This window comes from Aquarana catesbeiana, linkage group LG06 (genome assembly GCF_042186555.1).
Source record: "Aquarana catesbeiana isolate 2022-GZ linkage group LG06, ASM4218655v1, whole genome shotgun sequence".
In the NCBI taxonomy this organism is placed as follows: Eukaryota; Metazoa; Chordata; class Amphibia; order Anura; family Ranidae; genus Aquarana; species Aquarana catesbeiana.
The window spans coordinates 340,086,007-340,146,954 of record NC_133329.1 but is presented as its reverse complement, the minus strand read 5'-3'; the positions used below and the strand labels follow the sequence as shown (position 1 = coordinate 340,146,954).

Here is a 60,948-nt window from a genome sequence, read left to right as displayed (position 1 = left end):
ACTTCTCTGCTCCATATGAGGGACCTGCGGTTCTTGCACATCAAGGACAGAAGAAGAAGATTGGGGTCTGGTACACCTGACCTTGGCAGGGACCACAACTCCGTTGTCAGAGCTATCTGTCATGGAGCCGCTGCTGTCTACAGGATCGTATTCTGAGCCTGAATCTGACAGATGAGTGACTTCCTCTTCACTATCTGTCATGCTCAGAAACGTGTAGGCCTCTTCACTAGTGTACCTTCGATTTGCCATTTTGGGCTCTAAATTTAGTGATACACTAGTGAGACTCACAGGCAAAAAAGCTCCTGACTGTTAGCGACTGTATCAAAACGCTACCAAAAAAACTGTTAGCGATCGCAGGGATCAGGCCTGACTCTGCGAAAGATGCAGTTATGTGTGTTTAGTGTTTTGTAAGTGACAGTTATCGATCAATACTGCACTTCGGTGGGCTGGGCTGGGCCAAGGGGCAAAACGCAGGTGCTAGCAGGTATAATAAACAAACTAACTAACCAGCGTCACCCGTGACAGTTATACGGTGATCACTGGTGAAAGGGTTAACTAGGGGGCAACCAGGGGGTTAAAACCTTTATTAGGTAGTATATGGGGGTCCCTGTCGCTATAAAAAGCTGACGGCGAACCTATGTACTTACCTCCCTAACTAGTGTCACTTGTGTCACTAATACAGCGATCAGAATAATGATCGCTTAGTGACACTGGCGACGGGGGGTGATCACGGGGCTAAAACTTTATTAGGGGTGGTTAGGGGGGTACCCTAGACCTAAAGGGGGCTAACACTAACTGCCCTACCACTTATAACTGTCACAAACTGACACCAATGCAAAAAAAAAAAACTGCTATTGGTGTCACTGTGACGGGGGGGGGGGGTGATTGGGGTGTGATCAGGGGGTGATCGGGGGGTGATGGGGGGTGAAAAGTTTGCTTAGTGTGTTCTACTGTTAGTGTAGTGTTGGTGCACTTACCTAGATGTCTTTTCTAGTCGGCGCCGGAACGAAAAGATCGGCTCGAGGAGCGATGACATCACTTCCTCTGCCGCTGTTTACATTACAGCAGCAGAGGGAGAATTTAATTCATGGGGAGCGATCGTGAGGGGGTGGCCACGAATGAGTGGCCTCCCCCTCAGCCTGTATCGCTTCCCCAATGATGCCAACCGCCTCAGGCACCGGGGGGGGGGGGGGGGGGGGCGCGATGCTCCCCCAGCCCGAGGAAGGCAGATCGTGTACCAGGTACGTGATTTTGCCTGTCCATGCCATTCTGCCGCAGTATATCTGCGTGAGGCGGTCGGCAAGTGGTTATCAAAACCAAAATACATCCATAAATATAAAACATAATATAATATAACATAATATAAAAAAGCAATGTGGGAAGCTGGAAAGCCAGGCCCTCTTACTCCTACTTTGTCCATAATTTAAGCCAGTGGTCTCCAAACTGTGGCCTGCGCGACGGATGCAGCCATTTTCTTTGCCTTTGGGGCATAATTCCTCCCTCTGACACCAATGATGGGGCATAACTTCTTCCTCTGACACCAATAATGGGGCATAATTGCTCCCACTGACACTATGATGGGACACTATTCCTCCCACCAACACCAATAACAGGGCGATATTCCTCCCACTGACATTAACGATACTGGCACTATTCCACTTGCTAATACCAATGATGGGGCACTATTCCTCCTCCTACTGACCACAGGGGTGCTGTTTATTTATTTTTTTTTTTTTACTCCCACTGACCATCAAGCCTGAGGCATTATCAACTCCAAATGGCCACAGACCGGCACTCCTAAACTCTAAAGGATAGTAAACCGATTATTTGTTTAGCATGTTTGGAGACCCCTGCTTTAGGCAATCGCTGAAAATCTCTCCCCAGGGAAGCTTATCCCGCCTCTAGCTAACAAATGAACTTTTCTTTCTTCATTACCTCATCTCCACACCGTTATTACTATTTGTATCATTTTTCTCCCTCACTTTTAGATTGTAAGCTCCCACAAGCAGGACCCTCCTAACCCTCATGTCTTGAATACTGCCACCCTTGATATTTTCAAGTGCTGCTCAAAATGTTAGTGTTATATAAATTCTGCATAATAATAATAATAATAATAATAATCAAAGATTTCGGCTTCTTACTTTTTTAATCGCTTAAAGTCTGCCCTATAGCAGTTTTACTGCTACAGGGTGGATCACGTATATATACGTAATACGTCACCTCAACGTAGGGGGCGCGCATGCGTTGTAATTACAGACAGCAGAGGCCAATCGGCGGGTGCTTGATGTCCGCCGGCACCCGCCGATCCTCAGGCAGAGACACAAAACTGAGATCTGCCTATGTAAACAAGGCAGATCTCAGTTTTGACGGGGGTGGGGGGGTGGGGTTTGTGTCTCTGCAAAGCAGGGAATAAATTCCACCTTTCACTAGTAAAAGCACTCCACACAGTGTAGTAAACACCGGCTAGGCACACAGTTAACCCTTTGATCGCCCCTAGATTAGAAAAGAAAGGCTGCTCACAGGACTGCCACTCCTGGATGATGATTAACGCCCTCACTCAGCCTCACGGGTGCTGGCTCTGCACAAATTGTAGAGAGCAAGGAAAAAACCTGGATGGCCGCACTTCCACCCCTGATGTTAACCCTTTCCCAGCCAGTGTCATTAGTACAGTGACAGTGCCTATTTTTACCATTGATCACTGTATTAGTGTCACTGGTCCCCAAAAGTGTCAGTTAGTGTCAGAATGTCCACCGCAATATCGCAGTGCTGCTATAAGTCATTGATTGCCGGCACTACTAGTAAAAAAATAATAATTAAAAATATTCCATAGTTTGTAGACCCTATAACTTTTGTGCAAACCAATCAATGTATGCTTACTGTGATTTTTTTTTACCAAAAATATGTAGCAGAATACACATTGGCCTAAATGTATGAAGAAATTTGATTTTTTTCAATTTTTTTTATGGGATATGTTTTAGGCCTGGTTCACACCTATGCATTTTTTAGTGCATTTTCAGTTTTGCAGAAACACACTACAGTCCATTTAACATGGTTTCCTATGGATGTAGTTCAGATCTGTGCATTTTATGGAAAGGGCCAGGGACTTTTTTTTCTGGTTTTTGGTTCCATAAACTTCAATGGATCAAAAACATGTATTACAAAATGCAAAAAATGCTAAATGCACCTGGAATTTGCAAACTGCAACCTGCATAGGTGTGAACCAGGCCTAAGGCTCCATTCACACTAGCGCGTTTTTTGATGCATTTTGCAGAAATGCACGGGAATTTTTTAACATGGGTTCCTATGGAACATGTTCACATCAATGCCTTTTTGTACCTCTGCATTTTTGGAAAGGGTCAGGGACTTTTTTTCATGCAAAATGCAGCGTTTTGCATGTTAGGCTCGATTCACACCTATGCATGTTGCTTTTGAGCGTTTTTGGAGTTTTTTTGTCATGCTTGCCACGTTTTTGAGCGTTTTTGTAGCGTTTTTACAGCGTTTTTGCTGCGTTTTTGCCGCGTTTTGCGATTTTTTTTACAGTTTAAAAAAAAAAAACGCCAAAAACGCATCAAAAACGCTGTAAAAACGCTGCAAATACGGTGCACTTGCGTTTTTGATGCTTGTCCATTGAATTCTATTACATGCAAAATGCTGCATTTTGCATAAAAAAAAGTCCCTGACCCTTTCCAAAAATGCAGAGGTACAAAAAGGCATTGATGTTAACATGTTCCATAGGAACCCATGTTAAAAAATTCCCATGCATTTCTGCAAAATGCAAAATGCATCAAAAAACGCGCTAGTGTGAATGGAGCCTTATAGAATTCAATGGACCAGCATCAAAAACGCAAGTGCAGCGTTTTTACAGCGCTTTTTCAGCGTTTTTGATGTGTTTTACGTTTTTGGCGTTTTTTTTTTTTTAAAACTGTATACAGGCTAAAAAAAAACTGTAAAAAAAAAAAACCGCAAAACGCCAAAATGCTGTAAAAATGCTACAAAAACGCTGCTCAAAAACGTGGCAAGCATCACAAAAAAAACTCCAAAAACACTCAAAAGCAATTTGCATAGGTGTGAATCGAGCCTAAGGCTCGATTCACACCTATGCATGTTGCTTTTGAGCGTTTTTGGAGGTTTTTTTTTCATGCTTGCCGCGTTTTTGAGCCGCGTTTTTGCTGCGTTTTTGCCGCGATTTTGCCGCGATTTTGCCGCGATTTGCGTTTTGCGTTTTTTTTTTTTTTTTTTTTTTTTTTCATTTTTTTTTACAGTCTTACAAAAAAATTACAAAAAAAAAAAAAAAAAAAAACAAAAAAAAAAAAAAACGGCAAAAACGCACCAAAAACGCATCAAAAACGCTGCAAAAAAGGTGCACTTGCGTTTTTGATGCTTGTCCATTGAAAACCATTACATGCAAAACGCTGCATTTTGCATGAGAAAAAGTCCCCGACCCTTTCCAAAAACGCGGAGATACAAAAAAGCATTGATGTGAACATGTTCCATAGGAACCCATGTTAAAAAATTCCCGTGCATTTCTGCAAAATGCAAAATGCATCAAAAAACGCGCTAGTGTGAATGGGGCCTAATAGCAGAAAATAAAAAATATTGGGTTTTTTTTTGTTTTTTCAAAATTGTCAGTCTTTTTTGTTTTATAGCGCAAAAACTAACAACTGCAGAGGTGATCAAACACCACCAAAAGAAAGCTCTATTAGTGGGGGAAAAAAAGGACAACATTTTTATTTGGGTACAGCATTGCATGACCGCGCAAATGTCAGTTAATGTAACGCATTGCCGTATCGCAAGAAAAATGGCCTGGTCACGAAGGGGGGTAAATCTTCAGAAGGTCAAGAGGTTAAACAATATTTGCTACTTTTTATTTTGGCCAAAGTTCAGTAAATATGCAGAATATGTTGCTACGTATAAGTCAGTTTTGTTGTTTACATCTGAGCAGCGTGTTGAGAAAGTGACACTAGAACTTGTAGATGTTTTGGGACCTGAGCCAAGCCAAGGTTGCACAACACATTCTTCCTCTGTTATTTTAACACAGAAGATCCAGTGAGTAGAAAAACTGAGTGAAATGGCCCTCCTCCACCCTCCCTGGTTCTCCTCCACCCTCCCTGGTTCTCCTCCTTTCTTCCATCACATCAGGGGAGGGAAAGAGGTGTGGGCCTGCTGACTCTTCACAGCCACTTCACTATCAGAGCATGGGCTGCTGAAGATGGAGGGCTACAAAAGTTTCCTCTTCTTCCTCGTCTCCTCTCTGCTGCTGGGATTTGCACTGGTCATCTTTGTCCTGGTCTGGGTGCTGCACTACAGTGATGGGCTGGCATGGGACGGAGACAGTGCGGAATTCAACTGGCACCCTGTTTTGATCATCACTGGTTTCGTCTTTATCGAAGGCATTGGTATGTGCTTTGTAGTAGTAGTGTGTGTGTGTAAAGTTATGTCATTGTGCTCAGGGTTGTGTATCACACTGCATTAGGTAAACAATGGCTTGGTTGTGTAATCTCCTCACAGCTGATTGTGGGATTACAAGTTGGGCTGATAATTAGTATACAAGTGTAACCTTTCCCAAAAAATTATCGGTGATCTCGGACACTTTTATTACTGCATCTTTATACGGAAACTGACGTGACACTCTTTTGAGCTTCAGGCGATTTGGAGTCGAGATGTGAACCATCTCCATAGAGAATAATACATTTTTTTTTTTTTTTTCCTCCAGCGTTTTGGAGCTTTAGGCTGCTGAGGTGTGAATGGGGCCTTATGGGGCGTACACACGGTCAGACTGGTCTGACGGACACCGACGGACCAAATCCGGCGGACAATCCGATCATGTGTGGGCTTCACTGGACCTTCAGCAGACTTTTCCAGTCGCAAATCTGACGGACTTTAGATTTGGAACATGCTTCAAATCTTTACGTCGTAACTCCGCCGGACCCAGAAATCCGCTCGTCTGTATGCTAGTCCGACGGACAAAAACCGACGCTAGGGCAGCTATTGGCTACTGGCTATAAACTTCCTTATTTTAGTCCGGTGTACGTCATCACGTACGAATCTGTTGGACTGCAATGTGATCGTGTGTAGGCAAGTCCATTCGTTAGGAAGTCCGTCGAAAGTCCGCTGGAAAGTTTGTTGGACCAGTCCGGTCAAAAAGTCCACCCGTGTGTACACGGCATTACACACAGAAGTCAATAGGACCACGTCACAACCAAGTGTGGCTGTGATGGTTGCATCATGGGCGAATTCATGTAAAATCACTATTGGGATTGAAGAAAATCCCACTGGGGGTTGAAAAATGTGCATGCAGGAGGCAGCAATACCGCCTCCTGAATACCTGTAAACTGCGATCATGAAAGTGAATTGCCACAGATCATATTTTTTTTTTTTTAAAGGGCGTACAGTCTACCCGTCAGTTTTTCAGGTGGATCTGATCAGAAGCTCCATGTAGGTCTCTGGGCAAGCACCCTTGTGTTCATTAGCCCTCGTTCACATTGAATGCGGCTTTGAAATTGTGCAACTTCATCTGAAATCGACCAATTTCAAAGCCAAATGTCAGTCTGACTTGGAAGACATCTGTGCAGCTCCATATGCACAGATGTCTATGCAAGTCACACCTGAATTTACCAAAAGTAGTGCAGGGACTTCTTTTTCAGATTAATGCGGCACCGCCAAGTCGGCATCGCACCGATTTGAACAGTGCCATTGCCAACAATAGGGTGCAGCTTGTCAAATCACATGGCAAGTCGCTCTGGTGTGAATGGGATTTTATACTGACAGTATCCTGGTGGGTTCAAACTTCCATCCGAACACACCTGAGCTCATCTCTTGGACAGTTGTTGTCCAAACAAGATTTCACCTCATCCCCTGTTATGGTGACAACTATTTAGGATTTCTCAGTACTAACTGTCTTCACAATAAATGGAGAGTGTGCCTCTCCCCAGCAAGAACACAGACATGGATACTAAACTAACAGAGGAAAGATTAACTATTACCTCATAACTTAACCACATAAGGACCGGGCCTCTTTTTTAGATGTGTTGTTTACAAGTTAAAAACATTTTTTTTTGGTAGAAAATTACTTAGACCCCCCAAACATTGTACATTTTTTTTTCTAACACCCTAGATAATAAAATGGCGGTCATTGCAATACTTTCTGTCACACCGTATTTGCGCAGCGGTCTTGCAAGCGCAAATTTTTTTTAATTAAATAAGACAACAGTAAAGTTAGCCCAATTTTTTTAATATATTGTGAAAGATAATGTTACGCCGAGTAAATTGATACCCAACATGTCATGCTTCAAAATTGCGCCCGCTTGTGGAATGGCGACAAACTTTTACCCTTAAAAATCTCCATAGGCGACATTTAAAAAAATCTACAGGTTGCAGGTTTTGCATTACAGAGGAGGTCTAGGGCTAGAATTATTGCTCTCGCGCAAGCCCAGCGGGACGGGGCACGTTTAAAAAAAAATTTTTTTTTTAAATTATTTATTTTACCTTTTATTTTTTATTTTTACACTGTTTAAAAAAAAAAATGTGCCCCTTTTTTCCTATTACAAGGAATGTAAATATCCCTTGTAATAGAAAAAAAAGCATGACAGGACCTCTTAAATATGAGATCTGGGGTCAAAAAGACCTCAGAACTCATATTTATACAAAAATGCAATAAAAAAAAAAAGAAATTGTCATTAAAAAAAATGTCCCTTTTTAATGACTATCTTCCCCTCACTCGTCTCCATACACAGCCGACGGTTCCGGTAAGCGGCGGAGGGCAACGGATCGCGGCGGGAGGGGGGGGGGCCTCTCCCGTTGCCGATAAAAGTGATCTTGTGGCGAATCCGCCGCAGAGACCACTGTTATCTTGTAGCGGACCCCCGGCCCAACACAGCGATACCGGGGTTATGGCAGCTAGCTGCTGCCATAACAACAATATCCATCCTCAAAGTGAGGACGTATATAGTCGTGCGGTGGTCCGGAAGTGGTTAAACATTTGTATCTGACAAATATTAACAAGCTTTTCGTGAAATGCTTTGAAAAAGACGCTTTTGGCTAGGTTCACACTGGCGCGATGCAGGAACCACAGCGATTCCTGTGCAAGTTCCCATGTCGCATCTGAATCACAGGTAGTTCACACTGCGCTCAGCAAACCGCTGTGGGTATTAATTTAAAGTTAATGACACCCCCCAAATTGGTTTGCAGAATGCAGTGCGAACCATGAAATCGATTGGAATTGGATCGTATGGGTCTGAACACCAATGCAATTTGATTCCAGTTTGGACAAAAAAAGGTCCTGCACCATTTTGGGGCAAATGCGATGCAATTTCAGCCATACAAACTGTATGGCTGAATTCACATCGCACAGACATTGCATGTGATGTACACAGGAATGATGTGTACAAGAATGCGGTGCAAATCACATGCGATATCTGCAATCGCATAAGTGTGAACCCAACCCAGATGGATGCGGCTCGCAGTAGGGGTCCGGTGCGTCCCTGTTCTCCATTTCAGGGACAAATTTTTGCCCTGAAACGGAGCCAAAGACACACAGCAAAACCCACATCCAATTGGCATAGGTGTGAACCCAGACCTATACAAATCACTTCTATTATTTCGCACAGGCCCTTATATTATATAATTATCGGTAGCTCTAAGGGACGTTTCACACCATTAATCACGCAAGAACTCTCAGACCATTCATTTGAATAGGCTAAATTCACAATTCTCCGCACCGACAGTGGTGCATGCGCTACTTTAAAAAGAACACACACTGCACCCAGATCACATAATATTTCTGTACCACGTGATCCAGTGCAGACAAACACACTACATTTGTGACCTGCGTTTTGGGCGGTCATTACCATTGCACTGACGCCTGCTGCAGTTTTGAATGCGGTGCAGGAGACATGCACGGAACGCAGGTTTCCCACACCACTTTCTGGGGTGAGCGGGCCCTCAAGGGGATTGTACAGTATATGGGTTCAGAGCTAAAAGAGCACATCTGATACTTCCATGCCAGTGTCCAGGTATCTACACAAGTGTGTTAACTAGAACCCTGCTCATTACTTCACCTGTGAGTCTTCACACACATCACATATTGATATTCTATTCACTTCAGCCTCGGAAGGATTTACCTCCTTCCTGAATAGAGCATTTTTTGCAATTCAGCACTGCGCCATTTTAGCTGACAGTTGCGCGGTCGTGCGACGTTGCACTCAAACAAAATTGATGTCCTACCCCCCCCCCACAAATAGAGCTTTCTTTTGGTGGTATTTGGTCACCTCTGCGTGACATTTATACAGCGATCAGAGCTAAAAATAGCCACTGATTACTGTATAAATGTCACTGGCAGGGAAGGGATTAACACTAGGTGGCGATCAAGGGGTTAAGTGTGTTCCCTCAGTGTATTTTAACTGGGGGGGGTGGGCTCATTAGAACATGACAGAGATCACTGCTCCCGAAGACAGGGAGCAGTAGATCCCTGTCATGTTGCTAGGCAGAACAGGGAAATGCCTTGTTTACATCTCCCGATTCTGCCTCTCCTCACCGCAAACGCGGGCCGCCGGCGAACATCGCGTGGGCGGGACCCGGGGGTACGCGCCCGCTAGGGACGTACGGATGCGCCCTTTTGCCTGCCCATGCCATTCTGCCAATGTAAATCGGCGTGCGGAGGTCAGCATGTGGCTATAGATTGGGAGGAATGGTGAAATGCTCATTAATCTAAGGCCTCATGTACACTGCTGCTGGTAAACGGACGTTCAGAGGCAGTTGGCTGCTTTTTTCAGCTGCCCCTGAACTCATCCAATGTTATCTTATGTGTACATGTACACAGGTTCGTTTAATGTCGTTTTTTAGGCAGTTGAGTTTTGAGGCCTTTTTTGGAAAGCAAAAAAATTAGTTCAGACGCTGAGTTTAGAACCATTTCAAGCGCCAAGCGCTTCTAAACGCGGCTAAGCGCGGTAACTTGCGTTTACCTGCATTTCGTTTTCAGGCAATTTTTCCTTTTTGGCTATTTTGAAAAAAAAAATATATACATAATTTTTTTTTTTTTTTTTTTTCAAACGCTTCTAAACGCAAACGCAGCATGTAAACGCGGCAAAACAGACGTTTTAAACTATCTGACAAGTTAAATCGTTCAGGAGGGGTTGTAAAAACGTCCTGTGTACGTTAAGCCTAATGCCGCGTACACACGGTCGGACTTTTCGTCTACAAAAGTCCAACGGACGCTGACGGACTAAAGCTGGCTGGTAATCCGATCGTGTGTGGGCTTCTCCGGACTTTCAACGGACTTTTTTAGCCTCAAATCCTATGGACTTTAGATTTGAAACATGCTTCAAATCTTTACGTCGTAACTACGACGGACCCCGAAATCCGCTCGTCTGTGTGCTAGTCCGACGGACAAAAACCCACGCTAGGGCAGCTATTGGCTACTGGCTATGAACTTCCTTATTTTAGTCCGTTGTACGTCATCACGTACGAATCCGTCGGACTTTTGTGTGGTCGTGTGTAGGCAAGTCCGTTCGTTAGAAAGTCTGCCGCAAGTCCGCCGAAAGTCCGCCGGAAGTCTGTCGGACAGGCTGTCGGACTTTTGTAGCTGAAAAGTCCGACCGTGTGTACGCGGCATAAGGGTGCAGAGGATGCCGCCTCTGTAAAGCCTACTACACACAATGAGAAAATCGGACGAACAATCCTCCAATTTTCCCAGAAGGTGGATACCATCATGTAACAAAGAATGATCTTAACTTGTATGAAAACGCTGGAACGACAAAGACAAACGTATCCATGCAGTAGCAGAGGAAGTGATGTTGTGATCACGCACAGTTTTCTTGTATTCGATTATTTCCGTACCATTAATGTACTCATTGAAAGAAAATTTGATGTTGTGTTCACTTAGGCTGTTTTCACACTGGGGCGGATGCTGACGTTAAAACGCCACTAGTTTTAGCGGCGCTTTACTATTGCTTTAGCAGCACTAGCGGGGTGCATTTAACCCCCCGCTAGTGGCCGAATAAAGAGTTAAATGCGCCTGTATAGCAGCTAACGAAGCGCTTTGCAGGCGCTTTTGCAGTGGTGCCTACTCATTTCAATGGGCAGGAGCGGTGTATACAGTGCTCCTCCAGCACCTGAAAGATGCTGAAAACTGCCTCAGTGTGGTATGATAAAAAAATTTCTAGCTTGCACCTTTTTGTTTTTTGTTGGGATCAGCTGTCAAAAAGCAGTATACTAACGAACAGATAATCAACTGATCGTTCCCCGTATTGAAAATTTCACCCGACTTTCTTATCGTGTGTACTGCCCATTAGACACTGAACCATGGTTGCATGCTTGCCTCCTTTACCAACAATGCAGGGATAATAGTCCTGCATTGTACATGATGATGCTGAGGGACTGCCCATAGTCAGTAGCTTCAGGCAGAAGAGAACAGGGCTGGAGCCTGCCAGATCAAGCGACAGGGTAAGTAATACACCTTATCCCCACACCCATAGACTAATGCATGTAATCCTTGCAGTGCAGGGGAGGGCCCCACTGTTAGGCTTCTTTCACATTAGCAGTACTGCTTACCACCCTCTGAAAAGTAATTCCAGGTGGATCGCTTTTCAGGGGCAGTATAGCAGCACCTAACAGTCCTGTTTTTGGGGTAATTTTTTTAATTTTTTAATTTATTTATTTTTTACTTTATTTTTAAACTGATGCATCACAACTTCAAGCTAAGCATTTGTCCTGCAGTTGCTGTGTGGCCCCCCTGAACTCAATGGGTGAGTCTGACAAGTGCCTGTCAAACTTTGCGTCTTTAACCACTTGCTTGTGGTGCAGTGATGGGCACCGATGGGTGGCAGTGATGGGCACCGATGGGTGGCAGGGATGGGCACCGATGGGTGGCAGTGATGGGCACCGATGGGTGGCAGTGATGGGCACAGATTGCTTACACTGGCAGCACTGCTAGGTGGCACTGATTGGCACCACTGGTGGTCCTTGATAGGTGGCACTGCTAGGCACTGGCAGGTGCCAATGACAGATGGCAATGACAGATGGAACTGGTAGGCTCAGATGAGGCATATGTGCCTCCTTCCTCTTTGGGACCGATGTCCCTTTAACATAAGCCGGTGATTGGCTATTTTTTCTCCTCACGCTGTCAGCTGTCATTGGCTGACAGCTGATCACATGGTGTCAGCTGTCATTGGCTGACAGCTGATCACGTGGTAAGGGGCCAGGATCGGCCCCTTACTTGGATCTGTGATCATCCAAGTCTCCGTGACTCAGTGATCACAGCGCCCGCACCGCGCGCCCTGCAGGGTGCGTGTGCACAGGGGAGGACGTCCCATGACGGCCTCCCGGAAATTGAGGTCCGCGCTGTGGCCATCATTCGGCTATGGCCCGGACCTCAAGTGGTTAAAGCGGAGTTCTACCCAAAAGTGGAACTTCCACTTTAAGCACTCCTTGCCCCATTACATGCCACATTTGGCATGTCACTTTTTTTGGGGGGGGGGGTGGGTGCCTAGTTTTGAGTGGGACTTCCTGTCCCACTTATGTCTTCTGGCCGCCTAGTTGACTCCTCCACTCCCCCTGGGCGGCCCCTTCCTCTTGGTAATCTTCTGGGACACGTCATAGGTCCCAGAAGTTTGCCTGTCCACTCGAAGAGCGCAACACGACTCACGCATGCGCAATGCTCGCCCGGCCATGAAGCCGCAAGCTCTCACGGTCGGGTGCCCATAGTTTAAATGGCGGTGCCATGGAGAGGAGTGAGGCTCCATTCGGCTGCATTGCTGGACCATGGGACAGGTGAGTGTCTGTTTATTAAAAGTCAGCAGCTACACTTTTGTAGCTGCTGACTTTTAATATACTAACAAAAAGCCTGGAACTCCGCTTTAAGGTAAAAATGCCTCAGCTGCAAAGCATCGTGCCCGTAGCATGTGTACAGCCCTGTTTCCCTGGCCGCCTGTCTGAAAGAGCTCCAAGAGTAGATTTTAAGCCCCCGTTCACGTTGGTGCCACTTATCATGAGATTTGACAGGTCCAAATCGCATGACAAGTTGCACCCTATTGCCGGAAATTAAACAGTTCACACCGGTGTGATGCCGACTTTGCGGTGCCACACCTATTTGAAAAAGTAGTTCCTGCACTATTTCGTTTGCACAGATGTCTGCCAAGTCGCACCTGAAGTCACACTGACATGCGGCTTTAAATTGGTGCGATTTCAAGTGAAGTCTCACGATTTCATAGCCGCATTCAATGTGAAGCCGGTCTAATTTCCAGGGTTCAGCTATAACAACTCAAGCTGCCAAATGAACTGCTCCTGAGGGTTATGTCAGGGTGGTGCTTTTAGCAGACTTTATTGAAGGTGCAACGTACCATAATGTAATCTGTTATAATGTAATTATCAAACTAATAGAATATTTAATAAAGACTTTAGTGGAGCATTCATTGAACCCATGAGTGATATGAGGGCTTCAGAGTGCAGTAGTGGCCCTCCAAAGCCCAGCATAACATGCATTGGACTAAGGCTACTTTCACACTTTTCAGGCGTTTTAGCGTTAAAAATAGCGTCTGTAAAGCGCCTGAAAACACACTGGGGCGGTGCGCTTGCGGGATGGGAAAAAAGTCCTGCAAGCAGCATCTTTGGGGCGGTATATACACCACTCTTAAATTGCCCCTGCCTATTGGAATGAATGGGCATCACTTGCAAAGCACCACAACACAGGCACTATTAACCCATTCTTCAGCCGCTAGCAGGGGTTAAAAGCGCATCGCTAGCGGCCAAAAAGCACTGCTAAAATGGCAGTAAAGCTGCGCTTTACCGCTAACGGACCTGCCACCCCAGTGTGAAAATACCCTTACAAAGTATTCCAAGCTTTCTAAAGTGGATTACACACTATAAGAAATTCGGCGAATAATCTTCCATTGTTGTTTTTTTTTCCCTCGTTGTTTCACAGCAAATTGGAAACGATGAAAGAAAATTCGTAGAAAAATTCTTGTAAGAAAAAGGCTTTTTTTTTTTCTGATCGTGCGCAGTCTTTCTTTCCTGATTTTTCTTGTACGAAAACGGTTCACATTAAACGAAAATCTTTCATTCTGTTCCTGTGCGAGAAAAATTTTGGCGTTTGGGAATTTTTGTAAGCAAATTCGGAATGTCGAAAGTTGTATACACACTATACAAAAATTCTTTGGACAAACATGTTTTCTTCTTGTGTGTACAAGCCTTAACACGTCCGTCGAAGGCTCTCAGCTTTCAGGGCCGAGTGTCCACCAATATTAATACAAAAAATTCCAGCAGATTCCTATAACAGTAAAGTTGTAATTATTTTCTATTTCCATCAGCACAGAGCAGTCTCTTTCCTGGGATAGGAACACAGAGCTATGGGTAATTTCCACACCACCAGCAACATCTGGCAGGAAATGGCAACTCGGAGTAGAACAGTAAATCTTTGTTGCAGATGAGCTGGAATATTTGCTTTTACAAGTACAGTTCATGTGCTTATTTGGGTCAGTATTTTGTTAGTTCAGCCCTGTTGGGCTTGTTAAAGAGAACCTGTCATGTGATCTGTTATTTCCCACAGGCGGGGCTCCTAAACAAACGAAATCCTGCTACAGCATCACAAACCGTCTGCCTCGGCTTTGACACATGACAAGTGTTTGGTAACAAAAAAAAAAAAAAAAGACCAGTGCGTAGAATGCAATAACTTACAACAGCCAATCAGCATCCTTATTTCTTTGTTCTGACTACTGTGATCTGTTAAATCTGGCTGCCAAAGGTTACCGCGTTTGCCCATCATCATTGCTGTTTGCAATGCCTGATAAAATAATTGTATTGTGGATGGAACAATAACAGCATGTCCTTTTTTTTTTTTTTTTTTTTTTTACAAATACTGCAGCTGCTGACTTTTAAAATATGGACACTTGCCTGTCCGGGGCGCCCGCGATGTCGGCACCCGAAGCCGATCGGTCCCTCGGCTGTTGGGTGCTGCCGCCACCATCCTTGGTAAGGGAATCAGGAAGTGAAGCCTTGTGGCTATACTTCCTGGTTCCATACTGTGCATGCGCGACTCACGCTGTGCTATCCCTCTGGTCCCTGCTGTTTTCTGGGACCGTGTGTCTCCCAGAATACAGCGGGGGGGGGACGGGAAGTGGCATAGGTACCCGCGGGTGGCTTGGGTATCTATGCCCGGAAGTGGGAGCAAAATACCTGTATTAGACAGGTATCTGCTTCCCCCCCTGAAAGGTGCCAAATGTGACACCGGAGGGGGGGAGGAACCGGAAAGGTGGAAGTTCTATTTTTGGGTGGAACTCCGCTTTAAGATCCCTTTCACACTGAGGCAGTTTTCAGGCGTTTTAGCGCTAGAAATAGAGCCTGAAAACTGCCTCCCATGCCGCTTGAATGTAAAAACCTGAGCGCTTTCACACTGGGGCGGGGCACTTGTGGGACGTTAGAAAAAGTCCTGCAAGCAGCATCTTTGGGGCGGTTTGGGAGCGCTGTAAACAGCACTCCTAAAACACCCCTGCACATTGCCATGAATGGGCAGCGCTTCGGAAACGCCACAACACGGTTGTTTTTAGCCCCTTCTGCGGGTGCTAGCGGGGGGGGTTAAAAGCGCCCAGTTAGTGGGCAAAAAGCCCTGCTTAAACAGCAGTAAAGCACCGCTAAAATGAGCGGTGCTTTACCGCTAACGCACGGGCGGCCCCAGTGTGAAAGGGGTCTTAGTATGTTATAATGTAAGCTCTAAGGAGCAGGGCCCTCTGATTCCTACTGTATCAAAGTGTATTGTATTTGTACTGTCTACCCTCAAGTTGTAAAGCGCTACGTAAACTGTTGGCGCTATATAAATCCTGTATAATAATAATAATAATAATAATGGGGAGATTTAGTAACACTGGAGCACTCAAAATCTGGTTGCAGCCGTGCAGAGTAACCAATCGGCTTCTAAACTTTGCTTGCTTTGACAATAAAACTTGGAAGCTGATTGGTTTCTATGCAGAGTTGCACCAGATTTTACACTCTCCAGTTTTATAGTGCTTTGCAAAAGTATTCACCCCCTTGGCATTTTTTCGTGTTTTGTTGCCTCACAACCTGGAATTAACATGGATTGTTTGAGGATTTGCATCATTTAATTTGCAGAAAATGCCCACAACTTTGAAGATGGTGTGTTTTTTTTTTTTTTTTTTTTTTTTTTATTGTGAAGCATCCTCACAGCATGATGCTGCAACCACCATCAGGGCCGGACTGGGAATAAAAACCAGGGCTGGAAAAAAATTCATACCAGCCCCATAGCATTTTTCATGCCAGCCAAACAGCACAACGTCATTATTTTATATATATATAGATATAGATATATATAGAGAGAGAGAATTCCAGTTAATAGTGCTAAAAGTGGTCAATTATCAAGGTGGACCCCAGGAACTCTGGGAACGTGGGGGGGGGGGGGGGGGGGGACTCTGTTGACCAGAGACCACCTTCTGTAGATAGAATACACTAAGGCATCCTTCCCAACATTGAGATGGGAATGAGGGGCACCTACTAACAAACCTATGTAGGCATAGGACACGCCCCTTGCCACACCCCCTTAAAGGAGAATTATCCAAAAAAAAGGTTAATCAAATCCACAAGGGTTTTTTTTTTTACCACTACTATTCCAAATGTACAAATGCAGCAATTTAGAAATTTGATGAAAGGTTTAGCACTGGGAAACACTTTTTGAAAGATAAAAAGTGCATTTTATATACAACTATATAGATGAGACCAAAATGAGGGACAAATGAGGAGGAAAGAGGAACAATGCTCCAAATCATGGACAGTCCCTCAAAATCAGGGACAGTTGGGAGCTATGCACTAAGGTGGGGGGGGGGGTTACTAATATAGGGGGGAAACCTTTATATCAGTGCCCCCTTACATTGTTGTATTCACGCCCCCCTTACATCAGTGACCCCCCTCAGACTGGCCTGACGGCGCTGTCACTGACCTCCTCTCAGGTGCACCTTGCAGGGCTCAGTCAGTTGGATCCAGCTTGGTGGCTCTGGTTTTACCTTATAGTCTCCTCTCCACAGTCCACACACATTTGACTTCTCCAATGACACCCATCCTGGCAGCTCTCCCTCTCTTGACTCCTCTGTTGACTCCTCTCCAGACTCCCTCAGAGACTGCAGACATGATATGAGATGGTTAGAGGTTGCGGACATGATACAAAAGATGGTTAGAGGTTGCAGACATGATACAAAAGATGGTCAGAAACTGGAGACATGGTACAAGAGATGGTCAGAGACTGGAGACATGGTACAAGAGATGGTCAGAGACTGGAGACATGGTACAAGAGATGGTCAGAGACTGGAGACATGGTACAGGAGATGGTCAGAGACTGCAGACATGGTACAGGAGATGGTCAGAGACTGCAGACATGGTACAGGAGATGGTCAGAGACTGCAGACATGGTACAGGAGATGGTCAGAGACTGCAGACATGGTACAGGAGATGGTCAGAGACTGCAGACATGGTACAGGAGATGGTCAGAGACTGCAGACATGGTACAGGAGATGGTCAGAGACTGCAGACATGGTACAGGAGATGGTCAGAGACTGCAGACATGGTACAGGAGATGGTCAGAGACTGCAGACATGGTACAGGAGATGGTCAGAGACTGCAGACATGGTACAGGAGATGGTCAGAGACTGCAGACATGGTACAGGAGATGGTCAGAGACTGCAGACATGGTACAGGAGATGGTCAGAGACTGCAGACATGGTACAGGAGATGGTCAGAGACTGCAGACATGGTACAGGAGATGGTCAGAGACTGCAGACATGGTACAGGAGATGGTCAGAGACTGCAGACATGGTACAGGAGATGGTCAGAGACTGCAGACATGGTACAGGAGATGGTCAGAGACTGCAGACATGGTACAGGAGATGGTCAGAGACTGCAGACATGGTACAGGAGATGGTCAGAGACTGCAGACATGGTACAGGAGATGGTCAGAGACTGCAGACATGGTACAGGAGATGGTCAGAGACTGCAGACATGGTACAGGAGATGGTCAGAGACTACAGACATGGTACAGGAGATGGTCAGAGACTGAAGACATGGTACAGGAGATGGTCAGAGACTGAAGACATGGTACAGGAGATGGTCAGAGACTGCAGACATGGTACAGGAGATGGTCAGAGACTGCAGACATGATACAGGAGATGGTCAGAGACTGCAGACATGATACAGGAGATGGTCAGAGACTGGAGACATGGTACAGGAGATGGTCAGAGAATGCAGACATAGTACAAGAGATCAATGCAGCCTCATTAGTGCTCATCAATGCAGCCTCATCAGTGCCCATCAATGCAGCCTCACTGTGCCTATCAAATGCAGCTTTACGGTGCCCATGAATGTAGCCTCCCTGTGCCCATGAATGCAGCTTCACTGTGCCTATGAGTGCCCATGAATGTAGCCTCATTGTGCCCATAAATGCAGCCTCACTGTCCATCAAATGCAGCTTCACTGTGCCCGTGAATGCAGCTTCACTGTGCCCGTGAATGCAGCTTCACTGTGCCCGTGAATGCAGCTTCACTGTGCCCGTGAATGCAGCTTCACTGTGCCCATGAATGCAGCTTCGCTGTGATACAAAAGATGGTTAGAGGTTGCGGACATGATACAAAAGATGGTCAGAGACTGGAGACATGGTACAAGAGATGGTCAGAGACTGGAGACATGGTACAAGAGATGGTCAGAGACTGGAGACATGGTACAGGAGATGGTCAGAGACTGGAGACATAGTACAAGAGATCAATGCAGCCTCATCAGTGCTCATCAATGCAGCCTCATCAGTGCTCATCAATGCAGCCTCATCAGTGCTCATCAATGCAGCCTCATCAGTGCTCATCAATGCAGCCTCATCAGTGCTCATCAATGCAGCCTCATCAGTGCTCATCAATGCAGCCTCATCAGTGCTCATCAATGCAGCCTCATCAGTGCTCATCAATGCAGCCTCATCAGTGCTCATCAATGCAGCCTCATCAGTGCTCATCAATGCAGCCTCATCAGTGCCCATCAATGCAGCCTCACGGTGCCTATCAAATGCAGCTTTACGGTGCCCATGAATGTAGCCTCCCTGTGCCCATGAATGCAGCTTCACTGTGCCCATCAATGCAGCCTCACTGTCCATCAAATGCAGCTTCACTGTGCCCGTGAATGCAGCTTCACTGTGCCCGTGAATGCAGCTTCACTGTGCCCGTGAATGCAGCTTCACTGTGCCCGTGAATGCAGCTTCACTGTGCATTAAATGCAGCCTCACTGTGCATTAAATGCAGCCTCACTGTGCATCAAATGCAGCCTCACTGTGCCCGTGAATGCAGCCCCGCTGTGGGTATGAACGCAGCCCCGCTGTGGGTATGAACGCAGCCCCGCTGTGCATGGCACTCACCATGGCATTGCCTCGATCACACACAGTGGGTATCTCCCAAGGTGTGTGTCATGGAACAAACAGGAGCTGTCTGGGTCTGTGTTCGGCTGTGCTGTAGCAAGGTCCCGCCCCCCTAGACCGGCTCATGTGATAGGCGAAACACTGAATCAATCAGTGTTCCATCTACTATCACACAAGCTGGTCTAGGAGGGCGGGACCTTGCTACAGCACAGCCAAACACAGACCCAGCCAGCTCCGTGACACACACCGCGGTAGATGCCGCTGTGTGTGTGACACATATGAGAAAGAGAGCGAGGGAGGGGAGCGTTGCAGTCAGCCACAGCTTAAAGCGGCCCCAGGGCAGGTGGCCTACCGGGAAATTTCCCAGTATCCTGGTAGACCAATCTGGCCCTGGTGGGGATGTTGTTCTTTGGGTGATGTGATGTGTTGGGTTTGCGCCAGAGATAGCGTTTTCTTTGATGGCCAAAAAGTTCCATTTTAGTCTCATCAGACCAGAGCACCTTCCTCCATACATTTTGGGAGTCTCCCACATGCCTTTTCGCAAACTCAAAATGTGCCATTTTGTTTTTTGCTGAAAGTAATGGCTTTCTTCTGGCCACTCTGGCCACTCTGCCATAATGCCATAAAGCCCAACTCTATGAAGCGTACAGCTTATTGTCGTCCTATGTACAGATACTCCAGTCTCTGCTGTGGAACTCTGCAGCTCCTCCAGGGTTACCTTAGGTCTCTGTGCTGCCTCTCGGATTAATGCCCTCCTTGCCTGGTCCGTGAGTTTTGGTGTGCAGCCGTCTCTTGGCAGGTTTGCTGTTAGCCATGTTTCTTGATAGATTTGATGGTGCTCCTAGGGATCATTAAAGATTTGGATATTTTTTTATAACCTAACCCTGACTTGTACTTCTCAACAACATTGTTCCTTGCTTGTTTGGAGAGTTCCTTGTTCTTCATGGCAGTGTTTGGTTAGTTGTGTCTCTTGCTTAGGTGTTGCAGCCTCTGGGGCCTTTTAAAAAGATCATGTGACACTTAGATTGCACACAGGTGGACATCATTTCACCAATTATGTGACTTCTGAAGGTAATTGGTAGCACCAGAGCTTTATATGGGTTTCATTACAAAGGGGGTGAATACATACGCACATGCCAATTATCAATATCAAATATCAATATTTATTTCTTAAAAATAGTTTTATGTATATATTATTCTAATTTTCTTCACCAACTTAGACTATTGTGTTCTGATCATTGAACTAAAAGCTGTAATGTAACAAAATAGGTAAAAAGCCGGGGGGGGGGGGGGTACTTTTGCAAGGCACTGTAGCACCCTCCACATGCTTAGAACTTCCATTCTATTTCTTAATAATGCTGAAAAATAAAATTCAACTGTTATTCATCGCATAGCTCCAACATTGCAACCAACTGCACTCAAAGCTAACATTTTTATTTTGTGTCTCTTTCACTCTTAGAAAATGTATTTGAAACGTTTATTTGAGTGTGTAAATATTTCACTGGCTTATGTGAAATATGAGAGATAAGCATTAAATACCAAAATAATTTTGTACAGTTCTAGCATAAGTCAGAAGAATTCTTTCCCATTTGTCAGCTGTCATTGCAGTTTGGCTGACTTCACGGCAAGATATTGTGAAACCTCTACTAGTTTATTGCGTAAACAGGCTACCCTCAGTATAGACTATATTACCAAAAGTGTGTATATACACTATATACTACACGCTGACACAAGGGATAATGGGGTTTGATTCAACAGTTAATATACACTATATTACCAAAAGTATTGGGACGCCTGCCTTTACACACACATGAACACACATCAAACATTCTATGGGAATGTTTGACCATTCTTCCAGAAGCGCATTTGTGAGGTCAGACACTGATGTGTACAAGAAGGCCTGGCTCGCAGTCTCCGCTCTAATTCATCCCAAAGGTGTTCTATCATACATGTCTTTATGGACCTTGCTAATCATTTGGTGGAGGTGGGGTTATGATGTGGGGTTGTTTTTCAGGGGTTGGGCTTGGCCCCTTAGTTCCAGTGAAGGGAACTCTTAAGGCGTCTGCATACGAAGACATTTTGAACAATTTCATGCTCCCAACTTTGTGGGAACCGTTTGGGTATGGCCCCTTCCTGTTTCAACATGACTGCGCACCAGTGCACAAAGCACGGTCCATAAAGACATGGCTAAGAGAGTTTAGGGTGGAGGAACTTGACTGGCCTGCACAAAGTGCTGACCTTAATCCGATATAACACCTTTGGGATGAATTGGAGCAGAATCCCCCTGAGGAAGCCATGTGAAGCTGTGGAGTAACACATAGGGGAGGGGCAACAGGATGGCATGGTGCCCGGATCCAGTGTGGAGACAGACATATGGGGCTTGTGCAGTATCACGAACATATTTAATCAAATTTTAAGCATGTATAGCGTGGTGCGCTGGGAGCGCTTCAAAAATGTGAGTACATTTTCTTAACTTTATATAAAGACGGATTGATTTTATGGTACAAGCACTATTGACGTTTTTCCTCTGCATAAGCCATTTGATGAGGCTGACATGCTATGAGGCAGCGTTTAAAGGGAGGAGGAACAAGGCGTTCCAGTTCACATGTACTTTAGCCCTGAAGAGGCTAAAAAGTGAGTTTTTACCAAACGTAAGTGTGAGGTCACACGCAGCAAGGTGAGACTATACTGAAGGGGGGAGGGCACGAGTGCGGTGATGCACTATTGTGGCTATTAGAGCAAACAGATTATAAAACACAGGCGTGTGTGTGTTTTTTTTTTTTTTTTTTTATATATATTTTATTAGTTTTGACAAGGAATAGATTACATACATTGTCGTCAGGAAGGTTATACAATCTCAGCAATTATAATAAAAACCATTACTACAAAAGAAATTTAGAAGAGAAGAGGGTAGCTGGAGGTGGGAAGAAGAATGGAGAAGGATTTTTGTGGAAATTGAGAGAAGGAAGGAAGAGGGGAAACTGAATAAGGACATATAGTGATTGTCCCCCTTCGGTATCCCCAGACAAAACCCTGAATTAAATGGTAAAAATCCACATGTAGATCTTTTAGTTGTATCGGTCCTAACAAATAACGTTCTTAAGTATAATGTAGACATCTAAACGGTATCAAAAAGAGAGTTCTCTTTGAGATAGGTCTTAAAAAGATGGATAGGTATGGTTAACCATGGATAGGTTTTGTGCTTGAAATGAGACCCTTTTCAGGAAATGAGAAGGAAGGTGAATTTAAGTAGGTTTATTCTGAAGATGTCAGACAGCATTCGATAAAGGATGACCATCTTTTTTTGAATTTGTTATTGGACCATGTATGTTGGATCATGGCATCCAATTTTTCTTGACACAGCAGGGTTTTGAGTTTAAAATGAAAAAAGATGGAGCGCTAGAAATGCAGCTAGTGCGATATGGAAATGGTTGTAAGGTCCAGGTGTGCCAGTAGGCAAAGTTCATTCACTGCTGAGACCAGACCAAGGTTTAGGTGTTTAACAACAATACAGACCTGATCACGGATGTGGAAATATGGGGCAATTTAGGTAAAAGCGATCACAGGTCAATTAGTTTCAGTTTAAATCACACAAATAGGAAACATAAAGGGAATACAAAGACACTGAATTTCAAAAGAGCCAACTTCCCTAAACTACAAACCTTGCTAAAAGGCATAAATTGGGATAAAATATTAGGAACAAAGAATACGGAGGAGAGATGGGTTTGCTTTAAGAGCATATTAAATAAGGGCATTAACCAATGTATCCCATTGGGTAATAAATTTAAAAGAGCGAACAAAAGTCCTGGATGGCTTAACTCCAATGTAAAAATGCATATAAAAGCAAAGGAGAAGGCCTTAAAAAAATACAAGGTTGAGGGATCATCCTCAGCATTCAGACTTTATAAAGAATGCAACAAGAAATGTAAGGGTGCAATTAGGACAGCTAAGATAGAACATGAAAGACAAATAGCGGAGGAGAGCAAAAAAAATCCCAAGAAATTCTTTAAGTATGTAAACAGTAAAAAAGTGGGGACAGACCATATTGGCCCCATAAAGAATGAGGAAGGACATCTGGTTACAAAGGATGGGGAGATGGCGAAGGTATTGAATTTATTCTTCTCCTCAGTCTTCACGAGTGAATCGGGGGGCTTCAGTAACCAAAACTGCAGTGTTTATCCTCATGACGCAACACAGGAAGCACCTCCATGGTTAACAGAGGACAGAATTAAAAAATTAATTAATCACCGGGACCAGATGGCTTGCATCCGAGGGTACTTAGGGAACTCAGTCAAGTGATTGCCAGACCGTTGTTCCTAATTTTTACAGATAGTCTACTGACTGGAATGGTACCAGCTGATTGGAGAAAAGCCAATGTAGCACCAATATTTAAAAAGGGCCCAAAATACATCCCTGGGAATTACAGACCAGTTAGCCTAACATCAATAGTATGTAAACTCTTGGAGGGGATTATAAGGGACTATATACAAGATTTTAGTAATAAGAACGGTATCATTAGCAGTAATCAGCATGGATTCATGAAGAATCGTTCTTGCCAAACCAATCTATTAACCTTCTATGAGGAGGTGAGTTGCCATCTAGATAAAGGAAGGCCCGTAGACGTGGTGTATCTGGATTTTGCAAAAGCATTTGACACAGTTCCCCATAAACGTTTACTGTACAAAATAAGGTCCGTTGCCATGGACCATAGGGTGAGTACATGGATTGAAAACTGGCTACAAGGGCAAGTTCAGAGGGTGGTGATAAATGGGGAGTACTCAGAATGGTCAGGGGTGGGTAGTGGGGTTCCCCAGGGTTCTGTGCTGGGACCAATCCTATTTAATTTGTTCAAAAACGATCTGGAGGATGGGATAAACAGTTCAATCTCTGTATTTGCAGACGATACTAAGCTAAGCAGGGAAATAACTTCTCCGCAGGATGTGAAAACCTTGCAAAAAGACCCGAACAAATTAATGGGGTGGGCGACTACATGGCAAATGAGGTTCAATGTAGAAAAATGTAAAATAATGCATTTGGGTGACAAAAATATGAATGCCATCTATACACTGGGGGGAGAACCTCTGGGGGAATCTAGGATGGAAAAGGACCTGGGGGTCCTAGTAGATGATAGGCTCAGCAATGGCATGCAATGCCAAGCTGCTGCTAACAAAGCAAACAGAATATTGGCATGCATTAAAAGGGGGATCAACTCCAGAGATAAAACGATAATTTTCCCATTCTACAAGGCTCTGGTCCGGCCGCACCTGGAGTATGCTGTCCAGTTCTGGGCACCAGTCCTCAGGAAGGATGTACTGGAAATGGAGCGAGTACAAAGAAGGGCAACAAAGCTAATAAAGGGTCTGGAGGATCTTTAGTTATGAGGAAAGGTTGCGAGCACTGAACTTATTCTCTCTGGAGAAGAGACGCTTGAGAGGGGATATGATTTCAATTTACAAATACCGTACTGGTGACCCCACAATAGGGATAAAACTTTTTTGCAGAAGAGAGTTTAACAAGACTTGTGGCCACTCATTAAAATTAGAAGAAAAGAGGTTTAACCTTAAACTACGTAGAGGGTTCTTTACTGTAAGAGCGGCAAGGATGTGGAATTCCCTTCCACAGGCGGTGGTCTCAGCGGGGAGCATTGATAGCTTCAAGAAACTATTAGATAAGCACCTGAATGACCGCAACATACAGGGATATATAATGCAATACTGACACATAATCACACACATAGGTTGGACTTGATGGACTTGTGTCTTTTTTCAACCTCACCTACTATGTAACTATATGTAACTATGGTCTGTATCAGTGCGGACAGCCAGCTGTAGAGAGCAGAAGCGACTCTGTGGATATGGGTGAGAGAGGAGCGGCGGCACTCTGAGTGCAGTATGTCAGTTAAAATTCAATGTTTAATATAAGTAAGATCAACTCACATTTTGGTGAGATATAATGTGCATGGCATAAGTAGCTTGGGCTCCTGTAGTCCAGCTGGGCAGCGGTGGTGGTCAGCAGTTCCCGAGGCTCTGAGACGGTCACACAACAAGCACGTCAGCGGTGATGGACGGGAGGCGTGGTGGAGCTCGCGTTCGGAGCATGCATGCTCCTTCATCAGGCATATAAATGATGAACACGTGTTCGCATGTTCGACTTCCGAATCTCTCTCTCGCTCTCTCTCCACATTTTTGAGCTAAGGAAAAGTTAGAAAACTTCTGCTAAATGGATAATAAATTCAAAGGTTAATGTGTTTATCGCCCCTTAAAAATCAAACCGTTGGTACTGTGCGTGTTACAAAGAAGCAAATAAAAATAATTTATGTTCATTGAACGATTTTATCATTTGAAATTCAGTCATTAAACCCTTGTACTGCAGGGCCAGCCCCAATGCAAACAAGGACTTGTTGGTTTTCCAGAGTTCATCTTTAACAAATGTTTAGGTAAGATATCAGGCCTTGACATCTTTCCAGAATTGTATGATTTCTGGGTTTTCAAACAGCAAACTTGCAACAATGAATTTACCTTCATAGTTGAACCACTAATACCTCCACCTAAGGCAACAAGAGCATCACTACTCACTTAGACTTTGCAACTGATATTGTACACAGTCACAAAGTCTCCTTTTAGCTTGGCTGTGTGAGCATTAGCCAGACAGTCAATGGGCTTATACACCTGATATAGCTAATATACAGTATACACCTACAGTTCAGGTACCTGGATCATGTCCTAGCATTGGTTATTGTTTTAGAATAACACAGGTCTTAGGAATGGAAGTGCCTTTTAAAGTGGATGTAAACACGATTCATGAAATTTGAGCTGGGCACATATATCTGCAGTGTTTTTCTTATCTCTCTTCAAAGCACTATGTCCCATAGCTTTCTCCTGCTCCTTTCTTCTGTTATCAGCCTGATACTCCTGACAAGTTCTCCTCACAGGATATAAAAGCAGCCTGAGTTTTGTGTTGGGGAGGATGCTATAAATAGATTAGCAGAAAGCTGCTCTATTCAACAAACAGCTCTGAAAGTCTCTACCTATGAGGAGAGGGGGTGTGTGCCTTTCCTCCAATCAGCTGTCTTGGCTGTATGCCCAGGCTTCACTGTAGTGCTGAACAGGAAGAGAAAATCTCCTAACGGGATCAGATACACAAGTAAAACTTAAGTAGGGCGATTTGTTCTTTGTGCATCATCTGAGGCTGTTCACTTCACTGAGTATATGTGAGGGTTTACTTTTTAAAGTTAATGTTGGGCAAAAAAAATAGGCAGGGCAAATCTGCACTACTTAAACACTGTTTTATCTCTTCAAAAATGTTTACTACAGAAAAATACCTATTGATTTAGCCTGAAACCCAGTGGGGTCCTAGCTTTTTTATTATTGGCTGACAACACTACCTCTGCTGCACTGAATTTCCAAGCAGCGTTGTCATCCCAGGGATCTCCCCTGCTGGACTACAGAACTTCACATATCTCTGTCCCTTTCTACATGCTCGCATTCAGTTCTTTCCCAGGAATACCGTTGCCTTGACTTCTTAAGAGCTTAACCAGACACATGCAGGGAAAGCGTTACTTGGATAATTGTATTAGTTCTATGGTCATGTCTACAATTTACCTTCTTGGCGCAGGCGCCTCTCATCCCTTTAAGGGGTTTAAGATGCCTGGAGGCAGGTCGGGGTTTATGATCATGTGACCACCGTGCTTGGCTGTCACAGCAGTCACATGATTGGGAGCTTTCCATTAGCCACCAGTAACTGTGCCGGGAGCGTGCTCTTGGCACAGCTGTATTTGCACTAATTCAGCAAATATGCAGCCACTCGGCGCCATGACCCACCCACATATATTTGCGTGTGGTCGGCGCCAAGGGGTTAGAGTATTTACACATGTTGAGAAAAATAACCTTCCCCTCTGTGTGATCAATGTGCATTGCAGGGATGTTAACAAACTTTGTTGCAGATTCCTACCTTTGGTTATTCTGAAGAAATAGCTGGTTGTTTCTCTGTCCATGTAGAACGTGAATGGGATTGGGAATGATTTTATAATTATCACTCGGCTGCAGCACTTGCAGGGTTCAAATGAGGAAATTGGTGGGATCTGCATCCCTGTAGATGTGATTTCACTTTGGGAGTATCTCACCATAAGCCCACATTCACACCGGGCCAATTTGACATGTCAAATCGCCGGCAACAGCGCTGTCTGAATCGATGCGACGCCGACTTTCCGGCACCGCACTGATTTCCAAAAGTAGTTCCTGTACTACTTTTGTCGACTTCTGGGGCGATTTGAATATTCATCTATGCATGAACCCGCACAGATATCTGTCAGTTGCCCCCGAAGTCAGACTGCATGCCGGTTTGAATTTGTACGAGTTAAAACCCGCCCTCAATGTGAACCTGGGCTAAATTACATTTTGGTTGTAGGGGATGCCCAAAATCTGACTTGTAGTGCAGACTTCTGGGAAAATCAGTGAGCCAATCACACAAGCAGGAAATGACATCTGGGGGGCATTCTGTACACCATCTGTGTACAGAACACCTCCAGGTTGCTATATTGCATTGTATTTTACAGAAAATTACAACACTGCAGATTGAAAATGAAAGGGAATGTCTAATAACATTCGATTACAAAATGATTTGTGTAGCAAATGTAAATGCTATATTATTTATTTGCATTTGTTTCCCAACAAAAGTGGATTTACCCTTTAAAGGATCCCTTCTCCCAACAGCTGCAGCCTGGTAGTGATATTATAAGGTACAATGAAAGTTGTTTCGCACTACAGGGAGGAAAAAAAGGAAAGGAAAAAAGGAAAATAATAATCCTGGAAAATAATCAAGTGGGTAAGAGGGAGGTTTGGGTGGAAATTTGCCTTTACTAATCCTTTAAATAGTTAATGGTCCCTATAATGCTCTTGGTTTGCAAAACATTTTTGTATAGATATAAAAAAAAAAAAAAAAAAATTATAAATACACCCCCCCCCCATTTTTGAATACGTGATCACCTTCCCTCTGTTGTCAGCTGCACAAGAGCTGGGGGGAGTAGAAGCAGCCGCACGCTGATCTTCCCAGTGAATGGCTGTGTAGAAGGGGCGTATCAGGACAAGTCTGATCATTGGAGAAGAGCAGGCTGGGTTCCCAGCACAGCTAGAGAACCGACCATAGTGTGTTCTCCTGCATAGTGTGGTCAGTTTTTAATAGGAAAGCAGAAGGACTGACCGGAACACCAGGGATTTCACACAAAGAAACAATACAAAGAGAACAGGATACTTTATCATGCAAGTACATGGTACAGCAGCCACATCAGGAATATGAAGTATTGGGGGTAACACGCTTTAAAGATATGCCAATGTGAAGAGATGAACCAAATACAGACCATTAGTAAGATGTGAGGTCATCAAGATGTATCTTTATTTCTAGGCTTTACCAGTGTATGTTGAAATGGACTTTCCCATGAGAACGCACAACTTCTGAATTGATGGGTGGTATCATCTAGTTATTAGTAGAGACCGGACAGGGAAAACAGTCTTATGTTCTTTTCTACTCCCCGCTGAAAGTGTGCCAATATTTATCTAAAGCAAATGATCAAAGCAGAACAATGCATGCTACGATCACAATCGTTCTTATTCATAGTCTCCAAAAGTAGTATCTAAATAAATCTCTGTAGTGAATTCTCCTTGTAACAATGTCCAATGTCTCAATAACTACTGGCCCTAGTCCATTATCTGGGTTGTTTGTAGGCCTACCTGATCCCAGGAATAGAAACACGCCGGATATATCAACCTATCAATAGATAATTGGACTGAATAATAATAGTATTAAAGATTCGTTAAAATTTTCAATAGGCTTTTGTCGAAGGAAACTCCATAGAACTACCACATAGGAATGAACAGGAACTTTTTCTTGCTTGCACGTTCATTGGAAAGTATGTTTACATTGTAAATGGCACAACTGTTGACATAAAAGATTATCTTCTGATTATTGTGAAGGTTAAAAAAAAAATCACCAAACTTTACATTAGGTTGAAGTAAGTGCTATTCTATGCTCGGGGACAGGGCTGGTGCAAAGAAATTTTGACACCCTAGGCGAAACCTCATTTTGCCGCCCCATCCTGGCTCCACCCCTGACTCCATCCCCTTTGCCCTGCCCATGTATACCCCACCTTTCTAAGGAAGTGCCCATCAAATTCAGATTCACCAGCGTCCATCAAATGCAGCCTCACCAGTGCCCATCAAATGCAGCCTCACCAGCGTCCATCAAATGCAGCCTTACCAGCGCCCATCAAATTAAGCCTCACCAGTGCCCATCAAATGCAACCTCACCAGCACACATCGAATGCAGCCTCACCAGCGCCCATCGAATGCAGCCTCACCAGCGCCCATCGAATGCAGCCTCACCAGCGCCCATCGAATGCAGCCTCACCAGCGCCCATCGAATGCAGCCTCACCAGCGCCCATCAAATGCAGCCTACAAGCACCCATTAATGCAGCCTCACCTGCGCCCATCAAATGCAGCCTCACCGGTGCACATCAATGCAGCTTCACCAGCACCCATCAGATGCAGCCTCACCAGTGCCCATCAAATGCAGCCTACTAGTGCCCATCAATGAATGTTTGCTTGCTTCCATTCATTCAGCAGTCGGGACACAGTCCTCCACTGGCGCTGCGCCTCTGACACTATGTGCAAAAGGAGTGGTGGCTGTCTGTTGATGCTGAGACTTAGTTTCTTGCTGCAGAGAGAAGACAGCAGGAACACCAGTGGCCAGTGCCCTAGGCAGCAGTGCGCCCTAGGCGGCTGCCTAGTTTGCCTAGTGGTAGCACCGGCCCTGCTCGGGGATACCATCGGGACAATAATGAGCTTCTCTAACCATCAGATGTGTTGATATTGCTCACAATGATTTTTCTGGCTTGTTGGAAAAACATTTGCGACCTAGCCATTCCTTCCCTACTAAACCCACAACAGTAAAATAAGTCTGTATATGCAGTAAAGAATACGTTATCCACTTGCCGCTCGTATAACTTGTATGGCGACAAGGTGGCACTGCTGCACCGGGTCACGTACCTAATGCATGATTCGACAGTTCTGGGTCTGGGGAACGCATGCGTGCCGCCGGCCTGCTCCCTCTGTGATTTTACACAGTGGGAGCTGATCTGCGGGTACCGCGGACACAATGTCCGCTGGCACCCGCCAGTCATCCAGCACAGAGGCAGAATGGCGGTCTGCCTTTGTAAACGAGGCAGAATGTTCTGTCAGTAGGGAAAGCATGGATCTTGTGTTCCTGCAAAGCAGGATCCATGTCTTCCCCTAGTAAAAGCACCTCCCACGCAGTACACTAAAACACTGGTTGAAAGGGTTAATTTTTCACTGGTCAGGCACACGGTTAACCCGTTGATTCGCCCCTGATGTTTAGCCCCTTCCCAGCCCATGTCATTAGTACAGTGACAGTGCATATTTTTAGCACTGATCACTGTATTAGTGTCAGTTAATATCCGACTGTCCGCCGCAATATTGCAGTCCCGCTATAAGTTGCTGATCACCACCATTACTAGTAAAAAACAATAAAAATATCCCATAGCTTGTAGGCGCTATTACTTTTACGCAAACCAATGTAAAGCAGTAGCAGAATACATATTGGCCTAAATTGATGAAGAAATAGTTTTTATTCTTTTTTCTTTCTTTTCTTTTCTTTTTTTTTTTTTTTTTTGCTGGATATGTTTTAGGGCAGAAAGTAAAAAATATTTTTTTTTTTTCAAATATTTTTGTCTTTTTTTGTTGCCCAAAAAAAAAAAAAACACAGAGGTGATCAAATACCACCAAAAAGCTCTATTTGTAGGAAAAAAGGACACACAATTTATTTGGGTACAGCATCGCACGACCGCGCAATTGTAAGTTAACCACTTCCCGCCCGGCCCATAGCTGATTGACGGCCGGCAGTGGTTCAGTTATCCTGACTGGGCGTCATATGACGTCCAGCAGGATAACATGCCGCCGCGCGCCCGTGCATCGCGGCGATCGGTGGAGTGGTGTGTCAGTCTGACACACCGCTCCACCGATCTTGGTAAAGAGCCTCCTGCGGAGGCTCTTTACCACGTGATCAGCCGTGTCCAATCACGGCTGATCATGATGTCAATAGGAAGAGCCCTTGATTGGCTTTTCCTCACTTGCATCTGACAGACGCGAGTATAGGAGAGCCGATCGGTGGCTCTCCTGACAGGGGGGTCTGCGCTGGTTGTTTATCAGCGCAGCCCCCCCTCAGATGACCACACTGGACCACCAGGGATCGCCACTAGGACCACCAGGGAAGGGGAAACATGTGGATGGCCAGGTATGTACCCCATGGCCATCCACATGTGCCCAATGTGCCCAATCTGTGCCCACAAATGAGCACTGATTGGCACCATTATGTTTCAGTTCTGCCTAGCAATGCCACCAATCAGTTTTATCAGTGCCACCTGTCAGTGCCCATCGGTGCCCACCTATCAGTGCCACCTATCAGTGCCACCCATAAGTACCCATCAGTGCCACGCATAAGTACCAATCAATGCCACCTATGAGTGCCCATCAGTGCCGCATACCAGTGCCACCTATCAGTGCCTGTCAGTGCCACCTCATTGGTGCCACCTCATCGGTGCCCATCAGTGCCGCCGTATCAGTGCCCGTCAGTGCAGCCATATCAGTGCCCATCATTGAAGAAGAAAACTTACTTATTTACAAAGAATTTTAACAGAAACAAAGAAAAACTTGTTTTTTTTTTTTTCAAAATGTTCGGTCTTTTTTTATTTGTTGCGCAAAAAATAAAAACCGCAGAGGCGATCAAATACCACCAAAAGAAAGCTTTATTTGTGGGAACAAAATGATAAAAAATTTGTTTGGGTACAGTGTAGCATGACCGCGCAATTGTCATTCAAGTTGCGACAGCGCTGAAAGCTGAAAAATGGCCTGTGCAGGAAGGTGTCTAAGTGCCTGGTATTGAATTGGTTAAAGTAACGCAGTGCCGTGTTGCAAAAAATGGCCTGGTCATAAAGGGGGGTAAATCTTCCGGAGCTGAAGTGGTTAAACTCATATTGTGTATAAAGGAAGTGTGATCCTGTCCTATCTGATCCTCCCCTTCTTCCATCACCACCTAATCATTTCCTGATAGTACAGAGCTAGGGGAGAAGCGGCACATGCTCAGTTTGGTGTGTATTGCTAGAGAGTTTTTTTTTCTTGGAAGAGTGCATGTAATCAGCACAGAGCCAATCAGCATTGCCCAGATAGAGGGTCAGGGGTCCTGCAGCCTCATAGGACAATCAGAGGAGAATGAGAACTCCTCCTACAAGCTTTAACCAGACACTGCTAGAAGTCACAAGACTACCATATACTGCTGATGATAAAGGGTATTTAGCAGTTTATATTTACTAAAATAAATTGGATTTCCATATTCTGTGTACTGTGGGAGACCAGATATTGTGAATTCAGGGTCCTGGGTTTAGTAACACTTTAATTTAAAACTAAATTTAAAGGAAGGAATTTGAACAGCAGTGATTCTGTACATTAGGTACATTTCACAAGAATCAGCATTGGGCCCCAGTGCTACAAGTAATATTCTTAGGGAGATATCTGCCCGTTTGTGGCCATCTCAAGGAGACAATGTACTGCGAGAAATACAAAAGCTACCATTGGTGACTCCCTTCTTCAATGTTGTTTGGCTATCTCTGGCTTCAAAAATCTTATTTTCAATGACTAGGAACAAGCATACAGACTCCTGATCTGCACACTTGTTCCATTGTAATATAAATATATAAATACAGGCCATTTACAACTGAGTTGTGGATTGATGCATGTACATTAACACACATTTTGTTGCATGTTACTGCTTGCTGCATTAAAGTAATATTTAAAGGTTCGCATTTCTTTTTTTTAAATAACAATTATGTTATACTTGCCTGCTTTGTGCAGTGGATTTTCACAAAGCAGCCCTGATCCTCCTCTTCTCAGGTCCCTGTCGGCGCTTCTGGCTCCTCCCCCTTGACCAATGACCCCAATAGCAAGACAGTTGCTATGGGGGCACTGGTGCGTGCTCGCTCCCAAGCCCCATACTATACATCCACAAGACACATCCTCATTGGTTCCATTGGCTGTGCCAATGGCTCCCACTGATGTCCAAGCCAATGAGGAGAGGGAGTCCTGGGACAGCCAAGGTTCTTGTGAATGCATGAAGATAAAAAAACCTTCAGCCTTTACAACCACTTTAAGGCAGCCCATTCATTTGAAAGGGCTTCCTAAAGCACCAAAGCACACAAAAAATGTGCATCACTATTTTTAGAATTACAGCGCACCACATCCCATAGTAGTGTGTTACAGTGCCTTGTGGTGAACCGCAACACGGGTTCATTGGGGTGTTGTTCAGAATGAATTGCACCGTAGCGCACTAACATGCATAACATGCTTTGTGGTAATGCTCACTTCATGGCAACACAACTGTGTGAATTTGGCCTAAGCTTTTGGATCGGCATAACAGGCAGGCAATTGGCATTTTCAAGGGGAGAACTCGGCAATGACGTACAGTACGTGTTTTTTTTTTCAGTACCGGAGTCCTTTAATTCACAGAATTCATTATTTGAAAGTTGTCTTTGATTTAAATGCTTCTTTAGTTATTATAACTCACATCAGCCCCGCTCCATGGGCCTATCACCCTCTCACCTTCCTTCCTCTATTTACAGCATCACGGCCCATAACAGTGGGATACACACACATCTTCCTTCTCACAGGTTTCTGTTGGGTACTAACCCATACCGCATAATATAGCTATATGATCTTCTACCACCACCTCATGTTACTAACAGGTGCCCTGAAAGAAGGTGAAAATACAAATTGCATGAAACCTATTCAGCTCATACAATACTCCTTTAGTCTCGGTTGGGGACAACCCGATTTAATTATGGAGACTCCCCCACCCATTCACAGTTTGATCCCATTAGGGGCGAGTAGGTGGTCTGGAGGCACACTCCAATATGATCATTGAAAGATGTATGTCCCTCACCCCAGCTCCCTAATCCACCCTGTTTCATTCAATTATCTCTAGATCATATTCTTGCTAATCGCTCCTACATTTATAAGCTTGTATACGTTACTATTCGAAATGTGTGTACCCCAAGCAAATGTACATACATTTTACTGTCTTTCTTCTGTATTCAATAAAAATTATTGAACAGAAAATTGCATTCGAATAAATGACCTTTGCTTATTGAACCCGCTACTACACAGAAACAGAATGGTGTGCCTGTATACATGCAAGACGTTGCCTACAAGACGTTAGAGCAGCAATTCTCAAACAGAGTTCTGTGAAACCCTAGGGTTCCTCAAGAGATTGCTAGGGGTTCCTTGAGTTGTTGCTGGTTGACCTCAAATCTGGTGGTACCTGGAAAGTTCTTGGTCTAATGCCATTTGGCAGAGCAAACAGAATGACACTAATGGCATTCTTCCCTTACCGTTAAAGTCAAGACATTTTTCCTCACTGACCCCCAAAGAATTTGTTTTAGCAGGGGTTCCCTGAGACCTAACATATTTCAAGGGTTTTTCTGCAGTAAAAAGGTTAAGAACGAATGGGTTAGAGTCTCGGCACCAGGCAGGGTCGAAGGCATTGTGGAGAATGTGAGTGTTAAGGAAGCATCTGTTCATACTGTCTGTACTATCCAGCCAGTGATATTTCTTCTTTTAGACACTTTTTTGATCAGAAAACCATCTTTAACTGGACCATGGTTTCAGATGGTTAGTAGGTGCATTTTGAGACTTACTAGTTTTGGGAATAGATCTGAGAACTTTTGCCTCAACTGGCAGCAAGAAAATGTCAACAAAGAATAGAATTTAAAACTTTTTTTCTTACTTACTTTGTGGGTGTAGATTGGCTATTCCAGAAGCCAGGAGAGGCTGAAACCTGACCTACCCTTCCACTCAAGAAACTGACATTTGTAGGTTGAACCACCAACCTAGCTGAGACTAAGGATGACAAGGCAAGTTGCAATCTGATTGCACAGTCTGTATACAAGCTCCTTTTAATCCACCACAACTATGTAGAAAAAGCTCTACCCACGCAATCCATTCTTGGTATATCTAAAAGAAATTGTGCTATCAGACTGCAAGGTGAATGGCCAGTGTTATGCTTATGAGAGTCTGGTGTTGAACATATCTGAACAACACAAAACAATCTCCTGCGCTCAGGCCCTTAGTCCATGTGTAAGTGGTGTGGCCAACCCTTTGAATAAAGTGTGGAAAGTCAAAGATCTTGCTGCCCTCCTCAGAAAAATGGGTGTCCTTAAGGCTGAAACATATAAGAAAACAGGGAGGGCGCACCGACCTTGTGCATTACCAAAGATAACATTTATTTGACTAGTAAAAACAAAGGTCATACTCACAAACAAGCATTTAAAAAAGGCTTAACATTCATCACTGACGGGGGGCGTGACCGGATGTGGAGGTGAGCGGAGGTGTGTGAGCTCTCTCCCTGCTCCAGCTCCTTGCTGCCACCCCTAATGAACTGATCCAGCTCTACATACCTTACTGCCTTTACTCGTCTGCTCCTATCCCATCTTACCCGGCTTGTTGTCCCTCGGTCTCCTTTGGAGGCGTGCTGGCTGGCTGGCTGGGGACGGAGGAGTGTGTGTGGGAGATCGGCACTGGCGGAGGCTGGACACTTCGTGGTGACGGCGTCCTGGTCTGCTCGCATCGGCTGGTTGCCCGGCAATGGCCCTGCACTCTCGCGAGAGCCGAGGGAGCCCTGTGGGATTCTGAGGGGAAAGCAGTCACCGGCTCGATAGGTACTCTTCGCGGCGAAAGTTACAGGACTGGAGGACCGGATCCAGGACCGGAGGGGGATCCGTTGGATGGGCGCGACCGCGCTGGCTGTTAGCTCTGATACCGGGAAGAGCCAAGAGGTATTACCGGCAGAACTGTCATAATTACATAACACGGTACTACGCCGCGGAGGTTGTGTATGCTCACTAGTGAAGCCAGGGGAGCGCAACGGTCCACTTTACTAAGGAACTTTTTTTCTGATACCCCTTTCTTTTGTCATAATTATATAACGCGGTACTACACTGTGGAGGTTGTGTATGCTCCCTAGTGAAGCCAGGGGAGCGTAACGGTCCATTTTTATGTATATATCACCTCATATCATTGTATAGCTGCATTATGACTAGAAAAAAAGGGGGAGGAACAGTCCCAGCACCCCCAGGAAAGCTCATCGGCCCAGTCTACCCGTTCACTCAAAGACAAGGGGAATCAAGCAGCATCTGCAATGGCAGCGGCGGCTAAATTAGAGAAATATGCACACACCCCCTCACACTCCCCAGTTAAGGGTAACCAGCCGCCCCACGAGAAGACACAGCTGGGATGTACGGGGGACAGAAAAAGCATAAGCAAAACATCATTAACATCATTAGCTGCCACTAAAAAAAGTCCTGAGAGGGACCTCCTGGAAAAAATGCTCGAAGTTATCCCTGATACTAGTGTAACTAGCGAACCTGAGCCTACATTAAAAGAAGTACTGAGCGCAGTTAACTCTTGCAGGGGATCACTAAGCAATTTATGTGACCAGTTAAGGGGTCTTAAGGAAGAGCTGCGCTCTATGAGCCAAGAACTACAAAAAGCTGTGGAAAGGACTTCTATTTTGGAGGAGAGGCTAAGCCAAGTCGAAGATATTTTACATCCAATGCGGCAAGAGTTTAAATTGATGCAAACCCAGCTAGATACATATAAATTTAAAATGGATGAAATGGAAAACAGGTTACGCAGACATAATGTGAGGGTAATGGGCCTTCCAGAGAGAAGCAAGGGCTCCTGTCCTGAAGTATTTTTGGAAAAGTGGCTCAGGGAGGTTTTTGGAGTTGAAACATTTTCGCACTTTTTTGCTATTGAGAGGGCGCACAGGGTACCCACTAGGACTACCTCACCAGGTACTACCAGACCATTAATTATGAAATTGTTTAGTTATATAGATAAGGTGACATTGATGCAGAAATCCAGAGAAAAGGGGGATATATTCTACAATGGCGCCCAAATTTCACTATACCCAGACTACTCCCCGGACTTGCAGAAGAAAAGGGCAGGATTTGCGGATATCAAGCGCAGTTTGCGGACTTTCAAAATAGCATACGCTTTGCTGTACCCGGCGCGCCTGCGTATAGAGGCCCTAGGGGCAACACATATTTTTGACTCTGTTGATGGGGCCACAAAATGGCTTGAAGACAACAAAAAGAACTTTTAGAGCTGGAACATAGCGAGTTAAAATTATTTTTGATGCTTGATGGGGAAGGTTTGGTGAAGGTGTTTAATGAGAGATGGTAAAAGGTGGAGGGTTGATGTTTTATTGATAACACTATTGTATGAAATTTGGGTCAAGGGAGGGGAGGGAGGTAGGGAAGGGCAAGCAAGGATAAATAAGGGAAAATATTTTGACTGGGGGAAGGAGTTTTGGAAAGAATATGTTGCTGGGGTTAGAAGGGTCACAAGGTATGTCCCCAGGGCTGGCCAAGTTAGGCAAGGGGGGGGGGGGGGAGGGGGGGGTCACAAGAGGGTAAAGAAGTATATGAGTTTCAATTAATAAAAAAGGGTTACATTGCACTAGAACAAAAGTTGGGGATAGAAAAGGTTAAAATAGCACATAGAATTTTGAGATATTCACTCACATTTAAGAATAGTAAAGTAAGTTTAGTAATGGTGTTGAGAGTGGCAAGGGAAGATATCCAAAGTGATAGGTATTTTAGATAGGTCGGCCCTGGTAGAGGGGTTGTTGGTGTTTTCAGTTACTCAAGACTGACTTCTTTTTCTCTGCCCTTTGCTTGCAAGGGTTGTAATTTTCTTTTGTTTTTTATTTTTTTTTTTTCTTCACTAATGTTGCCCAGAACAGTAGGAATAAGTTCATGGAATATCAGGGGAATGGGCGATCCTATTAAAAAGGCCACTGTATTCTCGGAGTTGAAGTCCCATGGCACTGGACTGATGTGCCTGCAGGAAACAACCCTGACCAATGAGTCCAAATTATTAATCGGGAATAAGAAATTTCAAGCCCAATTCCATTCAGTGTACTCCTCTTATTCAAGGGGAGTGAGTATATTGGTCAAAAAAGGTCTGGTGTTTTCCTGCAGGGATGTCAAGATTGATGCACTGAGCTGCTATGTTTTCTTACATTGTATTATAGAGGGTAATCCATTTATTATAGCAAATTTGTATATCCCTCCCCCCTTTTAAGATGGAGATTCTGTACTGCCTGTTAGAGTATGTGGAGGATGAAGCTGACACCCCGATCATAGTGGTGGGTGACTTCAATGTGGTCCTTAATAGCTGCCTGGACAGGTTTCCACCAGGGGCCAGGGTGGAAAGGGCAACTGGGGGACGGCTCGCTCAGTTACTTGAGGAGATTGGGTGGTGCGACCTTTGGAGAACCCGAAACCCAAAGGATCGGCAGTACTCCTGCTTCTCTGGGTCTCTCCGCACACTCTCTCACATTGACCTGGCTATAGGTAATGGAGCAGCACAGCCCCTTGTAAGTAAAGTAGAATATCGGCTGAGGGGGATATCGGATCACTCGCCTTTGACGCTGGTGGTAAATGTTCATGATAGACATATTCAGAGATTATGGGCATTAAACCCAATATGGTTGGAGATAATAGGGTGTACAGAAGATATATCCGCAAAATTAAAAGAGTTTATCGAAAATAATTTGGGCTCAGCGTCGGAGGGGGTGGTCTGGGATTCCCTAAAAGCATTTCTTAGGGGGATCCTAATGCAACAGGTAATAAGGGTTAAGAAGCAATCAAGGGCAAGGGGAGAGCAGATTAGAAAAGAGGTGCTGGAATTGGAGAGGCAGTATGTGGAAGACCCAAGTCCAGAAAAACAGGAGTTATGGTTGAAAAAGCAGCAGGAGAACAAGACTGACATAACCAGAAATGCTGAAAATAGGAGACTTTTTCAGAGGCAGAGGTGCTTTGGAGAGGGGGAAAGAGTGGGTTGAACACTGGCATTAGTAGCTAGTACCAATTCCCCCTCCTCATCGATACCTATGATTAGGACTCCCAGTGGGGAAATTTCATCTGATCCCTTGAAAGTTAAGGAGACATTCTTTGAATTGTATAAAGACTTATATAAGTCACAACATCGGCTAGAACCGAGAGAGATGGAAAGTTTCCTATTGGGCGTCAATTTGCCGACTCTCTCTTAAAACAGATAGGATCGGACTGGAATCTCCCATAACTCTTGAAGAATTAAAACAGGCAGTAGCAGACATGCCCAATCAAAAATCACCAGGCCCGGACGGACTGCCCTTGGAAACCTATAAGCATTTTGGGGAGGTGTTGCTTCCATTACTTCTGATGACATTGAACTGGGCGGCTACAGAGGGTAGGCTGCCCTCTTTGATGTCAGAGACCAATATAACATTGATACAGCAAGAGGGGAAAGATCATCTCGATGCATCTTCATATGGACCAATCTCACTGCTATGTTCTGATATTAAAATTCTGGCAAAAGTAATGGCAATTAGGCTAAACAAATGTATCTCGAGATTAGTACATCTGGACCAGACAGGGTTTATCCCTAATAGGTCCGCCAGTGCAAACATTAGACGGACATACTTGAATCTCCAGTCCCCGACAGGGGGTAAGGGTTCCAGAGCGATTTTGTCCTTGGACATTGCCAAGGCATTCGACAGCCTGGAATGGGGATATCTCTGGTGGGTACTGGAGAGATTCGGGTTTGGCCCTATGTTTATTAGATGGGTGAAAACTTTATATTCTCACCCAAGTGCCAGACTAAAGATCAATATTGAATATTCAGAATGGCTGCCCCTTGAGAGAGGGACGAGGCAGGGGTGCCCGCTGTCACCCCTGCTATTGGCTCTAGCAATGGAGCCATTAGCAGAAGTAATGAGAACCTCGACCGGTGTGCAGGGATTCAGGAGGAAAAATGGGGAAGAAAGGATAGCGTTATATGCAGACGACGTGCTACTTTTATTGGGCGATATGGGGCCATCCCTACAAAAAGTAATACAGCTTGTGGAGAGGTTTGGGAGATTATAGGGATTGATAGTTAACTGGGGAAAATCTACACTTTTACCGATAGATTCAACTATTAACGCTTTTACTGGTGGCATACCTCGGTTAAGGGTAACAGAGAAAATGAGGTACCTGGGCATAGTTGTCTCTAATGACCCCTACCACTATATTGGAGATAACTTAGTCCCCCTCTTGGCAAAATTCAAAAGGAAAAGTGACATTTGGTGCCAACTCCCTCTATCTATGGCAGGTAGAGCTAACCTAGTAAAGATGATATGGATGCCACAACTATTGTACGTGCTCCATAACTCCCCAGTCTGGATTGAGAAGAAATGGTTCCTAAAAATAAACACCTTATTCAGAGAATTAATATGGAGGAAAGGGCAGGCAAGGATTAGCTTACAAACTCAACAGCGACCCATTAGGGAAGGGGGAATGGCAGTACCCCAACCCTATAGCTACTTCCTGGCTGCTCAGCTGCAGCATATAGGGGGATGCGAGACCCAAGGAATGATGGACACTAGTGGCAAAATCATGCTGCAGGGCAAACCACATAACTCCTTGGCTGAGGCATTAGAGCCTGGTTCATTACAGGATGGGCTCCCAACATATAGGTTAGTTACCAAAGTCTGGCAGACTGTTAAGAGGATTATGGGTTATAGGGGCCTCACTGGCATATGGCATAACAAATCCTTACCAGAATTGTTAGCCCTGGAAAAAAACACGATATGGGAACACCATGGAATATGCAGGCTGGCTCAGTTATATGATGATAATATCGTAAAATCCTTTACTGAGCTGAGACGAGAATACGGAATCCCAAATAAAACATTCTACTGTTACTTGCAGACCAGGCATGCCTTGGACAGTCAATTTAGGAACTGCCCACTGGAATGGTGCAAAGCTCCACTTCTTAATAGAATAACTAGAACAAACAATACTAAAGGCCTGATAGCAATGATATATAGGCAATTGGCTGAAAGGCTACTTGCTCTGCAACTGAACATGGGCGTCAGGGCGAGATGGAAGGTAGGTGTGGGGGAGATTACGGATCACCAGTGGAAAAGGATACTGGAGTCTGGCCCGCTGGTGTCCGTCTCTCCGTCGCAGCAGGCCTCGCATCTCTTCCTGCTACACAGAGTCTATTATACCCCTAAGAGATTATTTAGATTTGGTAGCAGACTGGACGACAAATGCCCCCGGTGCCTGGAGACAGGAGATCTCATACACATGATGTGGAGATGCCCAAAATTAGTAAGATTTTGGGCAGAGATAGTAAAGATTATAGAAACTAGGTTTAAATTTAAACTGGCCCTGGAGGCCAAGGTATGTGTCCTTGGTCTGACAGGAGAGAATATAGGGAATAATAGTACTAATATCGCCATCGTGAGGTGCCTCTATCAAGCAAGGAAACTGATAGCACAGTTCTGGCTTTCTGCCACACCCCCAACCCCGGAAGAATGGGTTATTACAATGGATAAGTTGGTGTGGACAGAAAAGACAGTCTATATCAGGAGGAGTAGCTATGGTAAATTTATAAAGATATGGAGACCCTGGTTACACTGGTTGGGCATTTCTTTCTGAGCCGCATAAAAACCCAAGAGAAAGCTCAAGTAGAAGAGAACCTGGGAGCGCAGAGGGGCGGTGAAAGGAAATTAGGGAAACCCTGTCTAGTAAATGGAATCAGGATATTATATTAGTTAGATTAAAAAGCACCCTTTTCTAAGAATATTGATTGGGATGGGGGGGGGGGACTTCTGGGGGGTTGGGGGAGGGAGGGGAGTGGGTAGACGCAAGGTGGGAAAGAGAAGGGAAAGGGGGAAAAAAAGAGAGGGGAGGAAAAGCAAAGGAAAAAATCTATAAAGGCTTTTACAGTTGTTTGTTGCAAGGATTTAATGGTTATTAGTTTAACTAATCTATGTAAAAACGAGTGCAACTGTATGTTTTTTTTTTTTTTTTTTTTTTTTTTTTTTTTATAAACTCAATAAAGAAAAATTAATAAAAAAAAAAAAAAAGGCTTAACATTACTCCAAAGATTCAGAGCTGTGTCTTCCAGACCTGCAACCTGGACCGGATATTAGGAGGAACCAGATGGCATTGCGAAATTTTATCTTTGGTAATGCACAAGGTCGGTGCGCCCTCCCTGTTTTCTTATATGTTGAACATATCTGGCCGTGCACACAAATTAAAAAAAAAAAAAAAAGCCTTTTCACTCCAAGAACTTCACTTGGTTCACTTGCCTGATCTTCTGCTACATGGAGCAGGAAACCAGAAATGCAGTAACCACAAAGACATGGAGACATGGTCCTCTTTTGATTGAATTTCAATACCATACAATCGACAGATATTGTGTAATAGAGAATGCCTACCTGCACATGTAATGGTGTACTGGGACTGGAAGGTTTTAATTTATTTTAGCTCTGCAAAGATGTGGTACATTTAGATGGTTTTGAAAGACTTCCTATGGCCTCCCGATGGTGATGTGCGTGAATGGAAATTTGTGCATGTAGAAAACTTCTCCTGGGCAACAGAAATATTCAGGATCAAAGTTTCAGAGTATCAGCATCTGCTTTTGGGAGCAAGCCTACTCGAGTGTCCCCATAGCAAGAGGCATACTATTAGGGACACTCAGCAGGGAAGAAGAACCAGGACCGCCTGCTGGGGACCCAAAAAGAAGAGGATCGAGGCTGCTCTGTGCAATACCATTACACAGAACAGGTAAGTAGATCATGTTTGTGTGTTTTTTTTGTTTTTTTATTACAACCTTAATGCCGCGTACACACAAGCAGACTTTTCAGCATCAAAGGTCGGACGGTCTTTCCGACAGACTTTGGATGGAGTTACGACGGACTTTTGGACGACCGGACTTGCCCACACATGAACAGAATAAAGTCCGTTAGAAAGTCCATTGGTTTGAACGTGATGACGTACGAAGGGATTAGAATAAGGAAGTTCATAGCCAGTAGCCAATAGCTGCCCTTGCGTCCTTTTTTGTCCATCGGACTACAATATAGACGAACTGATTTTTCGACCGGACCCGAGTCCGTTGGAAAGATTTGAAACATGTTCCAAATCTAAAGTCCGTCTGATTTTCAACAGAAAAAGTCCGCTGAAGGTCTGATGAAGCCCACACATGGTCAGATTGTTCGACGGATTCGTGGACCAGTCCGGTCTAAAAGTCCGGTCATGTGTACATGGCATTAGAATCACTTTACAATTTTAAGATAGTTTTAATGAAAGGAAAAGGAACATTTTTCCAGAAAAGATACAAAACAATAACAATAGGCAACAGTAAGATGAAACAGGATTACAAAATGAAAATTACTTTGTAAAGTTCATCTGCTCTTTGGTTCCATGCAAAGTCTAATTCACTTGCAAAGTAATCCAGGAATGTACAGCATAGGATATAGACTGAGGAGGTGCGGAATAGGAAACCTACAGCAAGGCACATAGAATTAGAATACAGGTAATGTACAGCATGGCATACAAAATGAAGAGGTGCAGAATAGGGAACATAATTCCTGGCATATGAAAAAAAGAGGCATAGAATAGGGAATGTACAGCATAGATTAGGTACTGTGGAGGTTCAGAAAGGGAACATACAGCTTGGCACATAGAATAAGGAAGAGTAGAATATAGGAAATGAACCAGCACAGTGAATGGAATGAGGTGGTGCAGAATAGCGAAAGTACAGTATGACATACATAATGAGGTTGAAGGTGCTGGATAGGGAATTGTACAGTATGGCATATGGAATGAGTTGTTGACAAAAGGGAATGTAGCAAAGTAACCTGGTGTACAGTGTTTGCAGACCTCCATGAGCACAGGACCCATTGTGACCGATCACCCACATGCCCCTGTAAACATAGAAGTCAGCAGAGGAAGCCTGTGAAAGGAAAAAAAAAAAATCTTAATTTTCCCAAATGTTATGACAAAAAATGATAACTTCAGAAACCTCTTACTACGTAGCTTTGAACTGTCAATTTCCAAAAAGGGGTCATTTAGGGGATATCTGCATTGTCCTGATGTTTTTGGGCCTCAAGAAATGAGATAGGTCGTCGGTATATCAGGATTGATCACTTTTCAGATACAGTATATACCATATTTTGTGGATTCTATAACTTTCCTACAGACTAAATAATATACACGGATTTGGGCTTTTTTTTTCACCAAAGAAATGTAGCAGAATACATTTTGGCTTAAATTTATGAAGAAAGATTAGTTATTTGCAAAATTTTATAACAGAAACAAAGAATAACACGTTTAAAAAAAAAAAAAAAAAAAAAAATTTGGTCTTTTTTTTACTTGGCAAAAAAATAAAAAACCCAGTGGTGATTAAATACCACCAAAAGAAAGCTCTATTTATGTGAACAAAATAAAAAATTTAGTTTGGGTATAGTGTTACATGACCGTGCAATTGTTATTTAAAGTGTGACAGCGATGAAAGCTGAAAATTGTCCTGGGCAGCAAGGGGGTAAAAGTGCCCAGTATGGAAGTGGTTAATATCACAAACTAATCTAAACTGGCATAATGCTTTTTTTTAAATGTTGTGGTTTTTTTTGCTGCCCATTGCTGCTAATCATATTCTCCTTTTTCCTTTTGCTATATGCCCTTGGAAACGTGTATGGAAGTGATTGTGGTTGTTTTGGGCAACTAGAAGGGACTCCTACTCCATACCTTTTTATACCTGAACTGTAATACTGTATGCTTAAGCATTGATTCCTTCTGAAATCTCACTTTTTTTTGTTTTTATTCCAGCCATAATAGTTTACAGATTGCCATGGACCTGGAAATGTAGCAAGCTGCTAATGAAATGTATACACGCTGGACTGCACCTGACCGCTGCTGTCCTTGTTATAATAGCTTTGGTGGCTGTTTTCGACTTTCACAATGCCAAAAAGATACCGAACATGTACAGTCTACACAGCTGGGTTGGCTTGGTGGTTGTCATCCTTTTTATGCTGCAGGTGAGCCTTTTTTTGTACGGTTCCATCTCAAAAATATGCTTGCTAACTTTTTTTTTTGTTTTTGTCTTTTTTTTTTGTTTTGTTTTGTTTTGTTTTGTTTTTTTTTAATTAGGTAATTTTTTATTAACTAGTTTTTTCAAGAACAAAAACAACTATTACTAAGGGCAATTTTTGTCAAAAAGAGCAAAGACTTCACATAATAATTGATTTAAGTTGAACTAAAAAAAGGAAATTATTCCACGGTAGGAAAATATTTGACTTTCAGACTGTTCATATATCAATTATAGGCTGTCAGATATCAAAATAACCATCTCACAGCAAACAAAAACCACTTAAGCAGACTAAAGAATTCCAGTTAGGTTGTGCAGTGCATAATACAGTGCAATTGTTACTATCGATAAGGCAACTGCCTATCTTTTATGATCCATTAGAATCTAGCCTAGTATTTTTACTTGCTTTAAATATACCTTAGTCTACTATGATTGAGCAAAAATCCTGAAAGGTAAAGTTGTTTTTGAATGGTCAGATCTTGAATAATCATCCTCTTTCTCCCCCATCCTATTCGTATCTTATTTGTGTCTGTTACAGTATTTTGTCTTTGGTTTTTTTATGTTAATTTTCACGTGGAAGAGTCATAAAAAGAGATGAGTGCCATGTTATATCCATCTTAGGAAACCTTCTTTTTTCTAACACTTGATGAATATATACATTCTCAATCAATTTTGTGACTTAAAACAATACATTTTTATTTCAATCTTGCAGCTGCTATCATAACTGACAAAAATATAATTGCAATATGCAATCTTATAAGATTTCATTCTGGCAAAATAAAAAAAAGCCTAGTTCCTTTTTGTATAGTTGGCTTTTTTTTTTTATTTTTTTTTTACCAGTAGTGTATTTAGAGGTTCAAGTGACAATAAGAGTATCCCAAGTTATAGGAGTTAAATTATTGCTGGGATGTTTTTTAAGAATAAAACATCTACAAAGATGCAAACATTCGAGATGTTTTTATGACATCAATGAGATTGTTCAGATAGTGACGAGGAAGGAAGACTCTTCCATTTAGCAATCATTTTTAAAAAAGGATATTATTTTGTTTAGGCCTCATGTACACTGAGGCTGTTAAACGGACGTTCAGAGGCCGTTGGACATTTTTTTTCAACTGCCCCTGAACTCATTCAATGTTATCCTATGTGACCATGTACACAGTTTTGTTTACAGTGTTTTAGGCAGTTGCGTTTAACAGCCTTTCTTTGTAGGCAAAATAATAAGTTCAGACGCCAAAGATTTCCACGTTTCAGACACCAAACATGGCTAAACACGGTACCGGCGTTTAGCCGCATTTTCGTTTATAAGCAATTTTAAAGGTGCCCTATTTTTTTTACATTAAAAATCTCAACAATGTTTGCAAATGATGAAGAACCATTAAAAAATATTTAAAAAACTTGTAATTGCTTGCAATGATTCATAGACAATTTATATACCCCTAATGAGCCCTTGACCAATCCAATAAACCATTAGCATTGCTGTTATCCAAAGTATAATTGGAATTTGACCCATATGTTAGATTTGAACAAGCAACTTGTGGCAGGTGACGTGGCAAGTGACGATCCGCAACATGTGGCAGGTGACGTGGCAAATGACACTCCGCAACTTGTGGCAGGTGACGTGTCAAGTGGACAATCCACAACTTGTGGCAGATGACGTGGCAAGTGGACAATCCACAACTTGTGGCAGGTGATGTGGCAAATGACAATTTGCAACTTGTGGCAAGTGAACAATCCACAACTTGTGGCAGGTGACGAGGCAAATGACAATCTGCAACTTGTGGCAGGTGACGTGGCAAGTGGACAATCCACCCACCTGAACTCTCAGCACTGGAGAAACTGCAGTTTATTATGTAATTGTGGTATACAGATCAGGGAAAAAGGTATATAGTGGCAGTATTTTAATGTACAAAGAAGATTTATAAGCTGTGGGCACTGTGGGGGGGGGGGGGGGGGTCACGCAGATTAACTATTTTCATATTAGTGTGCTTAGTAACACTTTAAAGCTCTTTAGAACACCTAAAATTATCCTACCGATTATCTTACACCTGAATTATGGGCATCTGGATTGTCTACAGCAGGGTGTGCAAAGTTTTCACAGAGGGCCAGATTTGATAAAGTGAACATGCATGAGGGCCAACCATTTTGCCTCACATTCTTTTAACCATTAAAATTCTGTCTAAGCGTGTTCATCCGAGCACTGATACACTGCCCGACAAGAAATTCTCTTGCCTTTGTGGCTCTGTGTGGTGAAGAGATGAGCTCGGGCGTGTTATTTGGATATATACAGTTGTGCTCATAAGTTTACATACCCTGGCAGAATTTATGATTTCTTGGCTATTTTTCAGAGAATATGAATGATAACACAAACATTTCTTTCACTCATGGTTAGTGTTTGGCTGAAACCATGTATTATCAATCAACTGTGTTTTACTCTTTTTAAATCATAATGACAGCAGAAACGACCCAAATGACCCTGATCAAAAGTTTACATACCCTGATGATTTTGGCCTGATAACATGCACTCAAGTTGACACAAAGGGGTTTGGCTATTAAAGGTAACCATCCTCACCTGTGATCTGTTTGTTTGTAATTAGTGTGTGTATAAAAGGTCAATGAGTTTCTGGAGTCTAGACAGACCCTTGCATCTTTAATCCAGTGCTGCACTGACGTTTCAGGATTCTGAGTCATGGGGAAAGCAAAAGAATTGTCAAAGGATCTGCAGGAAAAGGTGGTTGAACTGTATAAAACAGGAAAGGGATTTAAAAAGATATCCAAGGAATTGAGAATGGCAATCAGCAGTGTTCAAACTCTAATCAAGAAGTGGAAAATGAGGGGTTCTGTTGAAACCAAACCACGGTCAGGTAGACCAACTAAATTTTCAGCCACAACTGCCAGGAAAATTGTTCGAGATGCAAAGAAAAACCTACACATGAGTTCAGGTTAAATACAGGACTCTCTGAAAACATGTGGTGTGGCTGTTTCAAGATGCACAATAAGGAGGCACTTGAAGAAAGATGGGCTGCATGGTCGAGTCACCAGAAGAAATCCATTAATATGCCAATGCCACAAAGTATCCCGCTTACAATACACCAAACAGCACAGAGACAAGCCTCAAATCTTCTAGCACAAAGTCATTTGAAGTGATAAGACCAAAATTTAGCTTTTTGGCCACAACCATAAACGATACATTTGGACAGCAGTCAACAAGGCCTATGATGAAAGGTACACCATTCCTACTGTGAAACATGGAGGTGGATCGCTGATGTTTTGGGGATGTGTGCGCTACAAAGGCACAGGAAATTTGGTCAAAATTGATGGCAAGATGAACGCAATATGTTATCAAAAAATACTGGAGGAACATTTGCATTCATCAGCCAGGAAGCTGCGCATGGGATGTACTTGAACCTTCCAAAATGGCAATGATCCAAAACACAAGGCCAAGTCGACCTGTCATTGGCTACAGCAGAATAAAATGAAGGTTCTGGAGTGGCCATCTCAGTCTCCTGACCTCAATATCATTGAGCCACTCTGGGTAAATCTCAAATGTGCAGTTCGTGCAAGACAGCTCAATAATTTACAGGAACTGGAGGCTTTTTGCCAAGAGGAATGGGCAGCTTTACCATCTGAGAATATAAAGAGCCTCATCCACAAATACCACAAAAGACTTCAAGCTGTCATTGACGTTAAAGGGGGCAATACACGGTATTAAGAAATGGGGTATGTAAATTTTTGATCAGCTGTCATTTTGATTTAAAAAGAGTGAACACAGTTGATTGATAATAAATGGCTTCAGCCAAACACTAACCATGAGTGAAAGAAAATGTTTTGTGTTATCATTCATATTCTCTGAAAAATGGCCAAGAAATCATAAATTCTGCCAGGGTATGTAAACTTATGAGCACAATTGTGTGTGTGTGTGTGTGTGTGTGTGTGTGTGTATGTGTATATATCAGTCATGGCCGAAATTGTTGGCACCCCAGAAATTTTTCCTGAAAATCAAGTATTTCTCACAGAAAAGTATTGCAGTAAAACATGTTTTGCTATACGCATGTTTATTCCCTTTGTGTGTATTGGAACAAAACAAAAAAAGGGAGGAAAAAAAGCAAATTGGACATAATGTCACACAAAACTCCAAAAATTGGCACCCTTAACTTAATATTTGGTTGCACACCCTTTGGAAAAAAATAACTGAAATCAGTCGCTTCCTATAACCATCAATAAGCTTCTTACACCTCTCACCCGGAATTTTGGACCACTCTTCCTTTGCAAACTGCTCCAGGTCTCTCTTATTGGAAGGGCGCCTTTTCCCAACAGCAATTTTAAGATCTCTCCACAGGTGTTCAATGGGATTTAGATCTGGACTCATTGCTGGCCACTTTAGAACTCTCCAGCGCTTTGTTGCCATCCATTTCTGGGTGCTTTTTGATGTATGTTTGAGGTCATTGTCCTGCTGGAAGACCCAAGATCTCAGACGCAAACCCAGCTTTCTGGCACTGGGCTCTACAGTGCGACGCAAAATCCTTTGGTAATCCTCAGATTTTATGATGCCTTGCACACATTCAAGGCACCCAGTACCAGAGGCAAAACAACCCCAAAACATCATTGAACCTCCACCATATTTCACTGTAGATACTGTGTTCTTTTCTTTGTAGGCCCCATTCCGTTTTCGGTAAACAGTAGAATGATGTGCTTTACCAAAAAGCTCTATCTTGGTCTCATCTGTCCACAAGACGTTTTCCCAGAAGGATTTTGTCTTACTCAAGTACATTTTGGCAAACTGTAGTATTGCTTTTTTATGTCTCTGTGTCAGCAGTGGGGTCCTCCTGGGTCTCCTGCCATAGCGTTTCATTTCATTTAAATGTTGACGGATAGTTCGCGCTGACACTGATGCTCCCTGAGCCTGCAGGACAGCTTGAATTTCTTTGAAACTAGTTTGGGGCTGCTTATCCACCATCCGGACTATCCTGCGTTGCAACCTTTCATCAATTTTTCTCTTCCGTCCACGCCCAGAGAGATTAGCTACAGTGCCATGGGTTGCAAACTTCTTGATAATGTTGCGCACTGTGGACAAAGGCAAACCTAGATCTCTGGAGATGGACTTGTAACCTTGAGATTGTTGATATTTTTCCACAATTTTGGTTCTCAAATCCTCAGACAGTTCTCTTCTCCTCTTTCTGTTGTCCATGTTTAGTGTGGCACACACAGACACACAATGCAAAGACTAAAGCTGGCCATACACCATACAATTTTCTTATTCAATTTTTTTTAGATTTACCTTCAACTATGTAATAGAAGGGCCTGCCTGATTGCATGCAAATTAAAAGTGTTTAGGTTTGAACTCCTATTAGATGGTTTTGGTAAATCTAAAGGAAAGTTGCACAAGAAAATTGTATAATGTATGGCCAGCCTAAGTGAACCTCTCTCCTTTTTATCTGCTTTCAGGTGTGATTTTTATATTGCCCACACCTGTTACTTGCCCCAGGTGAGTTTAAAGGAGCATCACATGCTTGAAACAATCTTATTTATCCACAATTTTGAAAGGGTGCCAAGAATTTTGACCAGTCAATGTCCAATTGGCTTTCTTTCCTGCCCTTTTTTTTGTTTTGTTCCAATACACACAAAGGGAATAAACGTGTATAGCAAAATATGTGTTACTGCAATTCTTTAGGCCTTGACTATATATATATGTGTGTGTGTGTGTGTGTGTGTGTGTGTGTGTGTGTGTGTGTGTGTATATGTGTGTGTATATATATATATATATATATATATATATAATGTACACACATACATATTACTTGGCTCAAAATTTCAAGTCCTGAGCTACTAGCCAGGCCTCAAGGGTTTCACGCCACCAGTTGCCCTGCCCCTAAACACGCCCTCATAAATTATCGAATGAAATGACACTTGAGCCCGGGTTCACACCATAATACGCTGCGCACCGCACAGGAGCGCTGTGCGTCCCTGTTCACCGTTTCAGGGACGAATCGGGGCCGATTCTATGCCTGAATTCGGCCCTGAAACGCAGCCAAAGTGCGCACCGCAGCCGCCCCGGAGATATGTGAACCGGCTCCATAGGGAGCCAGTCACATTCTCCTGCTATGCGAATTAGAGGTGCGGAAATGCACCTCTAATTCGCATAGGTGTGAACCCGGGCTGAATGTTTTATGCAGGATTAAGCAACTTTATCCGTGTCCACCAATGCAGCCTCACCCGTGTCCACCAATGCAGCCCGCCCGTGTCCATCACGCTGCCTAACCGTGTCCATCACGCTGCCTACCTGTGTCCATCATGCAGGGGAGCAGAGGAGAGGAAGGGCATTGCCGGCCGGATGAGAAGAGCACAAGGGACATCACTGGAACAGCTTTGATTTCAATTGCTGTGTTCCCGCCCTCGGCGTTCCATACAGCCCCGCCCCCTGGCCGGGGAACTTTGATACATGTCACTTGTCCCGGGATTGGACGGGTGATATGTCGATCAAATTCCCCGGGATCAGGGGGCGGGGCTGTGTGTGACAGCGAGTGCGGGGAACACTCGGCTATTGGAATGAAAGCCGCTAGTGATGTCCCTTGCGCTCTGAATCATCCAGCCGGCTCTCTTCCCCTCCATGAGTGCTGGGAGAAGGACTCCCATACAACCCGCCAGCAGTGCTCGCCCCCCCTCGTTCCCAGGCAGCCCACCCTCGCCAGCCCTCAAAATCATAATCTCTATCTTTTGTGGCCCCCAACAACGAATCGCCAAATAGGACTAAGAATGAGCTTGGGCGTGTTATTTGGATATTCCGTATTTATCGGCGTATAACACACACCTTCACTTTAAGAGGGAAGTTTCAGGAAAAAACTTACATTTTAAATAACGCAAAATAAGGGTCAGTGTCCATCAATGCAGCCTCACCATTGCCATGAATGCAGCCTCAAATGCAGCCTCACAATTGCGTGAATGCAGCCTTACCATTGCCATCAGAGCAGCCTGATCGATGCCTCGGCGGGGGCAGGACGAGTGCCAACAGATTACATACAGTAGAATTTCCTGTTTTCTCAGTGGCCGCTTTAATTCAAAGTCCCGCCTCCTATGACAGACAGAACAGTCATCCAATGGCAGCCAAGGAGATGGGACTTCCTATTACAGAGGCCATCATGTAAACAGGAAATTTTCACTGTATGTATTCTGTCGGCGTCATCCCTCCCCCTCCCCCGCGGCGCTCAGGGATTCGTTGGGGGGCCACAAAAGAGAAATATATATATAATCCAAATTACCAGTGGGGCCATTTGAAACCGGAACGCGGGCCGAACTTTTGACATGCCTGGTCTACAGGAACTTTTGTTATGTGGTGGTTTTTTTTTTTTGTGGTTACAATAGATTTGTGAGTTTTACAATTTTTTTTTTTTTTTTTTTTTTTTTTTTTTTTTCCAATTCTTAATCCTATGAAGTTTTTGGACAAAACTGGGAGGCAAGCAAATGCCCACTAACAAATTTTATATAGATACAGACAATAAAGTAAGTTTGTGTAGATGACACAGAATAAATAGCACAGCCCAAGGTCATATACCAGCATAGCAAATACATGTAGGTCAGTTGGTGGCATGGTTTTCCACCAGTTCTATCATTAGTAAAGACAACCAAAAATACCTTTAAGACACAGATGGAAATATCTAACAGAGAGAGAATGAAAGAAGTGTAGAAGGAGTGAAAAAAAGTAGGGAAAGGAGGAGGAGGAGGGGGGGGGGGGGCGTAAGAGGGTGTGAACCCCATATAACACTCTCCAATGCCATGTTGCAGCCAAATGAGATGAGGTCTAATGACATTAACCCTCACTAATCGTTAGTTTTTCATATTGAATTTTACAAAATTAAACAGGGCACTTCAGTGCCCGGGTTACACGTCCTTCCACACAATGAGCATAATGGGCTTCAACAAAAGGTTCTATAGAATACAAAAATATTTTGTGTGAAAAATATACACTGAACCAAGAACTTTTTTTTTTTTTAAATAATCAAATCCTACAAACCAAAAACTTCTGTTTTTATTTTCAGATTGTTGTGAGTATTGTGGTGTTTCTAATTCCAACCACCCCAGTCTCTGTTCGAGCGGCCCTCATGCCAGTCCATGTGTACGGTGGCCTCCTGCTTTTCGGCGGAGTGATCGGAACATCACTGATGGGAATCACAGAGAAGCTGATATTTTCATTGTAAGTTTAATGATGTGTTGGTTAAATAGTTAAACTATATGGGAGTTTATTATGGACTACAGGTGACATTCAGAGAGACTTCCATCTGTGCTCTTTCACATGCATTTACAATGAAACATTTTAAAATGGTATCAATAAAAATGGTGTCCGACATATCTAAAATAAGTTCTGGAATTTATTTTTAAAGCATTTGACATATTCATAATGTTCCATAGCCTGTAGTATAATCAGGGCTGAGGGGTAGAAGGAGAGGCTTCCGAAGAGGTAGAGTGGAAAAGGGCAGTTCATGCAACCTATGTTGAAAACTTTACAGCTCATAGTTAGTAAATTTCCTACGCCCTTTTACTAGTACATGGCCTACTGTTTGTAAGCAGTGCTCAAAGTCAGGAATATCTTACTTTTATCAAGCTTTCTATGGCCAGCCAAAGGGCTGTGAGGTCAGGATCTAGGAAGCCAAGTGTCTGGCAGCTGGTCACATTTCACACATGGGAAAGTGTGAAACCTGGTTAAATATATGCATCTAATGCAATGCTATATGAAGGGTACTTGTTGCAGGGAATGCTCAATATATGCTTGGAACTGGAAAAAATTAGGAGGACACACTTTGGCCTTGTATATATAAAGTTGCACTATTTAGAAGACATTGCTTTACCTACTGCCTAGGGATTGATCTCAAATTACTGGCAAGAGTCTGATGGAGACCAAAGCATATGAATGTCTTCCATTTCTTGCATTTCAAGCAAGAGTTAAGCTTAAACTTAATCAAACTATTGCACCATTCACATCCTTGGCCTGGAACTTTAGTTGTCATCAGCTGGAGGCATTGAATCCACTTCACAATGTAAAGTAAGTAATACTATATCAGATTTCGAGCTCGGTAATAATTCATTAGCTATTAAACTGCAGCATAACTAAACAAGGGTTGTATTTATCCCATTATATGGCTCCTTTCCTGGATTCAGTCCATGAAAGGTTCATACAATTCTATATACTGTAGTGATCTCTTTTATCACCAATATCACTTTCTTATAAATGTATTCATCCGTTTATAGTGAGACATAGTAATCATCCACTTGGTATGTTGAAAGTAGGTCCAGCCCATTACAATTACAGCAATTTACTTATAAATGTACAACATTCCAAGTTAAATGCTTTAGGCTTATATTTCCTTTAATTAGAGATGAATTAGACTGTAATTTGCCTGAGGACAGTGTATGTTCTGCCATATGGTTGTTAATAGTTGCCGTTTATATTTGAATAGGTTTCAAACTGCACTACAGGGACAAAAAATCTTTACCCTTGCAGCAGGTCCACTCCCTACTAGAATGGGAACTGTTAGTTTTGCCTAGGGCATGATGAATAAAGTAGTCAGCACTTTTCTCTGCTGTCTAATGCTCCAGAATGTCCATGGGCCCTTAGCGTCCTCCCTCCTCCTATACAATGAAAAACTGCTGGTCCTGCATTGTATGAGAACTTTAGAGAGCTTTAATCGGTTTGCAGTGAAAGAAAGAAGGACCAACCAGTCAACGAGCAGGAAGGCTTCAGGAGCAAGGGATAAGGTAAATATTAGGGATGCAAGGATTCCAGTTTTTTAAGACCAAGTACGAGTACCGATACATTTTCTCAAGTACTCGCCAATACCAATTATCGACACCTATTATAGTGTCATGTGAACAGTTATTTTAGACTAATGAAAAAATACTTCACTACACTTATTTGCTGTGCCTCTGCCCTGTTGGGGTACTGGTAGGCCAGCAAACTTAAAATCAATCATTGCCCTTGGGTGCATTTATTTTTTACACATAATGCCCAGCTCACCTGCCTCTGCTCTGCTAGCGGTAGAGCACTTGCTAGAGCTTCTGCGGTCCAAATGTCACATCTCACACTGCCGTGTCCTCGCACAACATCCTTTAGCATCTCTACATAAGACCTGGTTCACATACACTATATTACCAAAAGTATTGGGACGCCTGCCTTTACACATACATGAACTTTAATGGCATCCCAGTCTTAGTCCGTAGGGTTCAATATTGAGTTGGCTCACCCTTTGCAGCTATAACAGCTTCAACTATCACATTTGGGAGGTTGGCCGAAAAAGCCTGGCTCACAGTCTCCGCTCTAATTCATCCCAAAGGTGTTCTATGAGGTTGAGGTCAGGACACTGTGCAGGCCAGTCAAGTTCCTCCGCCCCAAATCGCTCATTCATGTCTTTATGGATCTGGCTGTGTGCAGTGGTCCAAATCATTTGGTGGAAGAGGGATTATGGTGTGGGGTTGTTTTTCAGGTGTTGAGCTTGGCCCCTTAGTTCCAATGAAGGGAACTCCTAAGGCTTCAGCATATCAAGACATTTTGGACAATTTCATGTGCCCAACTTTGTGGGAACAGTTTGGGGATGGCCCAAATTATTTAAAAAAATAAACACAAGGGGGCGCCTCCATCTAGGTGTAGTGATTTTATTTTAAAAAAGAAGTATAAAAGACAATACAAATGCACTCCCTTGTTAAAAGTGGATAAAGGCTTGTCATAAACACACATAGACCTCCATAGGATCTCTGTGAGGCTGCAGAGCTCTGCAGGTATGTGACTAGTTGAAGCAGAGTTCTTGATGCAAGTGCAGCTGTCAGGCTTCAGACTGGAACTTTGCTTCAACTAACCACATGTCTGCAGAGCTCTGCAGCCTCATGATGATCCTATGAAGGTCTATATGGGTTTATGACCAGCCTTGACTTTTTTTTTTGTCTTAAACCACTTCAGCCCTGGTACCCCTTAATGACCGGGCCATTTTTTGCGATATGGCACTGTGTCGCTTTAACTGACAATTGCGCGGTCATTCGATGCTGTACCCAAACAAAATTGATGTCCTTTTTTTTCTGACAAATAGAGCTTTCTTTTGGTGGTATTTCGATCACCTCTGCCATTTTTTATTTTTTGCGCTATAAACAAAAAAGGCCGACAATTTTGAAAGAAAAACAAAACATATTTTTTACTTTCTGCTATTACATATCCAAAAAAAATATAAAAAACAAATGTATTCATCAGTGTAGGCCAATATGTATTCTGCAACATATTTTTGGTAAAAAAAAAAAAAAAATTGCAATAAGCGTATATTGATTGGTTTGCGAAAAAGTTATAGCGTCTACAAAATAGGGGATAAATTTATGGACTTTTTATTTTATGTTTTTACTGGTAAAGGCGGCTATCTGCGATTTTTAGCAGGACTGCAACATTGCGGCAATCTGACCGCAAGTGACACTTTTTGGGGACCAGTGACAATATTACATTGATCAGGGCGTTTTTATAGCACTGATCAATGTAAAAATGACACTGGCAGGGAAGGGGTTAAAATTAGGGGGCGATCAAGGGGTTAACTGTGTTCCCTGGGTGTGTTCTAGCTGTGTGGGGGCCGGGCTGCCTGGGACAGCAAAGAGATCACTGTTCCTGATCACTAGGAACAGCAGATCTCAGCGTTGTCCCCTGACAGAACAGGGATCTGCCTTGTTTACACTGGCAGATCCCCATTCTGCCTCTCCTCACCACGATCGCGGGTCGCCGGCGGACATCGAGTCTGCATTAGGATCTCAACACCTAATCTGAGAGGAGCTGCATCCACTTCACCTGGTGTTCCCTACCACTCTCCTTGCTCTCTTATGTGCCCCATTAAATGACAGTTGGGTTCTAATCTGCGCAATAGCTTATACATTTTCTTTAGCCAAACGGTTGTACTTGCAAAATACAATAGAAGTTTTTCAACCAAACTAAATACTTTTTTCTGTCCTTAGGAAAAACCCACCTTACAGCAGTTTACCACCACATGCAATCTTCGTCAACACTCTTGGAATTCTCATTGTGGTTTTTGGTGGACTTATTATATGGATAGCCACTCGACCAGGGTGGAAACGGCCTCCAGAGCCTGTGGTGAAGGAGCATTCTTCATATAGAGAGACATCGGGTCCTCCACCAGAGTACAGCAAAGCAGACAAGTCTGATGTGGAATTAAATAGCGAAGCAGCTAGAAAAAGAAACCTAAACCTGGATGAGGCTGGACAAAGGTCAACCATGTAAGAACAGTCCAAATGAAAAATTCTGGGAAGGCCACAATTCTGCTGAATTAAACTAAACATTCTGCAATATAATATTGTGTATAATCATTAATTTCTCTATAAAGGAAACTTTATTGACTTGGTAAAAGCAATAACTGATCATAGGTGCTTTTACAGAGAAGCTGTTAAAGCAATCAAGAACAAAGCTGGAGAGACTGGACTGTTTTGAACAATATTCTCTAGTATCACTGATCTTTTTTATTGTTTGAATATACATTTAGAACAAGCCGTGAAGGTCTTAACATTGACTGTAAAATCATATATACATGTATTCTTATATGAAATTATACTGGACAAATTGATCATACCAATGGAGAACAGTAGTGTTTTACAAGTGCTTTACTTATGGCAAGGTATACCAATGTTCTGCTGACTCTATATGCTAAGTATTTTGCCATGGGTTAATTGCATTTTGGGGTTAGATATCAGAAGTTTTAGAAAATAAACTTGCAACTCTTCATGGGTCTTGTGAAAAGATTTAGTTTTCAAGGCAGAGCCTGGAAAATGATTGTTAAAAGAAAAAAAATGTAATAAAAAGTAAAATGTTTGCTTAAAAATTGCACACTTTGGTGAATGAACAATAATTTTGGCTTCTTGAAGTGAAATGGCAGCTGGATTTTTGTGCGAGAAGAACATGGTTCACACTAGGGTTGCACCGATACCACTTTTTTAAGACCGAGTACAAGTACCGATACTTTTTTCAAGTACTTGCCGATACCGATACTTTTTTTTATTTTTTTTTTTATGTTTTTTTTTTTTTTTGTCACGTGACAGTAGCATTAATATGCAGCACTGATAGGTGGGACTGATGAGGTGTGGACTGTGTCAGTAGTTTTTTTTAATTTTTATCGACAATTTTTATTTTTTACAATGTTTTTATTCTTTCTCATTAGTTTGTGTGTGTGTATATGTGTATGTATGTTGGGGGGGGGGGGGGGCGCATCAGTGTGTGTTGTGTTTTTTTTTTTTTTTTAATCAACCCTGTGGGGGGGGGGGGCTTTGGTGAGATATCAGGGGACACAGATTCCCCATTCCCTTTCTCTGCCTCAGCTGCACTAAAGATGAATGGACAGGAGCCAGGAGACAGTGGACAGAACAGAAGAAGACATCATCAAAACTACAGACACTTCAGGGACTCTGTGTTAGTGTCTCAGAAATGTTGGTGTTTTTTTAAAGTGTTCTGTTTAATCTATGCTTACAACTAAACTTCAGTAAAGGTTTCAGGTCTAACTCCTGGTTTGGCAGCCAATATTGCCTCTTGGATTCTCATGGCCCTGCACCCTCTTGTAGCTGTTAAAAGTGAAGAAGTATGTATTGCCCATTTACAGGTTTTTAGAGACATCCACAATAGTCAACAGCTAAAATACAACATTCAAAACACAAGCTACCCAAATCCCACCATGTTTCTAGAATAAGCTAGAACCTAAAACAGGTCTATGATATACTGCATCAAAAATAGGAACATCTGAGATTCAAACCATTAATGGGTAGCCTGAATGTACCAAGTTGATTGATCGATCAACTTGGGTACAGCCAGCCTGCTGGATTCTTTAGCTATAGCTGCTAGCGATAATCACTGTCTTCTCCCAGTGGGGACGGTTCCCCCTGCCAGGAGAATACAGTTGCGCGGCAAGAGGGGGAATCGTGCAAATTTCTCTCCTGTAACCCACGGTGGCAGGAAGGAAATTTGCACCATCTATGGCCGGCCTTAGGAGCTATTATGTTGCAGATTGTTACTCTGAAATGGATAGGAAGGCTCCACTGTTAAATCAATTTTTGTTCCAGGTATAATGATCAAAGGATCACCGTAACTTGAAGTTTAGATTCAGAGTAGGATTAGCAATGCAAACGGGGTCAGAGTGGTGGAGAGCATACATATAGTATAGAACAATGTTAAACCGATTATTAGGCTGTGCAAATAGGAGCTCCTCAAAGCAATGGGGTTGATTTACTAAAGGCAAATAGACTGTGTGCTTTGCAGTTGCTCCAGAGCTTAGTAAATGAGGTAAAGCTTCACTTTGCAAAGAGTACCCAATCACTTGCAAGGAAAATAGAACAATAGAAAATAGAAAAACAAAACTGCATTTTTCCTTGTACTTGATTGTATGATGGAAGTCATCAGAGCTTCACCTCATTTGCCTTTAGTAAATCAACCCCAATGTCTCTGCAGCTCAATTAAGACAAGGGGTGACAGCACAGTCTCTATAGCGGGGGTGGGCAACATTGGAGGGGTGGAGTTTTACTTGAACAACATGGAAGAGATCAAGCATTACCTGCTTGTAGCACAGTTTTTTTTTAAGGAGATAACCCAGCAATGCCCCCATTAAAAAGTAACAAAGGTTTTAGGAGTCCGTAGTCAGTAGAGCAGAGTTCAGAGATCAATAGCATGTACCTGTAATACACAGTACAAAGGTCAGTAGTACGCAAATTCACAGATTAGAGGTCACGAGTCTGTAACATGGATTTCAGAGGTTAGTAGACTGTAATGCAGATTTCAGAGGTCAGTAGTATGTAAAGCACAGTGTAGGGGTCAAGAAACAGTAATTCGGGGGTCAGTAGTTAGTAATGTAGAGTTTAGGTCAGTAATATGTAAATCAGAGCTGCAGGTGCCAGGAGTATGTAATGCAGAGGTCAGAATTAAGTCTAACAAAAGGCAATAAATCATTGGACTTTTTGGAAAATTGTATACATCACTTTATTACATCTTGTACAATACAAATGGATAAACATGATCCTAAAACAATGTATACTGTACGTTACTTTCCAGCAAATTCTACTCATAACTACTAGAACAACATTTATTACACACAATCTAGGCCCAATTGATAAAGTATACAATGATCAAATATCATATGGCCTTGTGATGATGGATGCCCACCCCCTTAAGTCATTTCTCAAAATAGCTTCTTCAGGACCAACTGAGGATCGGATGAGGAGTGACAATTGCAGTGCATAAATACTATTCAGATCTCTACAGGGTGGGGGTAGCAGCCAAATCTGGAATCACTCCTGGAGGTGGACACTGGGACAGAATGGTGGGCCAGGCCATCAGCGGCATTCAAATAAAAACGCAATATGATGGTAAAGTGTATGACGATTATGCAGGATATATGAGCTTATCACCAAAGCTCATTTAGAATATGGCACTTTTCACCATTCCATTTCAGAATTAGCCGGAGAGAAATTTGGCGATACTTGACAAACATATAATTATCACAGGTTAATTAGGAATAGGACCCAGGTTTATGTTAATGGTG

General features: G+C 43.3%; 1 protein-coding gene across 1 annotated transcript; it reads left to right on the top strand.

Annotated features, from left to right (window-relative positions):
* Positions 1 to 5,101: 5,101 nt before the first annotated feature.
* CYBRD1 (cytochrome b reductase 1) lies at positions 5,102 to 58,251 on the top strand. Its single transcript, XM_073633915.1, has 4 exons — positions 5,102 to 5,396; positions 45,148 to 45,356; positions 53,437 to 53,591; positions 57,371 to 58,251. The coding sequence occupies exons 1-4, from the start codon at positions 5,210 to 5,212 to the stop codon at positions 57,651 to 57,653; spliced, it is 834 nt and encodes a 277-aa protein (XP_073490016.1). The 5' UTR covers positions 5,102 to 5,209; the 3' UTR covers positions 57,654 to 58,251.
* Positions 58,252 to 60,948: the final 2,697 nt, after the last annotated feature.

Excerpts from the sequence above, each read along its gene's own strand:
- CYBRD1 (XM_073633915.1), top strand. The coding sequence starts at position 5,210 with ATGGAGGGCTACAAAAGTTTCCTCTTCTTCCTCGTCTCCTCTCTGCTG. Across the intron at positions 45,357-53,436 it reads TCATCCTTTTTATGCTGCAG|ATTGTTGTGAGTATTGTGGT; the intron begins GTGAGCCTTTTT and ends TTTTATTTTCAG. Across the intron at positions 53,592-57,370 it reads GAGAAGCTGATATTTTCATT|GAAAAACCCACCTTACAGCA; the intron begins GTAAGTTTAATG and ends TTCTGTCCTTAG.